Source organism: Schistocerca piceifrons, chromosome 7, assembly GCF_021461385.2.
Source record: "Schistocerca piceifrons isolate TAMUIC-IGC-003096 chromosome 7, iqSchPice1.1, whole genome shotgun sequence".
In the NCBI taxonomy this organism is placed as follows: domain Eukaryota; kingdom Metazoa; phylum Arthropoda; class Insecta; order Orthoptera; family Acrididae; genus Schistocerca; species Schistocerca piceifrons.
The window spans coordinates 588,226,975-588,299,063 of NC_060144.1; the positions used below are offsets into that span (position 1 = coordinate 588,226,975).

General features: G+C 41.7%; 1 pseudogene; it reads right to left on the reverse strand.

Moving 5' to 3' along the window:
* Window positions 1–33,116: 33,116 nt before the first annotated feature.
* LOC124709156 lies at window positions 33,117–33,234 on the reverse strand (annotated as a pseudogene).
* Window positions 33,235–72,089: the final 38,855 nt, after the last annotated feature.

Here is a 72,089-nt window from a genome sequence, read left to right on the forward strand (position 1 = left end):
CACTAATTACTGAAATGGGACTGCCAGAGTCCAGTACTGCCGTAAATTTTACATCATTTACTGTAATGTGAATCACAGGATATGCAATGTTGTTATGTTTTACGTCGTGTTCTTGGAGTAAGATGTCCCTAACGTCTTCCATTTTTACGTAATTACTAGCTACGGCAGCTGCGTCGTTAGTTTCATACGTACGTTTTGTGGCTGCCAGCGGTATAAGTCATTGCCTATTGCCTCTTTGTTGGCGTGCGTCGTTATTGGGGTTTGGAGACCTAACTTCTACAAATTCACCTTGTCGAGAGGGCCCTGCCCTGTTTAAATCCCGCCAGTTCTGATGCAATTCAGGTCTGTCGCTACGATCATATCGTCTGTCGTCATGTCGGTAGATTCCATAGTTTCTTTCTTGTCGGTCATGTGGTGGAGAATTTCTCCCTGAATCGTAACTGCGCGCTGGACCGTTGCGTCTAAAGTTATTCTGTCTCCCTTGATAATATTTATTTTGGTTCCCATATTGTCTGTTTCTCTGAATGTCTCTGTGATAGTCATTACCGCAGAGAGGTGATCTTTCCCTGTAATTATTACTACTCTGCCAACAGTTGTCGTACGGGTGGTGTCTGTTTTGGTCACGATTTGTGTTGTGAGAATAGCCTTGTCGTGTCCAGTTATTATTTCTTTCATCACGGAATTGCGACGGATATGACCTGTAATTGTTGTGTTCCTGTTTTCGCGTTCCGCGATTGTCAGTGTCAATTTCTAATTCTTGTAAGAATCCCTGAAAAGCTTTAATGTCGTCTTTGCAACGTCCTGCCAAAATAATATGTCGTAAATCTTCAGGTAATTTGATTAAGCAAACGTGGATGAGTTCTGAGTGGCTGTATGGGTTTGACAGGTGCTGATTCATGTGCAACATGTCTTCAAAATATTTCACAAGACTGGAAAATTCAGATTGTTCGAAATGTTTCATCATTATGATGCTATGTTTTACTCGGTCTTGTGTAGCTTGAGAATGACCGATCACATTCTTACAGCTGGTTCATTCTCTAAGTAGCCACACACAAATTCTAATCTGTGTTCTGACGACCAGTTGGGTGGAAAACAATGAGAGAATTGATGGAGCCATGCTTGTGGATGAATGCCGTTGCCAGAATTCTTAAATGTTTTGAATTTACATGTAGTAATGAACAGCTTATAGGCAAAATCATCATGTCGGCGAGTCGCATGTCGGTCATTGTTACGTCGTTTCGGCGGTTCCATCTCAAAATTCGGTGTGCCTTGCCAATTTCTTTCATAATTTCCGAAGTGTCCTGTGTTATTATTTTGTGGTTGATCCGTATTTCTAAGTCCCTCTTCCCGTGTTGGAGCGCGAGTGTCCTCTGAAATATGTAATTTTTGTATTACTTGTGGCAACTGATCTTGTACTTCCCGGATTTCTCTTTTGTGTTGCGTATTAATTTGATTCTGATTTTGTTTGAATGTCTTAATTTGTTCATACTCTTCTGTGTCAGTGATGGCTACAGGTCTTGTGTCATTCAGATCATCATCTACCTTTGTAGATAAGTTAGCGAACTAATCCGAAAGTTCGGCTACTTTCTCCGATAGTGTACTTATTTCCTCAGGGTGTTTTTCTGAACCAAGTTTCAGAGTATCTACTGTGTCCTTTAAGTTTTCCTGAGTTTTTGCAAGTTGCGTAACCGAATCGGTAGATGCAACTGATGCCAGTTTATGTGATCGTTGTAAGCTTGTTGACGCCAGTACCTACCAATTTAAATTATATATTAAGCACTGAAGATGGTCACTAAGTGACCGAAAATCGATTTTGCGTTTAATAAAACAAAAAAAAAACAAAAAAATACGAGCAATGCTGTCTCTCCTTCCAAGTATGCAACTGAGTCAATTTTAGCTTGCAAGGTGTCGTGATTTTCATGAACAATGGTTTGCAGTTCTTTTATGGCTGCTTCGTGATTCTGTAATGCATTTTCATGCCGCGAAAAAATACATTGAAAATGCTCACAAATTTGTGTTTTTACTTCATTACAGACTTTTTGACATTTCGATTCAATGTTATGTAACTCAGTAGTTAAATCTTCACGTGTTTGTTCAAGTGTGGTGTCTAACTTTTGAAGCTTTTGCTGTGTTTGTCTCTGATTTTGTTCCATTGTGTCTAACTTTTGAAGCTTTTGCTGTGTTTGTCTCTGATTTTGTTCTATTGTGGCTAACTGTTGCTGTGTTTGTCTCTGGTGTTGTTCCATTGTGTCTAACTTTTGAAGCTTTTGCTGTGTTTGTCACCGATTTTGTTCCATTTGTTGCATTAGCTGTAATATCAATGCATTAGTGTCTGGAATCTGTTCCTCTACGCTTTCGGCATTGCATTTGCACCGGCAACATTCACATTTTGACAAGCAGAAAATGTGTCTTGACTTATTTGAGAAAACGGTGAGGACGCAAAACCTGAATCTACAGTATTTGCAAAATTGTGTCCTGTCATTTCGGATTCCTGAGGCGAGCTGTTGCCGAGCGATCGATCGATAATGCTTCCCTGTTCACTAATTGTTTCACTGCCTACGCCATTGTTTGCCGCCCGCTCCATTTCCCTATGCACAATTACCAAATTACTATGTTGAACATTAGTTAATTCATTACACGGTGGCGCTAACACACTGCTTACGTCTTCACTGTCATTTCTCAGTTTACTTTGGAGCCTGGTATTACGTTTTTCACACGCCATAATTGTCACAATATTTCACACGATAACACAGAAAAGCACAATTTGAAGAGCAAAATAAAATAACATAGAAATAGAAATAATGTCTACTTAATTGCAAGCGCAACTGCGAAATACTTGGTGCAAATCTACATGCATGTCACAACTGTTTTACTGTACGACAATGAAAAACTACAATTACAAAGGAAATTCTCTCTATGATTATGCGCTAGCAATAAACAAAGGCTACACTAATTACACAAACTACAAGAAAAAAAATCAGAAGATTCCAGTGAGGTATCCTCAGCTAAGGGTCGACATATGAAACGTCCCCTTTTGAACAATTATACATGACTGTGCTTAAGCTGACACACAATATTTCTAGCGCAACGCAATCTGACTTTCAATAATCCCTACAAAAGAATGGCCCTGACTAACATTAACCTATACCTTTCACAAATCACTTACCTCACAAAAATCTTCGTTACTCAAGCTACTGCAATACAGCGAGCGACACTACTGTCAGCTAAATAAAAGATTCAAACTACGGAAGGCACTAACTACTGATAGGCATAGTTAGCAAATGAAAGATTTTGATAGAGAAGAAACAATGTATTTACCCTAATAGTGTTCAAAAGTCATAATATATATAGCAGTTCATGACATCCAGTCTTACAAATTTCAAAACTCCGCCATTTCTCTCCCCACATCCCCCACTGCTGGCGGCTCACCTCCAAATGCGCAACGCTATTCGCTGTTCACATCCAGCTGCCCAACACTACAATTGCAGACAACAATGCAAACTGGCCACAGACTGCACACAGCACAGCCAGTGATTTTCATACAGAGCGCTATGTAACGTTGGCAATAAGAAAACATAAACAGCCTACTTAAAACAAAAGCCCGTACCGAGCTACTGAGCGTCTCTCTGGCAGAGTCTTCCACTGGAGTTTATCTATCATCTCGGTAACGCTTTCGCGATTACTAAATGATCCTGTAACGAAACGCGCTGCTCTCCGTTGGATCTTCTCTATCTCTTCTATCAAGCCTATTTGCTACAGATCCCACGCCAGTGAGCTGTATTCAGGCAGTGGGCGAACAAGTGTACTGTAACCTACTTCCTTTGTTTTCGGACTGCATTTCCTTCGGATTCTTCCAATGAATCTCAGTCTGGCATCTGCTTTACAGATGATTAATTTTGTATGGTCATACCATTTAAATCACTCCTAATGCCTACTCCCAGATAATTTATGGAATTAACTGCTTCCAGTTGCTGACCTGCTATATTGTAGCTAAATAATAAAGGATCTCTCTTTCTGTGTATTCGCAGCACATTACACTTGTCTACATTGAGATTCAATTGCCATTCCCTGCACCACGCGTCAATTAGTTGCAGATCCTTCTGCATGTCAGTACAATTTTCCATTGTTACAACCTCTTGATATACTACTGCATCATCCGCAAAAACCCTCAGTGAATTTCCGGTGTTATCCACAAGGTCATTTATATATATTGTGAATAGCAACGGTTCTGCGACACTGACTTGCGGCACGCCTGAAATCACTCTTACTTCGGAAGACTTCTCTCCTTTGAGAATGGCACGCTGCGTTCTGTTATCTAGGAACTCTTCAATCCAATCACACAATTGGTCTGATAGTCCATACGCTCTTACTGTGTTTATTAAACGACTGTGGGGAACTGTATCGAACGCCTTGCGGAAGTCAAGAAACACGGCATCTACCTGGGAACCCGTGTCTATGTCCCTCTGATTCTCGTGGACGAATAGTGCGAGCTGGGTTTCACACGGTCGTCTTTTTCGAAACCCATGCTGATTCCTACAGAGTAGATTTCTAGTCTCCAAAAAGTCATTATACTCGAACATAATACGTATTCCAAAATTCTACAACCGATCGACTTTTAGAGATATAGGTCAATAGTTCAGCAAATCTGTTCGACGTCTCTTCTTGAAAACGGGAATGACTTGTGCCCTTTTCCAATCTTTTGGAACGCTACGCTCTTCTAGATGCCTACGGTACATCGCTGGAAGAAGGGGGGGGGGGGGGCAAGTTCCTTCGCGTACTCTGCGTAAAATCGAACTGGTATCCCATCAGGTCCAGCAGCCTTTCCTCTTTTGAGTGATTTTAATTGTTTTTCCGTCCTCCTCTCATCTATTTCGATATCTACTATTTTGTCATCTGTGCGACAATCTAGAGCGGGAACTACAGTGCAGTCTTCCTCTGTAAAACAGCTTTGGAAACAGACATTTAGTATTTCGGCCTTTAGTATGTCAACATCCGTTTCAGTACTATTTTGGTCACTGAGTGTCTGGACATTTTGTTTTGATACACCCACCACTTTGACATAAGACCAAAATTTCTTTGGATTTTGTGCCGAGTCAGTACGTAGAACGTTACTTTCGAATTCGTTGAACTCCTCTCGCATAGCCCTCCTCACATGTCGTCACAGAAATCTCTCCGTTTGCGCATTAGGAAAACGATAGCACCATTTTCCGCGTCTTCCCGAAACGTTTCATTTGCCGTCCACTTCTAATGGCGTCACCTGCCGTCTTTAAGTGGTTATTGCACGTTGACTTTGAACATCGGTGGTGGTCTCATTAATTTGACTGCATACTGTTTTCCATTCTACAGCATGAGGTTTGCAGTTTCTTTTGCTGGATTCCTGTAATACGTTGCAGTAGATATCAGTGGATTAAACACAAACGATATAAAATATGTCAACTTAAATTACTCGGAGAGATTGTTTTTTAGTTCCTTGCCGATTACATTCAGATCATAAATGCTTTTAAGGCAAATTCACCATCCATATTTCCAGAAAATATACCTTCAACGGTGTATTAGATCTAGCCGTACAGGATAAGGTGTTTATTGTATCAATGTGGTGCTATTTACAGAAACAGGGAACTGGACGGCCATCTTTTTGCATCTTTGTTTTCAGTCTCTGTGCATCGTAGAGTGGCTAGCTCACTAAGGAACGGGTTTGAAGGAACGGTTCACTAAACTGAATGGAAGGACCGACGAACGACTTTTCAGTTGTTCACCATCACCTTCATGTCATTCTCGTTCGGTCGGTCGCATTCTTTATTTTATTTATTCTTTTATTTGTGGTAAGGTCTTATGGGATCAAACTGCTGAAATCATCAGCCCCGAAGGCTACACACTACTTAATGTAACTTAAACTAATTTACGCTATGAACAACACACACAGCCGACGGGGGAAGCCGCACGGACCGTAACAAGGCCCTGAGAGCGCGTGGCTATCCCGTGTGGCGGTCTCATTCTTAATCGGGTGATCACCAATTTCTCGTTTCAGTCCTGCTGTTCCTCATTCCCACCTCGGCCTAATTCGGTTTCGGTCCGTATTGGTCTTTTTCGGTTGATCACGTGGTTCGGTTCCATCGTTCTTCCTTCAGTATCTTCCACTCATCAATTGCGTTCGCCCGTTCTTGTTCAGTTTCAAATCGTCTTAGGAGTGTAGGCTTCTGGTCCCTTTTGTATACCAGTGAAAGACCATGACCGAATATTAACAACTTTATTATAAATACTATATCTAAAACTGAAACAATGTACGCCAGTTCGTCGGAACTCTCTTTCAGACGTGCTAGTCCGTAGGTTTGAAAACCAAGTGCCAATGATTTGCACTTTAGCTTTCAGAAATAACACTCATCAACGACATTGCCAAAGGTTTATATTTACGTATATTCTACGAGTTGTTAAGCAAACAAAATTTTGAAATGAAATTCAATGAGATTTTCAAAACAGTTCCCAGCTCCATTTGCACTTCACAACTTCTGGGGCTCAGCAGGTACATCCTTAACGATATCATGGAGTCCATTCTGCTGTCATTTCCGTACACGCAAGCGACCAAAACTTTGATTTAGAATTTTGAAAACTTTTTGATTCCATTTGAGTATGAACTACCTGAAGAACTTCGTCAAAGAAGGCAGAATATCACATTTTTGGCAATATGGAGTTTTCACTGGAATAAAGAGGTACATCACATGGAGACGCTGTCGCAGTAGCGGATGTGGCTGAAACAAGTTTCACTGCAAACGATACTGTATCGTTAAATGTGAAAACATAGAAAAGGAAATAGATGATCAGACTCGAAGGAGAATGTCACGAAAAGCAGGAGAAACAGCGAAAAATCTTATATTTTTACAGTTGGTACAGATGTGCCTCAAAAAATTAAATCAAATGTGGTACGTGCTGGTACGTCCTATATCACTATAATGTAAAAACTGTATACTCGAATATTTAGTTTGGACTGGCCGTTGGTTTGGCCAAAACGACAAGCGGAGAATGACACTTTTGTACAAGTACCTTGTTTTGGCAGGATATTTTACAACATTATAAAAAAAGTATACTGTTTCGGGACATAACTTTCTGTCCTGGGACCATATTTTTGAGTTAATCCGATAAAAATAAGAGCAGCTGATGTGATGATAATCTAAGAGTGGAAGTATGTAATATCTGAAGCTTGTTTAGGTACATCTTCTATTACAAAATAAATTTGGCAAAATGGCTTCGTTGCTATCTATGTTCATGAAGGAATTATGAAGTGTGACCCACACTTGAAAATTACTAGTCACATGACCGAATATCAATGCAGATGACAGAGGTACAGTGCATATGCTCCTTAGTCATAATGTCATTCACAGTTGGGTAAGTCACTCTCTGCTAAGACGAAAAAGAAAACTGGCTCAAGTTAAAAAGCTTTTATTTGTCGTGAGGTTTTCAACACGTACGTGACCACTCTGCAATTCAGACTTAAGTTCCTGGCCGAGGGAAGATTCAACCACTTTCACATTATTTCTCCACCGATCAGCTCTCTAACAGCACGCAGGTAATCTTTCCGTGAGAGCTCTGATTTCTCTTATTTTATTACAACGATGATTTCTCCCGATGGGCGCCAACAAAATATTTTCTCACTCGGAGGAGAACATTAATAATTAAAATTCCGTGAAAAAGATCTCTCTGCAATCAAAAAGGCTTTTCTTTTAATGATTGCCGCCCCAACTTGCCTATCATATGCCTGACATTTTCTATCCTGCTCTTTTGTGAAATTTTTCAATGTTCTCCGTCAATCATAAATTCTTTTTTTTGTATAAAGAGCTTCTTACTCTGTCGATGGAAAAAATAAATGACGTGTTGGATACGTGTAAATACGTTGATGTACGATACAAGGAATTTATGTAAACTTACTTTCTGAGACAGCAGTTCAATTTATTTTTCCTGTGTTAAATTTTTTTCTTTGTTGTTGTTTCTTGTCCTCATTAGAATTGGAAAGTAATTAAGTAAATACATTGTATTACGTCAGTATGTCAAGTAATATATTCTGCTGATATTTTCTATTATTTTTGACCATGTAAGAGAAAATCATATTTGTTTGATGTGCACCGATATTCCACAGCGTACTTTTCCGGTATATTCAACGTTCTTGCACAGAGAGCTAAATAAGAATGAAGAGAACTACTTAAATATTTTAAAATATGCTAAATGCATTATGCTGTTTTATAATACATACTGTGCTTATCTTACCACCTGAGAAATTATGAAACTGTGATACACAAGCTTCATTGAGGAAGACCTTCATTACCCCAAGATGAGCTAGTTTGTCCATTTCGTGTGCGTCGTCTTGTAGTAGAAACATCTGAAAATAATAATTAAATAAAACTCTTCTAAATGTAACTCGTTTTCAGAATTTATGTATGAGAATTTATTTTATATTTCTTAGTCTGTTTTAAAACGATTTATTTTCAAAATTATTTTTTCTTGTTGTCTTTTGTGTGTCAGCTCTATCAATCGATTTTAAAAATTTTGATAAGAGTACACCTGGGACACATGATAAATTTCAGGATTACTTCAGTTTCTGTTCACATGAGTCAACCAGTACACTGCTTCCTCCTACGATTATCTCGCGAAAAGATATCGAAGGTAAGAATTAGAGAAAATTGGGATCACACAAATACTTACCAGCAACCGTTCTTACCGCGAAATTTTCGCAAGTGGAATAGGTAAAGTGGGAAACAGTAGTGATACGCAAAGTACGCTTCAGCATCCACTAGACAAGGGAGAGTGTTGATATTGCGTTGTCACCCACTTCTGAGCTATGTTGAAAGTTTCAGCGCTTTGGTTCTTCGGGAGATCAGCTGAAAAAATTATACCGGACAAATAAATAAGAAAGTGACATAATAAAAAAAATGTTAAAAATGTCAACAGCTTAGTTCCAGTGCGGGTATTTTATGGTAAACACGAAGCGTGCTCGTAAAATGAATTGACATTAACCAGATCTCGATGGATTAATTTGCGGTCATATGTCCGAAATATACTGTAAAAATTTTTTTTATTTCAACTACAGCGCCTGTCGCTGCACTTGTGTTCTCATCTTTAAAACTACGAGGGAAATACACTATTATTATGATATGTTGACAGTTTTTACTTTAGGACAATACAATTGCCACTGAATAATACACAATTTTTCTGACATATGCGTTTCACCTATATTTTTTGTAATGCATAGTCAGTGACCTGGAGTATGTCCATACTTTTCTTTATACAACTTATTTTACATTTAGGACGTTGTATATACAGGTTAAAACTGTTCTGCAACTTTCTGTTGTTCTGTGATGTTAAATGATTTACAGTTACACTCACAGATTTCTTGGATGTCGATCGACATGCGGCATTCTAGTTCGTTTCTTATAGCAGTTCTTGTTCTGATAAATTCCATTTGAAATTTTGCTTTTTTTTTCTGATGAGGAATACCACTCAATCCATGATAAGAAGATTGCAGCACTGCATTGATACCGATGGTCATCACTTCGAACACCTTCTGTAAATGGACGTTCATGCCACCGTTTTTACGTTGGTTGACCTTCAAAGATCTTACTGTTACACATAATTGGATTCGTCTCGATAGCCAGTATCAGAAAACAAGTACCAAACTACAGCATCCCATTTAAAATAACAAAGCTGAACTTCATATATCTGACGCGACCAACCTAGCTACAAAAACCCAATGTCATATTAAGGCCCCCGTTTTCCCATGCAATATTTGTCCCACAAACTTTACAGCTACTATCATACTTTCGGAGTTATTCTAGCCGGCAATAGTTACTGACTCATCCTGTGTAGATAAGTAAAATGTAAGTAGAAGAGGAAGCAATTGTAGTACCCTTTCTGCTTTTTCTTTGTAATATGATACTGTCTCTGGAGAAAATTCCGTCCTGAAATAATGGAAATATTTTTAAACGGAAGCATGACTCCAAATCAGTTGTCGTATGGTAAATAACAGGAAGATTGTTGTACGGCTACAGCTAATGTAAACGTCAAAAAGTGAAACGCTTTAAAGCCTTGTAATATTTGCCAACAGAGAAAATTTTCAGATCTTCGAAATTGGCAGTGAGAAGTGACGTGAGGTTGAGATCAAAATTTCTTGCTGCGAGCGCAATATTAGTGTAATGTGGATTGTTGGTTAATGCAAAATATTGTTGTTTAATTTCTCCCTCAAACTAGTTTCAGCAAAAATATAGGTACCATCAGTGGGTATCTCTGTTCTACATTACACAACATTAGCATTGTTACAAAACATGCAAAGCACATTATTACATGATTGCTACTTGGTTCTACATAGTTCTGCAGTACGTTTTCAAACTTGAGTCACTGCATTGACTCCATATTAGTTACCGTTTTATTGGCATATTTTCTATGTTTATTGCTGTTCCTTGTTGGCATACAAAATGTCATCTGCAACGGCATGAGCAGATGGTATTAATAAATGTTAAAACGTGAACCTAAGTTCTATACGCCTTACAGGAAAACCTGTTAGAGTTGTGGATACAGTTTTTGTGTGCTTGTCATGCACTCAAGTTCTTTGGTCGGATGGTCGCACACAATGACATAATTAAACACCCTGGTAGCAATTCTAAACATTACGGCATCTCGCTCCTCGGGTACGTCGCAAGATATATCGTGCAGTGTGAGAATATTTCGAAAGCTGTAGCGTGATTTCTGACAATTTCTGTTCCTTACTTAGATCTCTCTCCCTCTCTCTCTCCCCCCCCCCCCCCATCTCTCTCTCTCTCTCTCTCTCTCTCTCTCTGTGTGTGTGTGTGTGTGTGTGTGTGTGTGTGTGTGTTATTTCTGTTCTGTGTCACTTCTCTTTAAGCGGTGGAGTGTGTGTGTAGCTGCAGGGTGTGCTGTTTCCATTTATTACGTTTTCACCTTCCACTGTAGCCTTTCGTATGTAGCAATATTCCTCTGTTGTTTGTTTTCGGTGTAAATAGTTGCTGCGTTTCTGGATGTGTAGATCAATTTCGATAGTTGGTGGGGTGGTGGCGTTTATTTAGTCAGCGTTCTGCGAAAGCGGAATGTGTGTTGTCAGTCTTTGGAGTTCTCATGTGGTCTGTGCTACCTTGTTCGGAAGTTTCTATTTTTGTCCTACGTATTGGGATTGATAGGACCTGCATATGAGTTGGTGTATTCCAGCATTGCTGAATTTTCTGGTTTTCTTTTGTCTGGTCTTTTTCTGTGTTGTATTGTCTCGTTTGTTCTAAATGTGATTAGGTTTCCGTGCTTCTTCAATATACGAGGTGCATTCACGTTCTAAAGCCTCCGATTTTTTTTCTAATTAACTACTCACCCGAAATCGATGAAACTGGCGTTCCTTTTCGACGTAATCGCCCTGCAGACGTACACATTTTTCACAACGCTGACGCCATGATTCCATGGCAGCGGCGAAGGCTTCTTTAGGAGTCTGTTTTGACCACTGTAAAATCACTGAGGCAAGAGCAGCACGGCTGGTGAATGTGCGGCCACGGAGAGTGTCTTTCATTGTTGTAAAAAGCCAAATGTCACTAGGAGCCAGGTCAGGTGAGTAGGGAGTATGAGGAATCACTTCAAAGTTGTTATCACGAAGAAACTGTTGCGTAACGTTAGCTCGATGTGCGGGTGTGTTGTCTTGGCGAAACTGCACACGCGCAGCCCTTCCCGGACGTTTTTGTTGCAGTGCAGGAAGGAATTTGTTCTTCAAAACATTTTCGTAGGATGCACCTGTTACCGTAGTGCCCTTTGGAACGCAATGGGTAAGGATTATGCCCTCGCTGTCCCAGAACATGGACACCCTAATTTTTTCAGCACTGACAGTTACCCGAAACTTTTTGGTGGCGGTGAATCTGTGTGCTTCCATTGAGCTGACTGGCGCTTTGTTTCTGGATTGAAAAATGGCATCCACGTCTCATCCATTGTCACAACCGACGAAAAGAAAGTCCCATTCATGCTGTCGTTGCGCGTCAACATTGCTTGGCAACATGCCACACGGGCAGCCATGTGGTCGTCCGTCAGCATTCGTGGCACCCACCTGGATGACACTTTTCGCATTTTCAGGTCGTCATGCAGGATTGTGTGCACAGAACCCACAGAAATGCCAACTCTGGAGGCGATCTGTTCAACAGTCATTCGGCGAACCCCCAAAACAATTCTCTCCACTTTCTCGATCATGTCGTCAGACCGGCTTGTGCGAGCCCGAGGTTGTTTCGGTTTGTTGTCACACTATGTTCTGCCTTCATTAAACTGTCGCACCCACGAACGCACTTTCGACACATCCATAGCTCCATCACCACATGTCTCCTTCAACTGTCGATGAATTTCAATTGGTTTCACACCACGCACATTCAGAAAAAGAATGATTGCACACTGTTCAAGTAAGGAAAACGTCGCCATTTTAAGTATTTAAAACAGTTCTCATTCTCGCCGCTGGCGGTAAAATTCCATCTGCTGTACAGTGCTGCCATATCTGGGACGTATTGACAATGAACACGGCCTGATTTTAAAACAATGCGCATGTTTCTATCCCTTTCCAGTCTGGAGAAAAAAAATCGGAGGCCTTAGAACTTGAATGCACCTCGTATTTTCAATTCTGTGTACTATTTCATTATTGTATGTTAATGTGTATTACTTCTTTTCTTCTGATATGGTGTGGCCTACTATGTTTCAAGTATGATCTGCCTCTGTGTTTCCAAGTCCTTTGGTTGTGCAGTTGAGTGGCTTGTCACTATCGTTATCTTCCGTTTTTATCTTGTTTTTGAGCTTGTTAATGGAGTTTGTTTTTTATTGCTTGTTAATGGTGTTTGTTTTTTACTAATTTTAAACGGCTGTTTGATTATATTTAGTTCGTGTGTGTAGGTTTGACGTTTAAGAGATACTCTATTTATCCTGTTTGAAACTGGTAAACTTACGAGCTGTCGGGTGGTTGGATGAGCTATGGGTAACTCTTTATTGCTTCAAGAGAACTGACACAGGATACGAAATAGAAATATTACACACGCACGCACACACACGCGCGCACGCACACACACAGACACACACACACACACACACACACACACACACACACACACACACACACACACACACACAAACGCACTTCCCCTCCACAGCTTTCAAAAGCTTCTCACGATACGTGATACATCCTGCCACATATGCGAATAGCAAGATGGTAAAATGTTTTGAGTTACTATAGGGTTATTCAGTTACGTTTTCGAGTGTTTTTAGAGCAGCGCCAAGCCGATCATCGAACGTGAGTGCATGGCAGATCACGTTACAAAGTAGTGCCCGCCAAAATTGTGTCCACGACACTAACAAAATTCCTAATAGTGCTTCTGTAACTGACGTACTTAATTTCAGATTTTCATGCCTATTAATAACAGCCACTCATACCGTATTGAACTGTTCAGTTTAATCTATCAGCTTGCGCTCTGATGATCAAATTATGTTTCTGTCTTACGTCTCTAGCGACTGTTTTCCACCGTGTATCGACGTGTATCGCTGTTAACAATCCGAGTTACATGCAAATTGAAGTTACTGTCTACGACATTCTGTATGCCGTGGGAAACGGCAACAATCATAAAAAATATTTCGATAAAACTTCAACAAATATAGGTTAACCATACAGTGACTCAAAGGTAAACCGGTATATAACTACTCACACGCTACAATACCTGGAACCAAACAGCACACACGAAATAACGGTTTTGTAAAGTTTGGTAACGATGCTAATTTTGCATGATTTATAACAATGAAACCAACGGACGATGGTGATATTTTCGCTGAAACTAGTTTGGGAAAGAAATTAAACAAACTTGTTTTGCATCTAGGCGGACCGACAATCCTGTATTGTTCTTCGCAGACAAGGACCAACAGACAAGCTTTCAAGTTATAGTGAAAATCTGTGTAGTTACTACGAAAATGAGCATTGCTACAAATTAGGGATCAAATGAATTGTTCGCCGGAGTAAAAAATTAAAATAATGAGTAAATGAGACAAATAAGTCTTCTTATTTAAATAAAATTCTTATATATTACATTCATTGTGGCCGGACGGAGTGGCCGTGCGGTTCTGGTCGCTACAGTCTGGAACCGAGCGACCGCTACGGTCGCAGGTTCGAATCCTGCCTCGGGTATGGATGTGTGTGATGTCCTTAGGTTAGTTAGGTTTAATTAGTTCTAAGTTCTAGGCGACTGATGATCTCAGAAGTTAAGTCGCATAGTGCTCAGAGCCATTTTTGAACATTCATTGTGGGTTTCACCACTTCCACATGGAATAAATAAGCACTATAAGTGACCCCAACAATAAGCGTTCCGGAAAAACTGAGACGAAATACCTCACAAAATTATACCGTATGACGTCACGGAATGAAACCATAGAAAGTGAACAACTTTCATTGTACAAATGGCACTGCCCGTGGATAAAGATCTGATCATATAGGCACCTACAGTCACTTCTTGCAATAAGTCGTGTTTCTGCGTTTTTGATAAAAACTTACCACCTTCTCTCAGTCACCTTTGATTTAATAATTTCGCAATACCAGTAGAATGGTTGGATTTGAGCTTCTACCTACTGTCTTCAAGAGAATATATTAACGTATCAGTCGGTTCCTGAGCTAGCTCTGTAATAGTTATGCACCCGCCATCTAGAAACAAATAAGGTTTCGGGCTGCCTGTTATACTAAGGGTAAATCATGTTTGGTAAGGAAGTGGTCCTTCCTTTCTTTGGGCCTCGTCGAGCTGCAACGCGGTGTCGGCCGTGTAATTACGGATTTGGCAGTGTTAGTAGCAGAGGGTGACCACATGCCCCAGGTCCTACGTAGTGTACCCCAGCTGTTTGCGTCTAGTGTAAGCCATGAAAGAGTCCAAACGTGTTGCAAGTGTCTGCGAGTCGTGTAACTGATGTGGAACGTGGGGACCAGCATGGTATTCACGTAGCGGCATGCGGAAAACCGCCTAAAAACCACATCCAGGCTGGCCGGCATAGAAGCAGCGCATTGGCGCTCTCGGCTACCGTGGCTGGTTTTCGTAAGGGTGTGTTCCTAGCCTAGAACACTGTCCCACTACGGCAGTCCGATGTAAGTTCATATCTTGTAATAAGGCAGTGTGAAGCAAATTTCTCTGTACTTTTCAGCTAAGATCAAAATCTAGTGAATAACCAAACTTGAATTTTATTCATTTCAATGTATTTACCAATATACCAATATCAGAAAACAGTGAAGAACTTGGGTGTAACTTTGGATGAGCATCTCAACTGGGCGGAGAATACAGTCGCAGTGTGCCGAAAGACGTCTGCTTGTCTCTATGCTCTCAAAAAGTTTCGGAACATATTTCCACAGGACTTGAAACGCCAGCTCGTGCAAGCACTCGTTCTACCGAACCTCCACTATTGTGATGTGATTCAACAAGGTACGAGTAGTGAAAACAAAAGACGGCTAGAGCTAACCATGAATGCCTGTATGCGTTACACCTGCAACATTCGGCGATATGATCATGTTAGTGCTTCATACTCCGAGCTAGGGTGGCTGCGGCCGGACAAATTGCGTGACTACCACACTCTATGTCTACTTCACCGACTCCTCGTCGCGCAAGCACCCCAGTACCTTGCTTCAGAGATTAAAAACCTGTCATGCCATCATAATCGAAACGCGAGGTCACTCTTATTTGGTATCCTAACTGTGCCCACTCACAAAACAAAAACTTTTGCAAACTCCTTCTCAGTTGCCGCTGTCCGCCTCTGGAACAAACTGCCCCTTACCTTGCGCAAAACTCGAACTCCTGCTGCTTTTAAGAAGAGGTTGAAGCATTTCCTACTATCATCCTCACAAAGTTCTCCACAAAATTAATGTACAAGGACAATCCCCTCATCTGTCAAATAGCAAAGCTAGCGTCTCCTGTCTTGCTCCTGAGATGCCTTCCTCTTCATCTTTCTCTATTAGCCACGCAATCATCTTTTCCTTTATATTTCCTTAGTTATGTTTCATCATGTCTCTATTATTCTCCTCCCTTCGCCATGAGTCTCCCTCATACGCCCTGCTGCCGGCACTCCTATCTAAAATCTGTCTCTTCAATAATGTCTAATTATAACAGTACTTGTGACCTAAGAATATAAACTCTATATGTATGTATTTTTCCAGGTGTACCTTTCAAATTGTTTATTTCACTTTTTGTACTAGATGTAGTTTAACATGCCTACTAAAACATATGAATGTAAAATAAGTAGAATGCCTGGTTAGATGTAAGAGAGGGCCTGATGGCCCTAATCTTGCCAGGTTAAATAAATAAATAAATAAATATAAAGAGTCCTGCAGTGGCAAAGGTCTTTTATTAAGTCACAAAACATACGAAACAGTAGCAATTTACTTTTGTCAATATAGTTTAGCGTCTCACAGAAGAACAGAAATGTACACCAGTATACTGTGAATCTCTTTTTAAAGGTGGCCAGAGAGAAATGCGCAACAAATTATCTCAATGAAATTAATTGGAAGGGCATGTAAGATTGTGAGATACGTTGAAAAATAAAAAGTTTCTCACACTGCATTCGCTACGCATCATTTCTTTTTTCTGATGTGTACTTTTTGTATCTGATTCACCTTTCCGGGAATTATTGATTGTGGTGTCACCGCCAGACATCACACTTGCTAGGTGGTAGCCTTTAAATCAGCCGCGGTCCGTTAGTACATGTCGGACCCGCGTGTCGCCACTATCAGTAATTGCAGACCGAGCGCCGCCACACGGCAGGTCTAGAGAGACTTCCTAGCACTCGCCCCAGTTAGACAGCCGACTTTGCTAGCGATGGTTCACTGACAAATCACGCTCTCATTTGCCGAGACGATAGTTAGCATAGCCTTTAGCTACGTCATTTGCTACGACCTAGCAAGGCGCCATTGCCAGTTACTATTCATGCTGTAAAACATGTACCGTCAAGAGCGATGTTCACCAATTATGAATTAAAGTTAAGTATTCCAGTAGTTACGTACGTTCTTTGCTACTATAAATTCCTTGTCCTGTTCCAGACCACACGCCAGCCTGCATGAGCTTAAACGCGTGCCTTTCGGCTTCCTGTCATAGTGGATTGGCTGTCTTGCCAGTCCACAACATTGATCACGGTTGGTCTTCATGTTTTTCACGCAGATATTTTGCTTGCTTGATTTGGGAGAAGGGGACAAAATAACGAGGTCATAGATCCCGTCAGATTAGGGAAGGAAGTCGGCCGTGCCCTTTCGAAGGAACCATCTCGGAATTTTCCTGAAGCAATTTCGGGAGATCACGGAAAACTTGAATCATAATGGCTGGGCGCGGGATTGAACCGTCGTCCTCCATTATGCGAGTCCAGTGTGCTAACTCACTTGCTCATGCATGTGGTCTCATAAAGCGGAGGTATTACGAACAAGGAGGTTGTGGAATCCAGTGTGCGGGAAGGTAAGATAAATGACATACCTTCAGCTTCGTGCTGAGACAAAGACACAGTGAGTGAAGACCGTATACTTGACATACCTGTTACCGTATAAACTTGACATTGTCATCTAGTCATATCAATAAAGGACAAAAACCCTCTTCTACACTAAAGCGATGATACAGAGCTACGGAAAAACTAATCGCCTTTTTTGTGGGGTACTATTGACATGAAGCGAGATTTAGTTCATGAGGAGTTTCAAAAATGATTCTAAGACTTTTCTAGCATTAGGGATGGATTGTAGTGTTAGGTACAATACGTAGGACAATTTTATTAACTAGTAGAAAAAAGTTAATGTTAAGGTTAATACTAATGAAAAACATTAACACCAGTTACAAAAAGCCTAAAAGATACGATTATAGGAGCAGGGAATTTAACAAAAAACCCATAGCTGGATTTCGTAGCAGACTCAAGAACTTCTTTCATGATACATTGTATTCACATGATGTAAGACGAGACTCTCTATGTTAGAAATTAATACTTGCATTTGTGATTTATTCACAATAAAATAATCCATTTGATTCGTCTGTAGTTAACCAGTTGAAAGAGAATTGCTAAAAGCCTGTAAAATTGCAAAAAAGAAATCTGCACTATATTCTAAGGCAATTCGCCATCTAGTCTGGACCCTGGCGAACCCTATTGATTACGCACTACCTTAGTGAATTTATTTCCGTTTTATGTAGTACAGTGTGTGTAAGGTAATTGTGTAATAACTGAGCTGTACCTTCAGAGCGCTATCCCCGCGTCCAAAATGTCAGCTGTCGGTATTTTAGCGTCGTTATAGTTTTCTCTCCATTTTCCTCTCTTTTCGTTCAGGTTGATCCATTTTGTTCCACTACCTCAACGTTGGCTCTCCTCACGCTATGCATACTGAGGAGGAAATTTCAGGTGCTCCTACCTGAGCGACTGAATTTCTATTAGGTGGCTCCGAGCGATTTATTCTTTATCGCCAGTAGGAAATAAAAATTTGCTTTAGAGAGGATTGCTTCAGTGAATTCAGAAAATAGTATTAGAAGAAGATTTGATCAAATCAGTCAAAGATATACTTTCAAGCTGAAGTCTTCAAAAGAAACCACATATATGAGGCAAAATAAAGAATCATGTCGAAGGCTAACATAAAAGTTTAGAAGGGAACGTATTGTTTGTCGTAGACAGTAACTCCAATTTGCATGTAACTAGGATTGTTAACAGCGATACACTTCGATACATGGTGGAAAACAGTCGCTTCAGACGTAAGACAGAAACATAATTTGATCAAGCTGATGGATTAAACTGAAAAGTTCAATATTTGTGAAGTTCTCCACGTTAGATTTTTTGATCTACTCTTACAGAAAAATCAAGCTGATGATATATTTTGACAGTTGCCGTTTGATTTCAGTTTCAAATGTTGCAACAGAAGTAGAACAAGATAACATGAAATAGTTTGACATTATTTTCATACACTGCACACATTTCTAACGGCTCTGAGCACTATGCGACTTAACATTTGAGGCCATCGTGCCCCTAGATCTTAGAACTAATTAAACCTAACTAACCTAAGCACATAACACACATCCATGCCCGAGGCAGGATTCGAACCTGCGACCGCAGCGGTCGCGCGGTTCCAGACTGAAGCGCCTAGAACCGCTCGGGCACCCCGGCCGGTCCACATTTCCTAAAATATGATGTTTATCCCAATATTTTAGACTACGTGAACCTGATGAATTACTAACGAAACTGAAACGTTCATGATGAAGTCACAGTGTCTGATAATGAAGCGGGCCATTGTTTGAATTGTGTCAGTCGCCGATGGGAAACTCTGTCTCGTAATTCTCATATTACTTCGTTACTAGTTTCGTTCAGCTGTGATCTTCTTGAAATCGATCTGTATTAATGAAATGTATAAAACAGTGTACGCTATTCCTGGTCTAAAAACCGAATCCCATAAAAAGTACAGCTTTTTCCAAAGAAAATTGTATTTACTGAGCTGTGGAAGTAATTTATGCCGATGTTGGGTCAGTCGCCGATGGGAAACTCTGTCTCTTAATTCTCATATTACTTCGTTACTAGTTTCGTTCAGCTGTGATCTTCTTCAAATCGATCTGTATTAATGAAATGTATAAAACAGTGTACGCTATTCCAGGTCTAAAAACCGAATCCCATAAAAAGTATAGCTTTTTCCAAAGAAAATTGTATTTACTGAGCTGTGGAAGTAATTTATGCCGATGTTGGGGCGCAGTTAACAAAATATTGTTATATGTGCTAACAGGACCGCACAGGCTGTAAAAGTACAGCTAAAAAAATTAAGTACAACCACATGTTCGATTAAATGACAGTATTCAAAATCCGGATGTCATTCCGCAGACTTCGACTGAAGAAATAATAAATCAGTTTATTTCTCGAACAGATGATCTAAAGTGATCTGTTGGACTTCGGGTTTAGTATTGCCTTAAGGAGAAACAAAACAAATAGTTGCAGTAATAGAATCTGTATACACTCCTGGAAATGGAAAAAAGAACACATTGACACCGGTGTGTCAGACCCACCATACTTGCTCCGGACACTGCGAGAGGGCTGTACAAGCAATGATCACACGCACGGCACAGCGGACACACCAGGAACCGCGGTGTTGGCCGTCGAATGGCGCTAGCTGCGCAGCATTTGTGCACCGCCGCCGTCAGTGTCAGCCAGTTTGCCGTGGCATACGGAGCTCCATCGCAGTCTTTAACACTGGTAGCATGCCGCGACAGCGTGGACGTGAACCGTATGTGCAGTTGACGGACTTTGAGCGAGGGCGTATAGTGGGCAAGCGGGAGGCCGGGTGGACGTACCGCCGAATTGCTCAACACGTGGGGCGTGAGGTCTCCACAGTACATCGATGTTGTCGCCAGTGGTCGGCGGAAGGTGCACGTGCCCGTCGACCTGGGACCGGACCGCAGCGACGCACGGATGCACGCCAAGACCGTAGGATCCTACGCAGTGCCGTAGGGGACCGCACCGCCACTTCCCAGCAAATTAGGGACACTGTTGCTCCTGGGGTACCGGCGAGGACCATTCGCAACCGTCTCCATGAAGCTGGGCTACGGTCCCGCACACCGTTAGGCCGTCTTCCGCTCACGCCCCAACATCGTGCAGCCCGCATCCAGTGGTGTCGCGACAGGCGTGAATGGAGGGACGAATGGAGACGTGTCGTCTTCAGCGATGAGAGTCACTTCTGCCTTGGTGCCAATGATGGTCGTATGCGTGTTTGGTGCCGTGCAGGTGAGCGCCACAATCAGGACTGCATACGACCGAGGCACACAGGGCCAACACCCGGCATCATGGTGTGGGGAGCGATCTCCTACACTGGCCGTACACCACTGGTGATCGTCGAGGGGACACTGAATAGTGCACGGTAGATCCAAACCGTCATCGAACCCATCGTTCTACCATTCCTAGACCGGCAAGGGAACTTGCTGTTCCAACAGGACAATGCACGTCCGCATGTATCCCGTGCCACCCAACGTGCTCTAGAAGGTGTAAGTCAACTACCCTGGCCAGCAAGATCTCCGGATCTGTCCCCCATTGAGCATGTTTGGGACTGGATGAAGCGTCGTCTCACGCGGTCTGCACGTCCAGCACGAACGCTGGTCCAGCTGAGGCTCCAGGTGGAAATGGCATGGCAAGCCGTTCCACAGGACTACATCCAGCATCTCTACGATCGTCTCCATGGGAGAATAGCAGCCTGCATTGCTGCGAAAGGTGGATATACACTGTACTAGTGCCGACATTGTGCATGCTCTGTTGCCTGTGTCTATGTGCCTGTGGTTCTGTCAGTGTGATCATGTGATGTATCTGACCCCAGGAATGCGTCTATAAAGTTTCCCCTTCCTGGGACAATGAATTCACGGTGTTCTTATTTCAATTTCCAGGAGTGTATTTATATAAAGCTAAACTGGTTTTGCGGGATTCACATTTTGGCAATGCCTAATGTACTTATAAGTTTTCCTGTCAACCTATTGAAGTAACGGGTGTGTTGTGGCCCCCTGAAAATATTCTAAGTAGCCGGAGCAAGAGGGGTAGCCGCAGCGCGTGGTCCAGGCTGACCGCGTGGCTGGGGATTCCATGTTGACGCTGTGGTGAGGACTGTGCTCTGTGTCGATGAAGGAGTTTCGTGTGCCAGGTATGCCAAAGATGGCTGACTTTGTGAAACCATAATGGCAGACATTTCACATTTCACGTAGAAATTAATAATAGCCAGAGGAGTCATGATAACTTAAAAAGAAACATGTACATAACCATTATTTGCACGAAAATTCTGATGCTGCACTCAGATTTTCAATATCTTTATTAGTTTAAAGTTTAGCATCTGACTAAAAATTACACAAGTTAACACCCAGCGACGAATTTCCATACTCTAAACTGTTACCTGATTTTGTCGCTCGACATGTCTTTAGAAAGCTATTAGTTTACACCCAACTTGGTATGAATTACAGGCATGTAACTTGAATAATCCATGAGTTATAGGAGGTCAAAGTTATCGATAACCATTGATTGCGTCAGGCCATAAGTGCTCCACAGTTACGCGAAAAACAGTAGCAGCATGCATATAAATATATTTGTTCGTCTTTGTCTTTATTTGTATCCTATACAAATAGAAATAAGATGTCAGATCACCTGAAGTTTGTTCTTGTAGTAATTTATTTATTTATTTATTTTATTTTGTGCTCAGATGTTATCACCAGACTGATTAAAATATTTGCCCTTATATCGACTTTAATACATATAAAGAAGAATGAATTACGTCTCTGTGCAAAGTAGGCCTATGCCATATCTTTCTGTCAAGATATTTGTTACAAGCAACAGTTGTAAAGCGCTTGCTGGATGCTGGAAAAGTCTCGCTGTCATAGTGTAAATTAATATAGTTTGTGTGGAGGTGTATGTAGTGATATAACAACTAGACATCAAAATGGAGGCAAACAGGTGGACACTAGCCGAAAAAAGCCGCCTATACTGTCGCAGTAAGTAAAAAACTAAATTTACATCCATATTGGCAGATAAGCTATAGTCATGGCGGTACATTAAAGTGTGTTCCCTATATTTGTCATAGAACCAGCATTATACTAGCAATAACGATGTAACTGTCTGATACCATCTGAAGATCAACCTGGAAAGGTTCGAAACCCGGTTCATGGAATAAAACACAACTACTCAAAAAAGTAAGTGGTTGCAGTTTTGTATACCTTATTTACATTCAATATACAGTCATGGTTCTAAAATATCCGTGATGGATAAGCATTTTCAACCGTGAGTCTGAGGGTACGTAGTTGAGTGCCACCATTAGTTTTTATTTGAAAGTCCGCTACCTTCAATAACTTCATGCATATTTGAAAAGCAAACATCAGTAGTTTAATATCGTTGAGCCAGTACCCACTTATTTATTAATTCTTGTAGTACCAATGCTGATGAAACGAAGTCTGTTGCACTCTCGGTTCAAAAGATCACGCATACATTAGCACAGGAAAAAGTTAGTGGAGATTCATTCGTCAGTAAAATGATCGATAAGCGTAGCACAAAAACCTACCATCGTCATTCCTTAGCAAAGGATCTAACCGAAAACCTGAGAAATTTAGGGTCTTACGTAAAATCGTTATGCGCGCCTAAGACCTCTATCTACTCATTAGTTGACCAATCTGGTGCGGCAAAAAGGGAAAGTCGAAGTTCTAAACAGCGCAATTAAGAAATCGTTCACGGATGAGAGTCATACAGACAAACTGTCCTTTGACCGTCGCTCAGACTCCAGTATGGAGGACATACTCCTAGCAATAGGCATCTCTGGCGATGAGAAACAACTGGAAAAGTTGAGAACAAACAGTCCGGATAGAATGCCATTTTGGTTTTACAAACACCAAGTTATGGCACTGACACCTTACTTAACTTGCACTTACCGCGAATCTGTTGCCCAGCGCAAAACACCAACCCACTAGGAAAAAGCATAGGAGATTCTTGTATATAAGAATGGTAAAAGAACAGACCCACATAATTACTGACCACTATCCATCACACTCGAGTGCTGCAGAGTTCTTGAACATATTTTCAGTTCGAATATAATAAACTTCCTTGAGAAGGGGAAGCTTCTCACCAAAAATCTCCACTGTTTTAAAAAGCCATGCTCCTGCAAAACTCAGATTGCCCTTTTCTCGCGTGATGTTCTGCAAACCATGGATGAAGGTCAAGAGGCAAATTCCATATTCACAGGTTTACGAAAAGAGTTAGGCACTGTGCTCCCCTGTTGGCGTGGGTACGAGCACACGGAATGGGTTACCAGATATCTAACTGGCTTCAAGGCTTCTTAAGTAATACAATGTTGTCTACGATGCCGAGTGTTCATCACAGAAAAAGATATTATCAGGAGAGCCCCAGAGAAGTCTGACAGAACCGCTGTCATAGTCTATATACATAAATGAACTGAAGATCAGGGTGAGCAGATATCTGCGGCTCTTTGCTGATGATGCTGTGGTGTACGATCAGGTCTCGAAGTTGAGTGACTGTACGAGGATACAAGATGACAATATTTATAGTTCCTGTGATGAATATCAGGAAGCTCTAAATGTAAAAAAAAAGTAAGTTAATGAGAGCCACTAGGAAAAAAATTCGTAATGTTCGAATACTGCCTCAGCAGCCTGCTGCTTGACACAGCCACGTCAGTTACATAACTAGGCGTAAAGCTGCAGCTTTACTGCATCGTTAAATGATGACGACGTCTTCTTGGGTAAAATATTCCGGAGGTTAGATAGTCCCCAATTCGAATCTCCGGACGGGGACTACTCAGGAGGACGTCGTTATCAGGAGAAACAAAACTGGCGTTCTACGGATCGGAGCGTGGAATGTCAGATGCCTTAATCGGGCAGGTAGGTTAGAAAATTTAAGAATGGAAATGGATAGGTTAAAGTTAGATATAGTGGGAATTAGTGAAGATCGGTGGCAAGAGGAACAAGACTTCTCGTAAGGTGAATACAGGGTTGTTGTTGTTGTGGTCTTCAGTCCTGAGACTGGTTTGATGCAGCTCTCCATGCTACTCTATCCTGTGCAAGCTTCTTCATCTCCCAGTACCTACTGCAACCTACATCCTTCTGAATCTGCTTAGTGTATTCATCTCTTGGTCTCCCTCTACGATTTTTACCCTCCACGCTGCCCTCCAATGCTAAATTTGTGATCCCTTGATGCCTCAAAACATGTCCTACCAACCGATCCCTTCTTCTAGTCAAGTTGTGCCACAAACTTCTCTTCTCCCCAATCCTTTTCAATACCTCCTCATTAGTTATGTGATCTACCCATCTAATCTTCAGCATTCTTCTGTAGCACCACATTTCGAAAGCTTCTATTCTCTTCTTGTCCAAACTGGTTATCGTCCATGTTTCACTTCCATACATGGCTACACTCCATACTAATACTTTCAGAAGCGACTTCCTGACACTTAAATCTATACTCGATGTTAACAAATTTCTCTTCTTCAGAAACGATTTCCTTGCCATTGCCAGTCTACATTTTATATCCTCTCTGCTTCGACCATCATCAGTTATTTTACTCCCTAAATAGCAAAACTCCTTTACTACTTTAAGTGTCTCATTTCCTAATGTAATCCCCTCAACATCACCCGATTTAATTTGACTACATTCCATTACCCTCGTTTTGCTTTTGTTGATGTTCATCTTATATCCTCCTTTCAAGACACTGTCCATTCCGTTCAACTGCTCTTCCAAGTCCTTTGCTGTCTCTGACAGAATTACAATGTCATCGGCGAACCTCAAAGTTTTTACTTCTTCTCCATGAATTTTAATACCTACTCCGAATTTTTCTTTTGTTTCCTTTACTGCTTGCTCAATATACAGATTGAATAACATCGGGGAGAGGCTACAACCCTGTCTCACTCCTTTCCCAACCACTGCTTCCCTTTCATGCCCCTCGACTCTTATAACTGCCATCTGGTTTCTGTACAAATTGTAAATAGCCTTTCGCTCCCTGTATTTTACCCCTGCCACCTTCAGAATTTGAAAGAGAGTATTCCAGTTAACGTTGTCAAAAGCTTTCTCTAAGTCTACAAATGCTAGAAACGTAGGTTTGCCTTTTCTTAATCTTTCTTCTAAGATAAGTCGTAAGGTTAGTATTGCCTCACGTGTTCCAACATTTCTACGGAATCCAAACTGATCTTCCCCAAGGTCCGCTTCTACCAGTTTTTCCATTCGTCTATAAAGAATTCGCGTTAGTATTTTGCAGCTGTGACTTATTAAACTGATAGTTCGGTAATTTTCACATCTGTCAACACCTGCTTTCTTTGGAATTGGAATTATTATATTCTTCTTGAAGTCTGTGGGTACTTCGCCTGTCTCATACATCTTGCTCACCAGATGGTAGAGTTTTGTCAGGACTGGCTCTCCTAAGGCCGTCAGTAGTTCTAATGGAATGTTGTCTACTCCCGGGGCCTTGTTTCGACTCAGGTCTTTCAGTGCTCTGTCAAACCCTTCACGCAGTATCTTATCTCGTATTATAAATACAAAATAAAATAGGGGTAATGCAGGAGTAGGTTTAATAATGAATAAAAAAATTGGAGTGCGCGTAAGCTGCTACAAACAGCATAGTGAACGTATTATAGTGGCCACGATAGACACGAAGCCCATGCCTACTACAGTAGTACAAGTTTATATGCCAACTAGCTCTGCAGATGACGAAGAAATTGAAGATATGTATGATGAGATATAAGAAATTATTCAGGTAGTGAAGGGAGATGAAAATTTAATAGTCATGGGTGACTGGAATTCGACAGTAGGCAAAGAGAGAGAAGGAAACATAGTAGGTGAATATGGATTGGGGCTGAGAAACGAAAGAGGAAGCAGTCTGTTAGAATTTTGCACAGAGCATAACTTAATCGTAGCTAACACCTGGTTCAAGAATCATAAAAGAAGGTTGTATACATGGAAGAATCCTGGAGATACTAAAAGGTACCAGATAGATTATATAATGGTAAGACAGAGATTTAGGAACCAGGTTTTAAATTGTAGGACATTTCCAGGGGCAGATGTGTACTCTGACCACAATCTATTGGTTATGAACTGCAGATTAAAATGGAAGAAATTGCAAAATGGTGGGAATTTAAGGTGATGGGACCTGGATAAACTGACTAAACCCGAGGTTGTACAGAGTTTCAGAGACAGCATAAGGGAACAATTGACAGGAATGGGGGAAAGAAACACAGTAGAAGAAGAATGGGTAGCTCTGATTGATGAAGTAGTGAAGGCAGCAGAGGATCAAGTAGGTAAAAAGACGAGGGGTAGTAGAAATCCTTGCGTAACAGAAGAAATATTGAATTTAATTGGTGAAAGGAGAAAATATAAAAATGCAGTAAATGAAGCAGGCAAAAAGAATACAAACGTCTCAAAAATGAGATCGACAGGAAGTGCAAAATGGTTAAGCAGGCATGGCTAGAGGACAAATGTAAGGATGTAGAGGCTTATCTCACTAGGGGTAAGATAGATACAGCCTACAGGAAAATTAAAGAGACCTTTGGAGAAAAGAGAGCCACTTGTATGAATATCAAGAGCTCACATGGAAACCCAGTTCTAAGCAAAGAAGGGAAAGCAGAAAGGTGGAAGGAGTATATAGAGGGTCTATACAAGGGCGATGTACTTGAGGACAATATTATGGAAATGGAAGAGGATGTAGATGAAGATGAAATGGGAGATACGATACTGCGTGAAGAGTTTGATAGAGCACTGAAAGACCTCAGTCGAAACAAGGTCCCGGGTGTAGACAACATTCCATTAGAACTACTGACGGCCTTGGGAGAGCCAGTCCTGACAAAACTCTACCATCTGGAGAGAAAGATGTACGAGACAGACGAAATACCCTCAGACTTAAAGAAGAATATAATAATTCCAATCCCAAAGAAAGCAGGTATTGACAGATGAGAAAATTACCGAACTATGAGTTTAATAAGTCACAGCTGCAAAATACTAACACGAATTCTTTACAGACGAATGAAAAAACTGGTAGAAGCCGACCTCGGGGAAGATCTGGTTTGGATTCCGTAGAAATGTTGGAACACGTGACGCAATACTGACCTTACGACTTATCTTAGAAGAAAGATTAAGGAAAGGCAAACCTACGTTTCTAGCATTTGTAGACTTAGAGAAAATTTTTCACAATGTTGACTGGAATACTCTCTTTCAAATTCTAAAGGTGGCAGGGGTAAAATACAGGGAGCGAAAGGCTATTTACAATTTGTACAGAAACCAGATGGCAGTTGTAAGAGTCGAGGGGCACGAAAGGGAAGCAGTGGTTGGGAAGGGAGTAAGACAGGGTTGTAGCCTCTCCCCGATGTCATTCAATCTGTATATTGGGCAAGCAATAAAGGAAACAAAAGAAAAATTTGGAGTAGGTATTAAAAGTCCATGGGGAAGAAATAAAAACTTTGAGGTTCGCCGATGACATTGTGATTCTGTCAGAGACAGCAAAGGACTTGGAAGAGCAGTTGAACGGAATGGACACTGTCTTGAAAGGAGGATATAAGATGAACATCAAGAAAAGCAAAACGATGATAATGGAATGTAGTCGAATTAAGTCGTGTGATGCTGAGGGAATTAGATTAGGAAATGAGACACTTAAAGTAGTAAAGAAGTTTTGCTATTTGGGGAGCAAAATAACTGATGATGGTCGAAGTAGAGAAGATATAAAATGTAGACTGGCAATGGCAAGGAAAGCGTTTCTGAAGAAGAGAAATTTGTTAATATCGAGTATAGATTTAAGTGTCAGGAAGTCGTTTCTGAAAGTATTTGTATGGAGTGTAGCCATGTAGGGAAGTGAAACATGGACGATAAATAGTTTAGACAAGAAGAGAATAGAAGCTTTCGAAATGTGGTGCTACAGAAAATGCTGAAGATTAGGTAGGTAGATCACGTAACTAATGAGGAGGTATTGAATAGGATTGGGGAGAAGAGAAGTTTGTGGCACAACTTGACTATAAGAAGGGATCGGTTGGTAGGACATGTACTGAGGCATCAAGGGATCACAAATTTAGCATTAGAGGGCAGCGTGGAGGGTAAAAATCGTACAGGGAGACCAAGAGATGAATACTGTAAGCAGATTCAGAAGGATGTAGGTTGCGGTAGGTACTGGGAGATGAAGGAGCTTGCACAGGATAGATTAGCATGGAGAGCTGCATTAAACCAGTCTCAGGACTGTGGACCACAACAACAACAAAGAATAAAAAAATACTAGAGCGGATAAGCTACTACGAAAGGCGTAGTGAACGCATTATTGTAGCCCAGATAGACATGAAGTCCACGCCTACCACAGTAGTACAATTTTGTATGTCAACTAGCTCCGCAGACGATGAAGAGATTGAAGAAATAAATGATAACATAAAACAAGATATTCAGATAGTTAAGGGAGGAGAAAGTTTAATAGTCATGTAGGACTGGAACTCGATATTAGGAAAAGGAAGAGAAGGAAAAGTAGTAGGTGAATATGGTCTGGAGGAAAGGAATGAAAGAGGAAGCTACCTGGTAGAATTATGCGCAGAGCATAACATAATCATAGCTAACACATGGTTCAGGAATCGTGGAAGAAGGCTGTATAGGTAGATATAGATTATATATCGGTAAGACAGAGATTTAGGATCCATTTCCAAGGGGCAGATGCGGACTCTAACCACAACTTATTAATTATGAACTGTAGATTAAGAGTGAAGAAACTGCAAAATGTTAGGAATTTAAGGAGTTGGGACCTGGATAAACTGAAAGAGTCAGAGGTAGTGGTTTTTGGAGGGAGCATTAGGGAACGATTGACAAGAATGGGGGAAAGAAATACAGTAGAAGAAGAATGTGTAGCTTTCAGATATGAAAAAATGAATGTAGCAGAGGATCAAGAAGGTAAAAAGACGAGGGCGAATAGAAATACTTGGGTAACAGAAGAGATGTTGAATTTAATTGATGGAAGGAGAATATATAAAAATTCAGTAAATGAAGCAGGCGAAAAGGAATACAAACGTATCAAAAGTGAGATCGTCAGGAGGCGCAATACCTCTAAGCAAGAATGGCCAGAAGACAAATATAAGGATGTAGAGGCACATATCACAAGGAGTAAGGTAGATACTGCCCATAGGAAAATTGAAGAGACGTTGCAGAAAAAAGAACAATCTGTATGAATATCAAGAGCTCAAATGGAAAAGCAGTCCTAAGCAGAGAAGGGAAAGCTGAAAGGTGAAAGGAATATTCAGGGTGATTCAAAGTGTATTTAAATGCTTTTAAAGCTTTGTAGCACATACGACATTCACCTTACAATTATAAACAATACACCAAATAAAAGAGAAACACAAACAGTTTCTCTTACAATTATTCAGTGTGAACACGGATCACACATCGAGTCAATAGGCGAGTTGTTCTGAAATTTTGATCAATGCGTCAGGAGTAACTGTTGCAATAACACTGTTTCTAAAGTCGGATAGATGAGCTGGTACATACACATCATCGCGCCAGATCGTGTGTGAACGTGGAGGTCATGCATAAAATGCTGTGTCTACCGGCACATTGCGCCCAGTCCACCGGTCAGATACAACGTCGTTTAACCTGTCGCGTACTGAGTTACGTTAGTGACGTGGCGCACCATCTTGCTCCCAAATAAAGATCTGTTGTTCAGCTTATTCCTATTGAGGCATGGGCCATAGCTGTAGCACATCAAGATAAGAAACATCAGTTACAGTTGATTCACCGAAAAAGAAAAGCCAATAAACTTTACGTTTGGCTATTTCTTGGGGCTAAGCGTGGAATACTCGCATTCCATCTACACGTTTTTCAATCACTCTTTGTCATTCCATATTCTTCCCAATGCGCAGAGGTATACAAACAAACTGTTTGAGTTCCTCTTTCATTTGGTGTATTATCTAAAATTGTCGAAAGTAATAAATCCTACAACGCCTTAAAGTCGGGATGTTCATTTTGAAACATCCTGTATAGAGTATCTGTACAAGGGCGATGTACTGGAGGCAGTATTGTGGTCATGGAAGAGAACGTAGATGAAGATGAAATGGGAGTTACGATACTGCGTGAAGAATTTGACAGAGCACTGAAAGACCTAAGTAAAAAAAAAAAGCCGCCGGAGTAGACACCATTCCATTAGATCTACTGATAGTGTTGGGGAAGCCAGCAACGACAAAGCTCTAGCATCTGGTGAGCAACATTTACGGGACAGGCGAAATACCATCAGAATTCAAGAAGAATATAATAATTTCAATCCCAAAGAGAGCAGGTGTCGACAGTTGTGTAAATTATCAAACTAAGTCATGGCTGAAAAATACTGACAAGAATTCTTTACAGGGAAATGGAAAAACTGGTAGAAGCTGACCTCGAGGAGATCAGTTTGCCAGCCGCGGTGACCGAGCGGTTCTAGGCGCTTCAGTACGGAACCGCGCGACTGAGATGGTCGCAGGTTCGAATCCTGCCTTCGGCATGGGTATGTGTGATGTCCTTAGATTAGTTACGTTTAAGTAGTTCTATGTTCTAGGGGACTGATGACCTCAGATGTTAAGTCCCATAGTGCTCAGAGCCATTTGAACCATTTGAAGGTCAGTTTGGATTCCATACAAATGATGGAACACCTGAGGCAATACTGACCCTACGACTTATTTTAGAAGGTAGATTAAGGAAAGGCAAACCTATGTTTCTAGCATTTGTAGACTTAGAGAAAGCTTTTGATAATGTTGACTGAAATACTCTTTCAAATTATGCAGGTGGCAGCGGTAAAATACAAGTAGCGAAAGTCTATTTACAGTTCCTTGAGAAACCAGACAGCAGTTATGAGAGTCGAGCGGCATGAAAGGCAAGCAGTGGTTGAGAACGGATGAAGACAAGATTGTTGCCCATCTCCGATCTTATTCAATCTGTATATTGACCAAGCAGTAAAGGAAATAAAAGAAAAATTTGGTGTAGGGATTAAAATCCATGGAGAAAAAATACAATCTTCATGGTTTGCTGGCGACACTGTAATTCTGTCAGAGACAGCAAAGGACCTGGAAGAGCAGCTGAACAGAATGGGCAATGTCTTGACGGGAAACATAAGATCAACATCAATAAAAGCAAAACGAGGATAATGGAATGTAGTTGAACTAAGTCAGGTGATGCTGACAGAAGTAGATTAGGAAATGCGACACTTACTAAATGAGTTTTGCTGTTTGGGAAGCAAAACTCATGATGCTCGAAGTAGAGAGGATATAAAATGTGCACTGGCCTTGGCAAGGAAAGCAAGAAGAGAAATTTGTTAATATCGAGTATAGATTTAAGTGTCAGGAAGTCTTTTCAGAAACTATTTGTATGGATTGTAGCCGTGTATGGGAGTGAAACATGGACGATAAATAGGGTGGACAAGAAGAGAGTAGAAGCTTCCGAAATGTGGTGCTACGGAAGAATGCTGAGCATTAGATGATTAGATCACGGAACTATTTAGAAGGTGCTGAATAGAATTGGCGAGACGAAGAGTTTGTGACACAGCTTGACTAGGAGGATGGATCGGTTGGTAGGACACGTTCTGAGGCATCAAGTAATCACCAATTTAGTATTGGAGGTAAGCGTGGAGGGTAAAAATCCTAGAGGGAGTAGAAGAAATCAATACACTAAGAAGATTCAGAAGGATTTAGTTTGCTATAGTTACTCGGAGATTAAGAGACATCAAACCAGTCTCTGGACTGAAGACCACAAAAAAAAAAAAAAAAAAAAAAAAAAAAAAAAAAAAAAAAAAAAAAAACGCTGCAACGCGATTTGAAACGAGCATGTGAGCATTTTAATAGGGAAGGCGAAAGATCGACTCCGGGCTATTGGGAGCATTTTAGTACAGTGTGGTTCATCTGTAAAGAAGGCACCACATAGGACACTGGTGCATTCAATTCTTAAGTATTGTTCGACTGTTTGGTATAGGCAGCAGGTGGATTGAAGGAAGACATCGAAGCTATTAAGTGGCGGGCTGATCGATTAATTACAGATAGGGTCGAATAACACTTAAGTGTTACCGAGATACTTCGGAAACTAGAATGGAGTCCGTGGAGAGAAAACGACGTTCATTTCTAGGAACACTATTGAGGAAATGTAGAGAACCGGGATATGAAGCTGACTGCAGAACGACGCTACAGCTGCCAATGTACATTTCGTGTAAGGACCACGAAGATAATAGAAATTAAGGGTCGTATTAAGGCACATAGACAATCGTTTTTCTCTCGCTATATCTGCGAGTGGAACAGAAAAAGAGACTGACTAGTACTAATAGTAAGGGGTACTCTCCGTCGCGCACCGTACAGTAGTTTACGGCATAAATGTATAGATACAGAACCGAAACACATGCATATTTTGTGGAGGATATTCAAGAGACGTTAGAAGTAGTGCGGCTGGAAATTTCGGATATTCAGAACATGCACAAGCGCTCCGTCTTCAAGCCAAGAGTGGCCTACGGGGATCATCCGACCGCCGTGTCATCCTCAGGGGAGGATACAGATAGGAGGGGCTTGGGGTCAGCACACCGCTCTCATGCTCATTATGACGGGGTATTCTTGACCGAAGCCGCTACTATTCGGTCGAGTGGCTCCTCAATTGGCTTCACGAGGCTGAGTGCACCCCGAAAAATGGCAACAGCGCATGGCGACCCGGATGGTCACCCATCCAAGTGCCGACCACGCCCGACAGCGCTTAACTTCGGTGATCTCAGGGGAACCGGTGTATCCACTGCGGCAAGGCCGTTGCCATTCAGAACATGAGAGTCCCAAAATTGAACCTCAGATCTGAACCTCTGTAATACTTTTGAGAAAAATATATTTTTATTCTTAAAAATGTCACATACAAGATAAAATCCTTTCCGGTTGCAAATACTTCATCGAATCACTGTTTTCAAGACTGAATATTGTAAAACCAAAAGTGTAAACGTCGGCTTACCGCTTCTTACTCACTTCACTACTTACCAGTAACCAGTAAAACGATGTGTTAAAATGAGACTGAATGAGGTATAAATTTCGTATAAATAATTTGTAAACCATGTTCACTTCCGTATGAATACTAAATACAATCATGTTCATAAATTAAGGATAATTGCAGAATGCGGTGCCACACAACGTGGCACTACACAACACTGGCGCTAATAGCATAGACTCATGGTGAACACATCCAACACAGATGTTTAAGTCCATGGTATTGGTGATAAGTTGAGAAAACCGTCCCGAAACACATGTGGTACAAAACACCAATGTTTCCTGCGCGTGAACCTCGACATCAATATGGGATATGATCACCATGCACAGGTATACAGGCCGCACAACGGGTTGGCATACTCTGGATCAGGTGGTCGAGCAGCTGCTGGGGTACAGCCTCCCATTCTGGCACCAGTGCCTGTCGGAGCACCTGAAGTGTCGTAGGGGTTTGAAGACGTGCAGCGATACGTCGACCGAGAGCATCCCAGACGTGCTCGATGGGGTTTAGGTCTGCAGAACAGACAGGCCACTCCATTTCCCTGATATCGTCTGTTTCAAGGTACTCCTGCACGATGGCAGCTCGGTGGGGCCGTGTGTTATCATCCATCAGGATGAAGCTGGGACCAATTGCACCCCTGAAAAAGCAGACATACTGGTGCAAAATTACGTCCCGATACACCTGACCTGTTACAGTTCCTCTGTCAAAGACATGCAGTGGAGCACGTACACCAATCATAATCCCACACCACACCATCAAACCACGACCTCCATACAGGTCCCTTTAGAGGACATTAAGGGGTCGGTATCCAGTTCCTGGGCTGTGCGGCTGGTCCCGGCGGAGATTCGAGTCCTCCCTCAGGCATGGGTGTATGTATTTGTCTTTAGTATAATTTAGGTTAAATAGTGTGTAAGCTTAGGGACTGATGACCCTAGAAGTTAAGTACCATAAGATTTCACACACATTTGAGATTAATCCGGTTCCTGGTTAACGCCAGATGAAAACAAGGCGAGAATCACTGTTCAGACAATACCTGGACTCGTCCGTGAACATAACCTGGGATCACTGTCCCAATAACCATGAACTTTGTCTTGACACCAGGCTTTACGGGCTCTCCTGTGACCTGGGGTCAGAGGAATGCACCTTGTAGGTCTCCCGGCGAATAAACCGTGTCTGTTCAGTCGTCTGTAGATTGTGTGTCTGGAGCCAACTGTCAAAGTGGCTGCGGTAAGGTCCTGTGCAAGACTACCTCCAGTACTCCGTGGCCGTCTGCTGGTAGTGATGGTGAGATATCGGTGTCCTTTGGTGTTGTACACTGTGTACGTCCAGTATTGTAGCGCCTGGACATGCTTTCTGTCTGCTGGAGTCGTTGCCATAATCTTGATATCACTCTTTGTGGCACACGGAGGGCTGTGCTGCGACCTGCTGTGTTTGACCAGCCTCCAGTCGCCCTAGTATTCTACCCCTAATAACGTCATAGGTATGTGTTCTTTGAGCTATTTTCAACACACAGTCACCATTAGCACGTCTGAAAACGTCTGCACACTTACTCGCTGCACCGTACTCTGACATGCACCAACACACCTCTGCGTATGTGGGAGGACTGCTGCCAGCGTCACCGTGCGACGACCGCAGGTGAAATGCACCGCGTGGTCATACCCCGAGGTGATTTAAACCCGCAAACCGCCCACCAGAGCGTTGTTTCACCATGTATCAGCATTATCCTTAATTTAGGAGCATGAGTGTAATTTTACATTTTACAACATGTGAATGAGGCAGTAGGAATATTTATACAACTGAAGTGAAATAAAAGTGTTGATCTGTTATGTATCCAGCTACAAATTTCTCTTCAATCACTGATCTACATCTACATCCATACTTTCCAAGCCAGTGTGAAGTGCATCGCGGAGGGTACTTCCTATTCCACCATTTATTAATGTTTCTCCTGTTCCATTCACGTACGCAGTGTAGGAAGAGTGATTGGTTAAACGCAAGTGTAATTAGTATAATTTTAGCCTCGTGATCCCTGCGATAACGATAAGTAGGAGTTGTGGTATGTTCCTAGATTCATCACTCAAGAGTTACTTCTTGAATCTGTCTATCACGGCTTTATTATCATCTATTTGCGAGAGTCGGCCTGTTTTGTGAACATCTCTGTGACTCTCCATCGCATATCATAAAACCCTGTGACAATTCGTGCTGCCCTTCTCTGTATACGTTTCATCCCCTCTGTTAGCGCTGTGTGGTAGAAATACGACACACTTGGGTACTATTCCAGGATATGTAGCACAAGCGATTACTCTAGTGGTCCGCTAATGAACCGAAGTCTGCCACCTGCTTTAACTACGATTAAGTCTATGTGACTATTCGATTTCACATCCCTAAAAATTGTTGCATCTAGGTATTTGATTAAGTTCACCGAGTCCAACAGTGTTTCACTGAGATTTTAGTCATAGCATCTGTTCCGGCGTATCGAAAAGCGCCGGCACGAAGACGAAGGTCGCAAGAGCAAAGAGGGTGGTGAGGCGACGGCAGCCAACAGCCCGCTGACAAGGACTGCAGCACGACAGGAGCGCCCTCTTTACCCGAAGAGAATATAAGCGCCGCTCCTGCCAACCTCGGCCAGACAGTATTAGGACAGTATACGCACTGTACCAGGAGAAAAGTATGATAGCAGTGACGCGTGATCCATACCAATTTCTTGCACGGACATTGTAAACAGCGAAAGAAAGAGAATGTTTGCATGTCGCTAATCGCTTGCGACACCATTGTAAATTCAAAGTTAAGCACTGTCTATCGGCTTTATTGAAATAAATCTACTTGTGTTATTTGCTTGAATTGTTGTATAGCATTCCGAGAACGCAGCATCCTTCAGGCATCCTATAGGAGGCGCGTGGGCAGGGCCCCACTTTTGGCGACGGGTATCCGCCGAACCCAGTGCCGGACGGCCACGGAATTCTGTTTTTCCGCTGGCGCCCTAATTTTCTCTTGTCTTTTCTCTCCAGGGGCGCTTCCGTGCTTTAACAGTTCCTTGTCGTTTTTGCTAATCAGTGCTTTCCGGTGGGCGTTGCAGGAAATTTTCTTTGCCTGCTTTGTCTGTTTGTTGCGTTTGTGTTGTTCAAGATGTCCAACTCGCCTCTCTCTCCCGCCTCCCCCCCCCCCCCTTTCCCTTCTCAGGCACCACAGCGGCAAGCTTAAGATGCCACACAACTAGTGCAGATGTTTCACTTCCTGACGCAACACATCTCCACGTTACTCAACACAGTGCTGCAGCTACTGGCCAACGCTGCATGCCCAACGGAACAAGCACTGCCTACTAAAGCTGCTATACCACCCTTCCGACAGTTTCGTGACAAAAAAGAAGAATGGCTCGAGAGGTTGTCCCAGTTCGAAGCCCATACCCTCGCTCACAATCTGCTAGATTGGTTAGAGCTTCAGTGAGAGACCACCTCGAGTTCCTGCTGCCAATAAGGCGATTACACCGTTCGTTTGTTAAATATTTTTTGCGAGCTTCAATCAGGAGCGACTTATTTTCAGTTATTTGTGTAGTTACTAGTTTACTTTTGTGATTTCTTGTGCGTTTGAGTGCTCACTAGGTACAACCTTTTGTTTCAATGAAAGTGCAGCGTACAGTACCGCCGTTTTTATCGACCCTTGTATCGAACCCCGAATTTTGTTTATTTTGGTTATAACAGCTCAGTGTCGGTTAGACCATCAGTGAGAGAGCATCTCGAGTTCCTGCAGCTAAGTGGTATGCAGATAGAACAGCTAAGTCTCAGGATAAAATTAAAACCATACGGTCAGTCGTAAAGGAAGTGGCTGGTCTGCAGAGACAGGTCGAGGATATAGAATCAGTGCGTAGTGGGAATGTCCGTGTTACTGATAAGTCACATATATGTACAGTATTTAATAATCACTTTCTGAATATAGCAGGTGAACTAAATAGAAACCTAGTCCCAACAGGGAATCATATAGCGCTCTTAGAAAATAGTGTTCCGAGACTGTTACCTGAAATGCTCCTCCATGATATTGACAAGAGGGAGATTGAGTTAATAATTAAATCAGTAAAGACCAAGAACTCTCATGGATATGACGGGGTATCTAGCAGAATACTGAAGTATTGTTCTATGTATGTTAGCCCAGTACTTAGCCATATCTGTAACTTTTCCTTTAGGAATGGTCGGTTTCCTGACCGATTAAAGTACTCGGTAGTGAAGCCACTTTATAAAGAGGGAGACAGGGATAATGTTGATAATTATAGGCCTATTTCTATGCCATCGGTGTTTGCTAAAGTTATCGAGAGGGTTGTATACACAAGGTTACTGCAGCATTTAAATTTACATAATTTGCTGTCAAATGTACAGTTTGGTTTTAGAAATGGCTTAACAACTGAAAATGCTATAGTCTCTTTTCTCTGTGAGGTTTTGGACGGATTAAATAAAAGGTTGCGAACGTTAGGTGTTTTCTTTGATTTAACGAAGGCTTTTGACTGTGTTGACCACAAAATATTACTGCAGAAGTTGGAACATTATGGAGTAAGGGGAGTAGCTTACAATTGGTTCGCCTCTTACTTTAAGAACAGAAAGCAGAAGGTAATTCTCCGCAATATTGAGAGTGGTAATGATGTTCAGTCCCAATGGGGCACTGTTAAATGGGGCGTTCCCCAAGGATCGGTGCTGGGGTCACTGCTGTTTCTTATTTATATAAATGATATGCCTTCTAGTATTACAGGTGATTCAAAAATATTTCTGTTTGCTGATGCCACCAGCTTGGTAGTGAAGGATCTTGTGTGTAATACTGAAACATTATCAAATAATGTAGTTCATGAAATAAGTTCATGGCTTGTGGAAAATAATTTGATGCTAAATCACAGTAAGAGTCAGTTTTTACAGTTTCTAACTCACAATTCAACAAGAATTGATATTTCAATCAGACAGAATGGGCATGTTATAAGTGAGACGGAACAGTTCAAGTTCCTAGGCGTACGGATAGATAGTAAGCTGTTGTGGAAAGCCCATGTTCAGGATCTTGTTCAGAAACTAAATGCCGCTTTATTTACCATTACAACAGTATCTGAAATAAGTGACATTTCAACACGAAAAGTAGTCTACTTCGCATATTTTCATACGCTTATCTCATATGGTATTATTTTTTGGGGTAATTCTTCTGATTCAAAAAGGGTATTTTTGGCTAAAAAACTGGCTGTTTGAGCTATGTGTGGTGTAAGTTCGAAAACCTCTTGTCGATCCCTATTCAATAGTCTGGGAATTTTGATATTGCCCTCACAGTATATATTTTCTTTAATGTCGTTTGTTGTTAGCAATATTAGCTTATTTCCAAGAGTTAGCAGCTTTCACTCAGTTAATACTAGGCAGAAATCAAATCTGCATGTGGAATGCACTTCCTTAACTCTTGTGCAGAAAGGAGTGCAGTATTCTGCTGCATCCATTTTCAATAAGCTATCACAAGAACTCAAAAATCTTAGCAGTAGCCCAAACGCTTTTAAGTCTAAACTGAAGAGTTTCCTCATGGCTCACTCCTTCTACTCTGTCGAGGAGCTCCTGGAAGAGCTAAAAAATTAAGCAAATTCCAGTGCTACATTCTTGATTTTCTTTATTTAAACTAACGACGTGTCGCCTGAATATGTTTCTTATATTTCATTTTATCTGTTTCTACAATCTACAACTGAATATGTTTCTTATATTTCATTTTATCTGTTTCTACAATCGTGTTGTAATTTCATGTATTGACTTGTTCCATGACCATGGAGACTGCTCCTTAATGTGGTCCCACGGAACAATAAATAAATAAAATAAATAATAAGGTTTGTACACCGTTCGTTTGTTACATATTTTTCACGAGCTTTAAACAGGAGTGACTTCAGTAATGGATAGGAACTGTGATTGCTGTGTGCAGATGCGAGCTGAGTTGGTGACCCTGCGCTCACGGCTCCAGGCGGTTTCCATCAGACAGCTTCAGGCTGCTGCCAAGAGGCATCACTGTGGGGGTCCGGACGCAGGGATGCGAGGGTCGCCGAGCACGTCCCAAGTGTCACCCTATCGGTCCACTGCTGTGACCGTCCCGGGCACTGCCTTTACTGAGTTTGAACTCTCACCCGTCATCGAATGGGAGATCATTCCAAATTCTGGCAGGCAGTAAAAGATTTTCCGAGGGGCTGATCGTAGGACCTCCCCGGTTCGTCTGACGTACAGGTTTAGGGTAAAACACAGTAAGGTAGTCGCAGAAACGATTAGTTGTACTTTGTCGTAGCTGTGTCTGGAAAGAACCAAGGTCCAAGCCCTAATGGAAAGCACTGAAGAAGCCGGAAGTAAGTTCAATCGAAATTTTTCCGAACGACCTAATAGTGCTCAGAAAGGACAGATTAAACACAGGTGGGGGAGTATTTATTGCTGTCAGAAGTAGTTTACATTGTAGTGAAATTGAAGTAGATAGTTCCTGCGAATTAGTATGGGTAGACGTTATACTTGACAATCGGACTAAACTATTAACTGGATCGTTTTACCGACCCTCCGTCTCAGAAGATATAGTTGCTGAACAGTTCAAATAGGCACCCTAATCATACAATTACAGCTGGTGGTGACTTCAATCTACCCTCGATATGCTGGAAAAATTATACTTTTAAAGGCGGCGGCAGCCAAAATTGTACTACAAGCTTTCTTAGAAAATTATTTTGAACAATTAAACCACTCGATGCGTAAATGGCTGTAAAGCATATTTGAACTCTTAGCAACGTATAATCCTGGACAAATAGTGAGTATCGTGACGAATAGAGGGATTGGCGACCATAAGGTAGTTGCTGCGAGGCTGAATGCCGTGACACCCATAAGCATCAAAAAGAAACGCAAACTACATCTATTTCAAAAATCTGATAAAAATGCTCTTAACGCCTTTTTAAGAGACAGCCTCCACTCTTTCTGTTCTGATCATATAAGCGTAGATAAGATGTGGAATCATTTAAAAGAGTTAGTATCCACGGCAATTAAGAAGTATATATGCCATAAATTAATAGGTGATGGTACTAATGCCCATGGTACACAAAACGGGTCAGATTGCTTTTTAAGAAGCAACGAAAAAAGCATGTCAAATTTAAAAGAACGCAAAATCCCAAGGATTGGCAGAGTTAAGCAGAAGTTCGGAAGACAGCACTTACTTCAGTGCGAGATACTTGGAATAATTTCCACAACGAAACTCATTTCGGAATCTTGCAGAAAACCCGAGGAGATTCTGTTCATACATAAAGCATACCAGTGGCAAGATGCAATCAATACCTTCACCGTACGATAACAACGGTGAAGCCACTGATGACAGTGCAACTAAGGCAGGGTTTTTAAACACGGTTTTCCGAAACTACTTCACCAAAGAAGAAGAAATAAGTATTCCTGAATTCCAATCAGGAACAACAGCCAAGATAAGAAACGTAGAAGTAGATATCCTCGACATAGCAAAGCAGCTTGCATCACTTAATAAAGGCTCCTGATGGTTCACCAGTCAGGTTTCTTTCAGACTACGATAATACAATAGCTCCATATTAGCAATCAGACACAACCGCTCACTCACAAAAAGATCCGTACCGAAACACTGGAAAATTGCTCAAGTCACTCCACTACCAAAAAAGGGTATTACAGGCCCATATTACTAAGGTCGATTTGTAGTAGGGTTTTTGGAACATGTACTGTATTCGAACATTATGAATTACCTCGAAGAAAACGACTTATTGACACATAGTACGGATTCAGAAAATGTCGTTCTACATCTACATCCATACCCTGCAAGCCACCTGACGGTGTGTGGCGGTGGGTACCTTGAGTACCTCTATCGGTTCTCCCTTCTATTCCAGTCTCGTATTGTTCGTGGAAAGAAAGATTGTCTGTATACCTCTGTGTCGGCTCTAATCTCTGATTTTATCCTCATGGTCTCTTCGCGAGATAAACGTAGGAGGGAGCAATATACTGCTTGCCTCCTCGGTGAAGGTATGTTCTCGAAACTTCAACAAAAGCCCGTACCGAGCTACTGAGCGTCTCTCTTGCGCAGTATTCCACTGTAGTTTATCTATCATCTCCATAACGCTTTCGCGATTACTAAATGATCCCGTAACGAAGTGCGCTGCTCTCCGTTGGATCTTCTCTATCTCTTCTATCAACCCTATCTGGTACGGCTCCCGCACTAGTGAGCAGTATTCAAACAGTGGGAGAACAAGTGTACTGTAACCTACTTCCTTGGTTTTCGCAGTGCATTTCCTTAGGATACTTCTGCTTTACCGACGATCAACTTTATATGATCATTCCATTTTAAATCACTCCTAATGCATACTCCCAGATAATTTATGAAATTAACTGCTTCCATTTGCCGACCTGCTATATTGTAGCTAAATGATAAAGGATCTTTCTTTCTATGTATTCGCAGCACATTACACTTGTCTACCTTGAGATTCAGTTGCCATTGCCTGCATCATGCGTCAATTCGTTGCAGATCCTCCTGTATTTCAGTACAATTTTCCATTGTTACAACCTCTCGATATGCTACAGCATCATCCGCAAAAAGGCTCAGTGAAATTCTGATGGTATCCACAAGGTCATTTATATATATTGTGAATAGCAACAGTCCTACGACACTCCCGTGCGGAACACCTGAAATCACTCTTACTTCGGAAGACTTCACTCCATTGAGTATGACATGCTGCGTTCTGTTATCTAGGAACTCTTTAATCAAATCACACAATTGGTCTGATACTTTCACTTTGTTCATTAAACGACTGTGGAGAACTGTATCAAACGCCTTCCGGAATTCAAGAAACACGCATCTACCTGGAAACACAACTGGCTCTTCATACTCATGAAGTAATGAGTGCTATCAACAAGAGATGCCAAATTGATTCCATATTTTTAGATTACCAGAAGGTTTTTGACACAATCCTCACAAGCGTCTTCTAATCAAACTGCGTGCCTAAGGAATATCGCCTCAGTTGTTCAACTGGCTTCGTGATTTCCTGACAGAAAGGCCACAGTTCGTAGCAACAGATGGAAAGTCATCGAGTAAAACAGAAGTAATATCTGGCGTTCCCCAAGGAAGGGTTATAGCTCCACTATTGTTCCTGATCTATATTAACGACATAGGAGACAATCTGAGTAGCCCTGTTAGAGTGTTTTCAGATGATACTGCCATTTACCGTCTTTTAAAGCCGTCAGATGACCAAAAATAATTGCAAAATGATTTAGATAACATATCTGGGTGGTGCTAAAAGTGGAAATTGACCCTGAATAAAGAAAAGTGTGAAGTTATCCACATGAGTACTAAAAGAAATCCACTAAATTTCGATTACGCGATAAGTCACACAAATCTGAAGGCAGTAAATTCAAATAAATAGTTATGGATTACAATTACAAATAACCTAAAATTGTAACGATCACGTAGGTAGTTTGTGGGTAGAGCAAACCAAAGACTGCGATTCATTGGCAGAACACTTAAAAGGTGCAACAGGTCTACCAAAGTGACGGCTTACACCACACTTGACCGCCATATTCTGGAGTACTGCTGTGCGGTGTGGGATCCGCATCAGGTGGGACTGACGGATGACATCGAAAAAGTTCAAAGAACGGCAGTTTGTTTAGCATTATCGCGAAATAGGGGGGATATTGCCACAGAAATGATACATGAATTGAAGTGGCAATCATTAAAACAAAGGCCTTTTTCGTTGCGACTGGATCTTCTCATGAAATATCTATCACCAATTTCCTGCTCCGATTGTGAAAACATTCTGTTGGCACCCACCCACGTAAGGAGAAACGATCATCACGATAAAGTAAGAGAAATCAGGCCTCACGCAGAAAAAATTAAGTGCTCGTTCTTCCCACGCGCCATTCGGGAGTGGAACAGTAGAGAGACATCTTGAAAGTAATTCATTGAACACTCTGCAAAGCATTTTATTGTTAGCAGAGTAATCACATAGCCGTAGACGTACTGTGGAATTTCCCCATCTAATGTCAACAGTAGGTTGTGCAGTGTTTGGGCTCCTCAAAAAACTTGTCCCTAACACCACTCCAAGTGAACTTAGTTTTGAACAAGTGGCACAGTCGTTAACTGACTTTTATGACCAACAAGTGAACGTGGTAGCAGCTAGGTATCAATTCTTTAATTGCAAACAATGATCAGAACAACTTAACGTGAGTGGGTAACAGATTTGTTGGGTATAACAAGGAAATGCATATTCTAAAGTGCTTGCTGTGCTTTATATTCAGATCTTATGTTGTATGATGCCATCGTGTACAATGCACCTGATGTCAAACACAGTGAATAGGTATTGAAACAGCCTGATCCCTCATTTCAGCAGGTAGTGCAGATACTAGATCAGTATGATTCCGGTGCCTTGTCCGTTCACACAATTGAGCAGCCAGCTATTTGCTTGCTTGCGATCGCCCCATTCCGCACCAGTGGCGTGCGCTAGCCACATCGAGTAAACAACATTCCACACCATGTAATCAGTTCGCTAAACATGCGGCTAGACAGGCAATCAGAATTAACTCTTGCTCTAGGTGTTACTCAGCACACAAATACCAAGAATGCCCCTCCCGACAAGCTCAGTATTACGCTCTGTTTGCAACAGAGCAATCATAAAAATTAAGCCCACTCACTACAATCTAGCCACAAGGACCCTGTCATTAATGCAGTACGAGGTGTGTAACGCCGGAAATGCATATCCTCCTATTTCCATCTATTGTACTATTATTTTTTTTCCTTGTTTTGTTACCTCAAGATATGACATTTCTGTCTCTTTACATATTGTAATTGTTTTACTGTTTGTATATATATATTTATGCACTTATGTCGATGTATAATTGGTTTGTTGTGTAAAGAGTATTTGTATTTTTACGCTGGGTCTTGCCTAGGGAAAACTGCTATCGGACGATTACATTGATAGCTCGTGTGAAGAATCAAAGTTTGTAGGATCTTTGGTAGTGTTAACTCTGCCGCGTGGAGCGCGGGCGGAACAGTGAGAGTCTGGCGGGAGTAGCGAGTGGAGCAGGTGTTGTGTGACGCTCCCGCGAGTTGCCGCGCTTTCGGGGTTTGGCAGCAAGTAATTGCGCTCGACTCGCGATGATAGTTTCTGACATGGTGTCGCGGACGGGAAGCATTAGCTGGCGCACATCAAGAGCCCGTTTCGCCCGGTGACCGTGTCGAGAAGAAGGCGCGCCAACATCCAGCTTCTGCAACAGCGACGGCCGACAATGAGTGACTGTCGCCACCTCCTCGATCGACGGCTTCAAACCTTCAATCAACCAACAAGGAAGACTAAAAGCACGTAAAGTTTCAGAACTGTATGGCAGACCTCAGCTTTTCAAATTGTTCCATTTGCCTAGCAAAATTACAGCAGCTTAGCATGAACCTTTGTTGCTCATTGTCCCAATTGCATTGCCAAGCAGGGTCCCTTCCTTTTCCGAAATGAACCCGAGTGTCGTTGAAATTCAAACGCCAGCATTAAAATAATATGATTAGATTTCACTGCTTTAATTTCAAAGTTCAGTAGCTGGCTACAATCTTTAGGTTACACGAGCACAAATTTAGAGTGCGAGTTTTGTTAGCATATTTTAGCTTACCTGTGACTGCAGCTCAGCTTGGTACGTACTAAATTTTACTATTGTTAATAGTTCAGAATCATTTAATTCAAGTTCAAAGTTAAATCTCTTATTTCTAAATTGCGTAGATTCAAGTAGTTTTTGAAATGATTGTTGAGGTAGTCCAAGACTAACCGTATTTTACTGAATTTCGATGTGCTTCAGAAAGAAAGCTCACTATTAACTTCAGTCACTAAATTAACTTTCGATTTTCCGGTTTTATTAATTCTTTTGCTAAATTAAGTCAGAGTGTAGCGAAATTTATTACTTCTGACAAACTTTCAGTTTTCACACTACACGTGTCAACCTTCAGTTGCCACGCTTCTAGTGTTAATTATATGTGTAATAACCTTTCTTTTTCAGTTACTATAGTAATTGTCCTTAGGACTGGCGACCGTGATTTCCCCCAAATCTCAAATATCTAATTACCGCTAGTTAATTGTTAACGTAACGGCCGCACATTTACTTTCTTTATTATCTTTACCCCTTTTCAAAATTAATTTCCACCAGTTTCATTTGCATTTTTCCTTTCATTTAGATGTAACCCTTTCCTCCCTCTTTACCGATAGATTAACTTCGGTGACGATTGCTTTTCCCAAATTTACATTAGGTACACGCGGTTTAATTTTTCCCTGTCATTAAGGTCGATAAGTGAGGGGGGAGGTTACACGTGGCGACCTGGTGACAGGACAATCTTCGGATTTGAGGTTGTTCTGGACACGAATTTTGCATTGTGCAAATCTCGTAACAAAGTACTGTTTACGTACAGGCCGTTACGTCAGCGAGAATAAGTAGTGGGAGTAATCCTAATTATATTTGAGGTTTGGCATTTATATTGAAAATTATTAAAATGAGTGAAGGCAACAATTACCAAAATTTGGTAGACTTGGATACGGAACAATCGGTCGAACAGTGGGAAACGCGCACCGCGGTACCCATTGTTCAGGGGCAGGCGGCTAGCATGAAAGACGCGACCGCCGAAACGCAACAAAGGGCAGAAATGGAATTCCAAACTTTAGAAAATGTTTCCGAATCGGAAGTGAAAATCAAATCTGAATCCCTTGATGACGAATACGGGGGGACAATTAAAGAGGAAGCCGCTACGGAAGTGAAACCGGTAGTTTCCGGGAATTTAACTGATTTATTGAATGTTTTGATTAATGGAATCAAGAGTCAATCGGCAGAAATTATAGCTCTGTCTGCCAAGCAAGAAGCTCAGTCTGAAAAAATTGAACGAAAGCTAGACAATCAGAACAAAGCTATTAATGTTGTTAACAACAATGTTGGAGTTGTTAATACAAAAGTTGATAAAATCAAAGAAGATATTGTTGTAATTAATACCGAAATCGGTAATCTTAAACAGGAAATGATAGGCGTTCAGGCGGAAATTGCGAGCATAAATACTCGCTTTGATTCCGAAATTAGCAGAATCGAGAAAAGTGTAGGAGAAGCAGTTGCTCCGATCATCGAGAATAAGGTGACGGAACAAATTCAATTAGTGAAAAAAGAGGATCAACAGAAGGTGGAAACTTTAAAGGCTTTAGTGTCCGAAGTAGACACTAAAGTGAGGGAGCAGGCTAATACCTGCGAAGAGAAAAAGAGGGAAGTGGAAACGCTTGCGACAACCACTTGCCAAGTAATTATGAGAGTGTCGGAATTAGAAAAGAAACTTGACGAAAAACAGAGCTATGTGCCAATCTGTGCACATAGTTCGGAATTGTTGACGAAAGAGGAGCGGTTCGACCCCTTGAAAAAAGGCGGTATACACGCGACGGATTTCATTAAAAATTGTGAAAGAGTTTTACCCAGATCATGGACTAATGAGAGAAAAATTAATGCGGTTATTGATGTGCTGGCTGGTGATGCCAAGCGTTGGGGCTTAAACCTCAACATTACGAACCTGACTTTTGACGAGTTTAAAAATTTGTTTCTGGCTGAATACTGGTCAGAGCAAAAACAGCAAAGTGTCTGGCGCGAATTTGTCGTATCGAGGCCTTTCGATGCGAATTCGCGCGGTTCGATGAGGGAGTTTTGTGAGGGCTGGATCCGCAAGTTGGAATATTTGCGTGATCGCCGCACGGAATCCGAAATAGTCTGGGAACTCTACAAGAAGCTTCCAGATGATACAAAACGCTACGTAGGAAGCAATTACAGGACAATCAATGATTTCCTAGAAAGAGTTGAGGACGAGGACAATTGGCGCAATAATCGCGACAGTGGTAGAGGCCGTGGTAACAACAACGGGTACCACAGCAACCACAGCAACGATAACCATGGGAATAATGCATACCGCAACCATGGCAGCAATAACAATAATGGTTCGGACCGTAATAACAATCGGTACAATGCAAATAATAACAGGAATGACGGAAACCAGTATCATACTAACGTGATACGGGCCTCACAGAATAGTAATAACGCCAGAGGGTGTGATGAACCGCCTCAGCAGCATCCGGGGAGCGTATCTGCTGGGACGAGACAGGGAAACCATTAGCCGCGCCGGTGAGGGGCCGAGCGGGCGTGGAGAAATTTTGGCGGCCCAATAACAGGAGAAAACCCAGGTATCGTCATTATGAAAATTCCGTATGGAATAATCAACGGCGGGAGAGTGTGCCAGTGTTAAGAGAAAAGAGTGCGCCCACAAGTAGTAGATCAGCTGTATACACGGCAGTAGAAAATACATTCGCTGTCAGTGAGGACAATTTAAGTAGTGTTCCGGAAATCGATTATAAAGTGGCAGCTGTAATACCCACAGCGGAACTGGAGATTGAGTTTAAGAATGATTCGCAAGTGTTGAAAGAAGATCAGATGTCGGATAAAACGTCCGTCATCGAGCGAGGGGATGCAGAGAGGGATGAGGTCTGGTTAAGGCAGTTCGGTCGCTTATACGACGAACTAAGAGATTATAGGGGCCTGTACGGGAGGAGTGTTTATAGGGAGCGCGGGCAGGATTTGCCACGTCTCGTCCCACAGGAAGATAGTATTTGTGAAGTGATGGAAAGTTCTGGCCCTAACCGGCAGACTTTACCAGAAATAGTTAATGTTAATGGGGAGCACGAGCAAGATTCGTCGTGTTTCGTCCCGCAGGAGTTAGATGTTGAAGTAGTAACGGAAAGTTCTGGCCCTAACCGGCAGACTTATCCGAAAGTTATAGTGGTAGAAGTAGCCGACCCATCCGACGCAAACCTCCAGTTTAAACATTGCGAGAGTATTAAGGAGAAAGATTACGAAAATTTTAGTGATAGCCGGACACGATTGGTAGAAAAGCACATAGATTACAGCGTGTATGAGGTTAGAGCTGACATTATACAGTCAGACGATAGCAGTGTGGGTTGCGCAGATCCAGAGGAAGTAATTTCAGATGCTACTGGGCACATTCCTCCAGGTAGATTGGCAGATGAGATCAATCTGACCAAAGTGGAATCAACGAAGGTGACAATTAGTGAATTGATAGCAAAGCAACACTCACTAGTTGACGAGTTACAGGAAAAGGTTTCGGTATTGGAGGCGAAGCTACAGACTAAGCCTCAGGACAAACGTGTTAAAATTAAAACTGTATGTAAACAGAGGCTGAAAAAGCCGCCAGATAAATCGGATTTAGGATCAAAGCCGGATGGTTTTTTCTGGAATGACCTGGATATAGACGAGGATTTACTGTGGGAAAATAAAGAAACAGTCGAGGACAAGTGTAGACAGATAGTAGTGTCTGTTAATACGCACGACCTACAACTAAACGTGTTGATTGACACCGGTGCAGAATTGAGTGCTGTATCTGGGAAAATATTTGAGTTACTGAAGGACAGACCTGGCATCGTAGTTATGCCAGTAACAGGAGTGAAAATTATCGGTGCTACTGGGAAGGCCAGTAAACCGGTCACAAAACAGATTTTTGTCAACTTCGAGATATGTGGGGCACGATTTGAACAAGAGTTTGTCGTCGTGCCAGACTTAACTGCGGAAGTAATTATCGGGTTAGATTGGCTATTAAAGTACCGTGCAGTGATTAATTGCGAAAGCAAAACTTTGACATGTACGTCCCAAGATAAAACAATAGTAGTTAGTTTTGACGAGGCAGGAGACGGTGTGCATAGGCAATACCAGCCTATACACATTGTTAACTGGCCGGATGGTATTGATGTAGGTATGAATTTGAACTGCCATAACATGAGGAATTTCGGCATTGACAAAAGTGTAGAAAGTGAATTGGAAGAGATAATCAAATTCCCTCCACGGATTAACATTAGTATTGGTGTGAAAAAAGATCGTTTGTGAGAAGTAATGAAGCTAAAAGCCGATGCTCGCATACGTCGTCATGACGCTAAAGCGCGTTTTGCTATGTTTGCAATCGGAGACTTAGTACTTGTAAAAGCTCATGAGAAATCGAGCGAGATAGACCATGAAAACTCTAAATTTAAGTTTGTTTATAATGGACCATATAAAGTCATTGGTATGCCTCACACAAATGCTTACGGAATATTGTACACTTGAAATTGTACCAACCGAGGATCGATTAATACCACACAATGGGTAATTTATACAGTATGTAAAATAGAGTGTAAGATTTAACGATTTGCTAGATTGCCATGCTTTTGACTGACCAAGGTCATTGAAGAAGTTGTAATTAATAAGTAATTAATTTTGATTAATCAATTTAATTTTAATCAATTTAATCATGATCTAATCAACTGAAAAATCCAAGCTGCTAGTTTAAGTTTTCAGCTGAGTCACAGTAGATTAAGGAATGTAAATATGATTTTGTAAATAGCTGTAAGATTTCATAAATATGTGATTTACTAGTCATTGCCGATGTACTTAGACGCTGTTTTAAGTTTCAGGCTAGTACATGCGTGTGATGATGGACAGTGTTTAGTTATCCACTGTGATAGTATTAAGGGACTCCTTGAGATTACTCGGGAGTGAGTTTTTCCTAAAGAATTCAGTGAAACGGACGTTCTGGAAACGCCGTCATAAGGGCGAGTGAGATCAAGCGTGCCGCACACGCGGGCGCAACAATACTGGCGAGGCGAGCCGCTGTCGGCTCTTGTGCCGCTGTTGGCTCTTGGGCCGCTGTCGGCATTCTTTGTACTTGCGAGTACGGAAGGCGGAATTGTTTTTCTTCCTGGACAGCTGAAAGAATTCTACTGTCAATATTTATGGTTTTTTCGATCTGATGTGTGTTATTTTCTTGTTTAGCGTTTAATGGACTCCCATGACGAGAATATTAATTATGAAAGGGTTATGTAAAAATGTGTATTCTAAGTAATTAATTATTAATTTGCGTATTTTGATCTACCTGTTTTTATGACCATGTACTCTGATTAATTTTGTAAATAGTATTCCATTTCTTGATACTGTTGGGAATTTTGACAATTTTAGAATAGCTAAACCATTTTCTATGTTTTCTATGAATTTCAATATGTTGTCAACCTGTTTTATTTTGTGCAAGATGACAGAGTGGAATAAGATTAGGAGTGTCTCCACTCAATTATTATGGTCTAAAAAATTTATTTATGCTTAATTAGACGAATGCTAAATTTTGTTGATATTTTGAGCATATGCATTTCCGCTGTTTCTTTTTTGGGACATTTTCTGAGTCTGTTTACGTTACACGAACTTCCTCAGACAATGTGGGGCATGTGTAACGCCGGAAATGCATATCCTCCTATTTCCATCTATTGTACTATTATTTTTTTTCCTTGTTTTGTTACCTCAAGATATGACATTTCTGTCTCTTTACATATTGTAATTGTTTTACTGTTTGTATATATATATTTATGCACTTATGTCGATGTATAATTGGTTTGTTGTGTAAAGAGTATTTGTATTTTTACGCTGGGTCTTGCCTAGGGAAAACTGCTATCGGACGATTACATCGATAGCTCGTGTGAAGAATCAAAGTTTGTAGGATCTTTGGTAGTGTTAACTCTGCCGCGTGGAGCGCGGGCGGAACAGTGAGAGTCTGGCGGGAGTAGCGAGTGGAGCAGGTGTTGTGTGACGCTCCCGCGAGTTGCCGCGCTTTCGGGGTTTGGCAGCATGTAATTGCGCTCGACTCGCGATGATAGTTTCTGACATGGTGTCGCGGACGGGAAGCATTAGCTGGCGCACATCAAGAGCCCGTTTCGCCTGGTGACCGTGTCGAGAAGAAGGCGCGCCAACATCCAGCTTCTGCAACAGCGACGGCCGACAATGAGTGACTGTCGCCACCTCCTCGATCGACGGCTTCAAACCTTCAATCAACCAACAAGGAAGACTAAAAGCACGTAAAGTTTCAGAACTGTATGGCAGACCTCAGCTTTTCAAATTGTTCCATTTGCCTCGCAAAATTACAGCAGCTTAGCATGAACCTTTGTTGCTCATTGTCCCAATTGCATTGCCAAGCAGGGTCCCTTCCTTTTCCGAAATGAACCCGAGTGTCGTTGAAATTCAAACGCCAGCATTAAAATAATATGATTAGATTTCACTGCTTTAATTTCAAAGTTCAGTAGCTGGCTACAATATTTAGGTTACACGAGCACAAATTTAGAGTGCGAGTTTTGTTAGCATATTTTAGCTTACCTGTTACTGCAGCTCAGCTTGGTACGTACTAAATTTTACTATTGTTAATAGTTCAGAATCATTTAATTCAAGTTCAAAGTTAAATCTCTTATTTCTAAATTGCGTAGATTCAAGTAGTTTTTGAAATGATTGTTGAGGTAGTCCAAGACTAACCGTATTTTACTGAATTTCGATGTGCTTCAGAAAGAAAGCTCACTATTAACTTCAGTCACTAAATTAACTTTCGATTTTCCGGTTTTATTAATTCTTTTGCTAAATTAGGTCAGAGTGTAGCGAAATTTATTACTTCTGACAAACTTTCAGTTTTCACACTACACGTGTCAACCTTCAGTTGCCACGCTTCTAGTGTTAATTATATGTGTAATAACCTTTCTTTTTCAGTTACTATAGTAATTGTCCTTAGGACTGGCGACCGTGATTTCCCCCAAATCTCAAATATCTAATTACCGCTAGTTAATTGTTAACGTAACGGCCGCACATTTACTTTCTTTATTATCTTTACCCCTTTTCAAAATTAATTTCCACCAGTTTCATTTGCATTTTTCCTTTCATTTAGATGTAACCCTTTCCTCCCTCTTTACCGATAGATTAACTTCGGTGACGATTGCTTTTCCCAAATTTCCATTAGGTACACGCGGTTTAATTTTTCACTGTCATTAAGGTCGCTAAGTGAGGGGGGAGGTTACAGGTGTGGCTAGAAAAAAACCGGACTAGTACTGGTGAAACAATAAAACGAATGCAATAAGGCTGAAAGTCGCGTGGCCTGTCACGTGACTCTTGCTCCGCCTACTGCTCGAGTTTCATCTGCCTCCTGCACTCAGTCTGCCCGTGGCGTCAGTTTTAAGTAGTTGACGTTTTGTCTGTGCGTCGGAAAATGTTGAGTGTACAGAAAGAACAGCGTGTTAACATCAAATGTTGTTTCTAACTAGGAAAATCTGCAAGTGAAACGTTTGTAATGTTAACAACAAGTGTACAGCGATGATTGTTTATCGCGAACACAAGTGTTTGAGTGATTTAAAGATGGCCGCGAAGACACCAGTGATGACACTCGCACTGGCAGACCATTGTCAGCAAAAACTGATGCAAACATTGAAAAAATCGGTAAACTTGTCCGACAAGATCGCCGTTTAACAATCAGAGCAGTGTCTGAGATAACAGGAGTTGACAAGGAAAGTGTTAGGCAGATTCTTCATGAAAGTTTCAACATGAACAAAGTGTGTTCAAAAATGGTTCCAAAGTGTCTCACAATTGAACAGAAGGAACGCCGAAGAATGATTTGTTCTGACATCCTGGAAAACATTCAAAGTGATCCCACCTTCTTACAAAATGTTATTACTTGCAATGAATCGTGGTTTTTTACTTACGATCCCGAAACTAAACGCCAATCGATGCATTGGAAAACTCCTGGTTCTCCACGACAAAAAAAGCACGAATGTCAAAATCGAAATTCAAGGCAATGATGATTGTTTTTTTTTGACATCAAAGGGATTGTGCACATTGATTGGGTACCAGAGGGACAAACAGTGAATCAGCATTACTACATTAGCGTCCTGGATACCCTACGTGAGCGAGTACGGAGAAAACGGAACGATTTGTGGAGAAAAAAGTCATGGATCCTTCACCAAGACAATGCCCCAGCTCACAGTGCGTTGTCAGTGAAGACGTTTTTGGCAAAACACAACATTCCCATCTTAGATCATCCACCCTACTCACCTGATTTGGCCCCCTGTGACTTTTTTCTTTTCCCTAAAGGCAAGTCAGCTTTGAAAGGAACTAGATTTGAGACGGTTGAAGCAGTAAAAGAAAAAGCGAAGGAAGTAATGCATGGACTTACCGAAAATGATCTGCAGCATTGCTATGAACACTGGAAAATTCGTATGGAGCGGTGTAGAGACCGAGGAGGAGAGTACATTGAAGGAGATAACATGAAATTGTAAATAATTGTAAATAAATGTTTTTTCCAGCATCAGTCCGGTTTTTTTCTAGCCGCACCTCGTATATTCAAAGTCTGCTACAGGCATTCGCAAAACTGGCATGCAGGCAGTTTCTTCAGTGATACGTCAGTCAAACAAACTTTTTTTCAATTATTTATTTGTGGCAAACATGTGAAATTTCAGTTGGACATGGGTGCCTCTGTCACATTGTTTACTCGTCACACATATGAACAGTCAGGTCCCCCACGCCTTTCTCATACTAGCATGCAGCTGACAGCTTATAATGGACAAGACATTCCCATTTTCGGAACATGTACTTTACCTGCTATGTATCGCTGACATACATGAACAGTATATTTTTAGAGGGCTACAATCACGTAAGTGTGAGAAAATATTGGGGCTTGATTCCTTTGCTTTGTTTGGCTTTTATATTCGGGACAATGTGTTGTCAGTGTCTGCATTCATTGCAACAGACAGTGTAGTTATCTAGATCAAAGAATTCCCGGAACTCTTTCCTGATGAGTTAGGCAAAGCTCAAAATGTTTTTGCACATATTACGCTGAAAGACAATGCTCAGCCGAAATTTTGCCAGGCCAGGCCTGTGCCATTTGCATTACGGGACAAAGTCGCGGCTGAACTTACAGAATTGCAAGATAGTGGAGTTATTGCGCTCATATCAGCTAGTCAGTGGGTAAGTCCACTGGTTTTTCTCCCCAAACCTTCAGGTCGCATTCGCCTCTGTGTTGACTTTAAGTCTACGGTCAACCAACAAACTGTGATTGATACTTATCTATTGCCACGGACAGAGGATCTCATGGACAGAATAGGTGCTGGACGCTACTCTTTAAAAATTGATTTCCGCGACACGTATCTTCCAATACCGCTCGACGAAGACTCTCAAAAAGTGTGTGTAGTAAACACTCATTTGGGACTGTTTCAATATTTGCGTTTGCCTTTTGGCAGTGCTTCCGCACGCTCCATTTTACAACGGTATTTGGAACAGCTGACTGTTCAATTGGCAAACTGTTCAAAGTATTTGGACGATATTGCAGTAGCGGAGCTGAAGAACATATTTTAAATTTACGTGCTTTGTTTCGCGTGTTAGCTGATGCAGGACTTAAGTGAAGACTGGACCTGAGTGATATTTTGAACCTGAGTTGCAGTATCTTGGTCATGTCATAAACAGTCATGGTGTAAATCCTCTTCAGTCGCAGTTTTTAGCCATACGAGACTTTCCAGTTCCTTGCAATGTCACGGAATTGCTGTCAGCTTTAGGGAAAATGAACAATTACATTCGATTCATACTGAATGCGGCGCAAATAACGGCTCTTTTGCATCGTTTGGTCTCAATAATGTCCCCCTTGTTCGGACAGATGAGAGACAAGTGGCTTTTCAAAAACTAAAAGATGCATTGCTCAGTGATCGATGGTTAGGTCTCTTTGATTCCGACATATCAGTGATATTGCAACTCGACGCTTCTTCTTGCGGAATCGGTGCAGTGCTTTCACACAGAACTGGACAAACCTACTGCTTTCGCATCAAAAGTGTTGTGCAAAGCTCAGTATAACAGTTCACAAATAGAGAAAGAGGCATAGTGTCTCCAAATTCCACCGCTATTTGTATGGCAGCAAATTCTACTTAGTAACGGATCACAAGCCTTTGCAGTCCTATTTTCATCCAATGAAACCGGTTCCTGTACGAACTGCTCATAAGTTGAAAAGATGGGATGTTTTGTTGTGTCAATACCAGTACGAGATTTTGCTTCGTCCGAGAGTTCAATATGGTAACGCGGACGTGCTTTCGCGTCTTCCTATTGGCCTTGATTTGGTTCAAATGGTTCAAATGGCTCTGAGCACTATGGGACTTAACATCCTAGGTCATCAGTCCCCTAGAACTTAGAACTACTTAAACCTAACTAACCTAAGGACATCACACACATCCATGCCCGAGGCAGGATTCGAACCTGCGACCGTAGCAGCCCCGCGGTTCCGGACTGCAGCGCTAGAACCGCACGGCCACCGCGGCCGGCAAGCCTTGATTTGGATTTTCGATTCTTTTGCTTATCGGCTAATGTTGTTTGATGCACTGATCAGCCGGAACAATATGACCATCTACCTACTAGCCGGTATGTGCATTATGGCACAGATAACAGCGGTGACGCGTCGTGGCATGGAAACAATGAGGCCTTGGTAGCTTGGTAGGTCGCTGGAAGTAGTGGACATCACATATGCACACATAAGTCACTTAATTCACTTAAATTGCTGGGAGGGGGTCCATGATCTCTGATATCACGTTCGATCTCATTCGAGATATCTTTGATTGGGGTCAGATCTGGCGAGATGGCGGGCCAGCACATGAACTGAGAGTCGCCTAGAACGACTCCATCACAGTCCTCGCCTAGCGATATGGCGCGTTATCTTGTTGAAAAAGGACGCACCCATCGGGGAACACGATCGTCATGAAGGGGTGTACGGTACTCCTTGCCCGTCATGATGCCTTATACGTCTTCCACTGGACCTATTGATGACGATCACAACGTTTCCAAAAGCATAATGGAGCCGTCGCCAGCTTGTCTCTGTCCCACAGTACAGGTGAACTGTTCCGTTGGAAGATGGCGGCTTCGTGTTCTCCCATCGTCATAATGAAGAAGATATGGGGATTCATCAGACCATGCAACGCTCTGCCATTAGGCCAACGTCCAATGCCGATGGTCACGTTCCAGTCGTAGTTGCCGATATTTTGGTGTTAACATTGGTAGGTGCATGGGTCGTCGGCTGCGAATGTCCTTCGTTAAGAGTGTCTGTTCACACAAACTTGTTCTCTGCCCAGCACTAACATCAGTTCCGCACAGTTCGCCGCCTGTCCTGTTTTACCAGTCTGTCCAGCCCACTGAGTGGTGGCTGCCAAACTCCAGGACGCCTGTATGTCGTTTCACCCTGTTTTCGCCACGTATCGAAGCACTCCTTGAACAACCGACAAGTAGTGTGGTTTCCGAAATGCTCGTGGCGAGTTTGCAGGCCATCAGAATCTGCTCTCTCTCAGACACAGGTTTATCGCACGCCTTGGCATTCTACACAAGGACAGGAAGCTCACCAATACTACAGGCAACATGTGTGTGTCTTACTAGCAGACATTCCTCGCCAGGTGACGCTGTCATCACGTGGAGAGGTTTATATCGACAGTAGATCGGTGGTCATAATGTTCTGGCTGATCAGTGTACGTCCCTCTCTATTGCTAGGTTTATTTTATGACTAAATGCCTTTGTTCGCTTAATTTAGGCGTGGTCCAATGTACTCTATGGCGCTGTTGTAGTGTAGTGGCACTAGACTATCGTATGCACCTTCTTTGCGCGGCAGCAGAGGGTAATGCACGAGCAGCAAGACTACGGTATATGGAAATGTCTCCAGTCAAAACGGTACAGACCATCTGACCTTTACAGCTGTGGACAGGAGTTGCAGGGAGTGTGGCGTTCATGACGCATCACGGTTAGGTCGATCTCAACTACACTGATGGCCACCGTAAATGCAACACCAAGAAAGACAAGAGGTAGCACAACAAAATTTATTTTGTAGATAACATGTTGACCAAGTATCAAATGATTACGTTTACAGACGTCTGTGACATGTGGTTCCTGCCAGAATCAGTAGCCAGAGTAGCCGCCATTGTTGGAGATCACCGCTGCCACACGTCTCGGCATTGAGTCAAAGAGACGTTGGATGTGTTCCTGGGGTACAGCAGCCCAAGCAGCTTCCACACGTTGCCAAAGATCATCTGGTGTGGCAGCTGGGGATGTAATCTGGGTCACTCGTTGAGCAACCGTGGACCACATGTTTTCTATCGGCGAAAGATCCGGAGAGCGAGCCGGCCAGGGAAGCAATTCAATCTGGTTATTGACGAAGAACCTTTGGACAATGCGTGCCACGTGTGGTCGCGCATTATCCTGTTGAAATATGGCTGTGGCCGAGCCCTGAAGGTAAGGAAGGACAACTGGCTCCAGCACCTCGGATATGTAGCGCCGGCTATTTAAAGTACCGGCAATGCGTACTAGAGGCGTGCGAGAGTAATATCCAATACCGCCCCATACCATAATACCCGGTGCAAGACCAGTGTGGCGGTGCATAATGCAGCTGTCCAGCATCCTCTCTCCACGGTGTCTCCACACTCGAATCCGACCATCGTGGTGCTGCAGACAGAAGCGTGCCTCGTCAGTAAAGACAACGTCATTCCATTCTGCCGTCCACATCCGTCTCTCATCACACCATTGGCGACGGAGACTTCTGTGGTTCTGCGTCAATGGTAGACGAAGCAATGGACGTCTTGCGGACAGACCACTCTGCTGTAAACGGCGTCGAATGGTACGCGCAGACACTGGATGATGCGTTACAGACGCAATGTGCTGTGCTATGGTTCGGGACGTCACTGAGCGATCCGTCACTGCCATGCGCACAATTTGCCTATCAGCACGTGCAGTGGTGCACCGAGGTGAATGCGATCGACCACGTCGGTCCGTCGTACCCTCCTGCATCCAACGGTCACATATCCGCATTACAGTTGTTTGGTTTCGTCCAACACGACTAGCGATTTCTCTGTATGATAATCCACAATCTCGGTAAGCCACTATCCTTCCTCTGTCGAACTCGGATACTTGATCAAACGATGTTCGCTGTTGTCTACGAGGCATAACTGATCGTCTTGTGAAACAACCGCAAGGTAAACACACGTGCCGAACGTACACTCGTCGAAATCGCCAAGCCTTAAATGGCGCTGTGAGGTGACGCCACCGGCGCGCGTGATGTGCGCCTGCGCTGAAATTCTAATCAGTTGCATATCTCATCGCTGCAAACCCATGGTGTAAATTTCACTTGATTCGGATGCTTCCTTCTGGGGGTTGCATTTACGGTGGCCAGCAGTGTAAATGACATTAGTGTTAGAACCTCCAGAACATCCTGGAAACTCCGCTACGCCGGTCCCAAGCCCGGAACCTCACCATAAAAGAGGTGAGGAGGGAGGAGGCGGATGAGTAACACCCCATTAGAAAACCCAAGGTTACTAAATAATAAGGTTGGGCAGTAGGCGCTCTGCTCTGCCATTGGCTGGCCTTGTGACGTCAGCGTGGAAGCAAGCGCTCACAAGCAGACGACACGGCATGCGCGTTTACGTCAAGTTTTTGGCGGAAGATTTTGTTTATACCAGAATTAAGATGTCTAAACTGCTTTTCTGCTGCTAAACTATCACAGTTAAAACTGATGAGTTATATTCTTTCTCAGCTTATGCCTCATACATCGGTAAAATATCAGATCACAACCACACTGACACACACTTGAAATTCGAAACTTCGGCTCAAATAAATCAGAAACTATTCATTTAATCGCTTTGAAATGAATTTACTTAAGAGCTCGAAGTTGCACACACCTGTTTGTAAGAACAGCATTCCTTCTTTCTAAAGCCGCTATAGTATTCATCAAAGTAACTTTATCCGCGTGTGGAAAAAAACTGTCATCTGTACATGTGCTCTTATTATGATGTTTCTTATTTGGTGACAGCTTTTCCAGAGATCTCTTATGTAGTTTTCGTTTCTTATACCGTTTGGTTCTGTCTTCATTTCCGGGTGACACATTGACAGTCGCATTACTGCACGGCAAAATGCACGAAGGAACTGCATCTGGCTTGAGCATTCTTTTTCGGGGCAAATTAAGCAATTCAGACTGTAAATCCCTTAAGTAATCTGTTTCTGCGAAATGGCGAGAACATATTCGTGCATGCGCAACATTTACACTGTCTTTCCTACAACATTTCGACAACCATAGTTTTTGTAATGTTTCATTACGCGGAAAACTGTATCACATTACGTCAGTTCCCTTTGTGCTCCGGATGTAGGAAAAACAACCCGTAAAAGCAGAGCCTGGCATTGTAAAAATTAATTTTCTCACTCACTTGTAGATTCTCCAATAAGAATTTCACAGGACGAACCATAAACTATAGAGCTGGCGAACACAATGTTGATCCCGCTGTCCACTATCGCTAACTATTTCAGTTCCGAATCAAATATCAATTACAGCAAAAACCATTAACATTCACGAATTCCGAATATTTCCGCTGTTGACTGAGTACCTCAGAAGAAAGAACTCAATCAAAATACTCCTTCAAACACAAAACAACGCAAGAAAAACAATCACACACAATTCGAACTGTGTGCTGCTTGGCACAGCTGCTTCCACCGTGACGTCATGCGCACAACTGAGAAAACACGTCGCTTTCTGCGCATAGCTTTCTGCGCCCCCCTGAGAAAACCGAGGTTTACCTGGACTGGGTGACAGTACCTTGTAATGGCTCCTTGCTAGGACTACAGTGAAGACCTGAACGGCAGTGAAGGCGGAGGGAATAATTCTCGGTACGGCGGAACTAGCGGAAGAGGCAACCAAAGAAAGAAAGAATCCACTTGGCGTCTGTCTTGAAACAAGCGGCAGAGTGGTCAGCGTCTGTCCACCAGTGGTGCGGCTGAAAACTGTTCCTCAGAGCTACCAACCTGGAGTAGAATCCTTAGGGGACTTATTCCCCTAACCCAACAAACAAACAGTAACGGATACGGACCTTGTAAGAGATTTTACACCAGGGATAACCAGTCTATAATTTCTAAGAAAATTAAAAGTAGGCATTCGGATTCTGGGCGCCTACAGCAATGTGCAAAGAATGAGTTGGAGGATCCTGAAACCTGCTTTAAGCAAGCAACAAATAAAATTAAATATAAACTATTTGGCAACTTTCAACACGAACTCACTTCTAAAAACAGGAAATCTTAAAACGTTAATAAACTTCATAAAACAGAAAAATATAATTATAACAGCACTCCAAAAAACAAGGTATGCTGATGGACATTCATTTGATTCAGAAGGATACAGAATCTTAAAAGGGAAGCCCGGAAAAAGAGTTATGAAGGATAAATCCCAATTTGGAAAAGCATTCGTTTTAAATCAAAATATATTAAACTCAATAGAAGAATTTAAATCTATCAATGACCTTCAAGTCAGTGAACATACTGTCTTTCTTTTGCTTGTGCCATTTTTCCTGCGGATACGTAGGGTCAGCATGGTTAATTGTATGTGGCAATGTTAGTTGAAGGGGTGGCCAGATGGCCTTCCTGCCGCCACCCCATACCCCCCGGGAAGGAATTAGTGTACCCCAAATGTCAGTGACTAGTGTAATCCATGGAATAGTGCAAAAGTGTTCAGATGTCTTCGAGCCGTGTAACTGAGGCGGGACGTGAGGATCAGCCCAGTATTCACCTAGGGGGATGTGGAAAACCGCCTAAAAACACAAATACAGGCTGGCCGGCTCACTGGCCCTCGTCGTTAATCCACCGGGGCGGATTCGATCCGGGGCCGGCGCGCGTACTCGAGTCGAGGAAGCAGGGCGTTAGCGTGCTCGGCTAACCTGGTGGGTGTAAAGTCAGTAAACACACATTCACCAACAAATGACAAAAAAAGAACACAAAAACAACGAACAGAATTTTTTGGCAGGTACTGTCAAACACCTTAGATCAGAATTCATTCAAAAACACAATAATATTGCTGAGAGACTTTAATGCTCAAATCGGCAAAGAACGTCGTCACCGATCCATAGCAGGCAAATTGCCTGCATGTAAAAGAACCAATGCAAATGGAGAAAGACCTATTAGTTTATGAAGAGAACATGCGATAGTTCTAATATCTACATTTTTCAAAAAACTTCCTAGGAAACAAATTACATGGGTATCACCGAATCCAGTCCTTGGGAAGAGCCGGCCGGAGTGGCCGTGCTGTTCTAGGCGCTACAGTCTGGAGCCGAGCGACCACTACGGTCGCAGGTTCGAATCCTGCCTCGGGCGCGGATGTGTGTGACGCCCTTATGTTAGTTAGGTTTAAGTAGTTCTAAGTTCTAGGTGGACTGATGACCTCAGAAGTTAAGTCCCATAGTGCTTAGAGCCATTTAAACCATTTGACCCTTGGGAAGAAACAACTTGACCATGATGCCGTAAGCAGGCACTCTACATCAGAGATATTCAATTTGAAGGTTGCTAAGAGTGCAAGTTTAGACTCAGATCACTAGCTATCTATCGTTAAATTCAAATTTAGGCCAATATATAAAAGAAAGTGCCAATATCAACATAAAAAGTTTAACAGTCAGAAATTAACTAAGGAAGATAATTTCAGGACACTTTTGGAAAAGAGAACACCTAAAATATGGGTACAACTTCAAAAAGACACAGTACAGACATCAGAAGAAAACCATCTCCTTACCAAAAAATGGAAACATGCCTGGTGGAATGATGTGTGTGACGAACTGTTCCTGACAAGACAACAAGCTTGGAACATATGGAATGCAAATCAAAATGATAAAAATAGTAACTCCCTGAAAGAAGCCCAGAAGAAAGCATCAAAAGGCCTTAAAAATATCAAAGTACAATACATGAATGACCAACTAGCATCAATAGACTCCAACTTCAAACAGAACAAAGTTAGGGAGCTTTACAAAACTTTCAAAAGTAGTTCAAAGAAATACACTAGTCTATTTTTTACGGTACAAGAAACGCAAAAAACTGCATAAAATAGCACAGAGAGCTGTAGAATACTTGCCGAATACTTTGAAGAAGTACACAACTGTGATCCACCGAAAGAAAATTTTTAATTTCGATACTGTAAACCCATCACCACCGGTCTCAAAGCCGCCAACTACAGAGGAAATAAAAGAAATCATAAAAGACCTTAAAATAATAAAGCACCTGGAGAGCATAATGTATTTGTTGAACTATAGAAGAACTCTAGAGACAATATGCTACAATGTCTATCAGAAATACTCAAAGAAATCCGGACAACACACAGCTTACCACCAGAAAGGACATTTGCACAAATACATCCACTACATACAAAATGGAAGAAAACAGACCATAGCAACCATAGGGGAATCTCCCTCTTACCGGTGACCTATAAGACCTTATCTAAGGCACTTTTAGAAAGAGCAGAAGAAATACTTGACAAACAACTAGGAGAGTATCAGGCTGGGTTTAGGAAGGGAAGGTCATGTGCAGAACAAATATTAAACTTAAAGAGCAGAACAGAAATAAGGAAAATCAGGAACTTAAAAATATGTAATTACTTTTGTGGATTTAAAAAAAGCCTATTATTCAATTCACAGAAATACACTGCTTGATATCTTAAAAGAACTGGGACTCGATACTAAAACAACTGAAATATTTAAAGCAACTTTGACAAATTCAAAATCGAAAGTAAAATTTAAGGGAGAGCTCTCAAAATCGTTTGAAATAAAATCAGGTGTACGACAGGGAGATGGTTTGTCACGTCTGCTTTTCAAATGTGTGTTACAGAAGGTAGTTCGAGATTGGAGGAAAGCCATCAGTACTAAAGTGATTCAACTAGGAAGAAATCCAAACACGATTACTGTCGACTATTTAGCCTTCGTAGATGACATGTTATTGATTACAGTTTTGCTAGATAAATCCCAAGGACAAATAAGAGAACTGCAAAAACAAGCAGCCAAAGTAGGACTACAAATACCCTTTGAAAAAACAAAGTTAATGGCAAATACCTGTGATGCTCCTCAAAATATTGCAGTTGACAACAACAGAATACACAAAACAGATTGCTTTAAATACCTAGAGAGTGGATTACATACAATGCAAAAGAAAAGGCAGCTATAGAAACTAGAATGCACATAATAGAAAGAGTGTTTCATTTGACCAAAAACGTTTATAACAAAAAAATGCTTGCCCTGGAACACGAAATTATGACACTGACAAACAGCGGTCAGATCTGAAGTGCTGTATGCGGCAGAAACAAACTAACAAGAATTGGAGATCTTGAGAAACTAGAGAAAATCGAAAGAAGAATTTAAGGAAAATACTGGGAGCTAAAAGAAAAGATAATGCTGAATACAGGTTAAGACCAAACAGAGAGCTATACTTGAAAACTGAGAAAATAACTGATGTAATGAAGAAGAGAATACTACAGTTTTTTGGACATTTATTCAGAATGGATAACAACAGACTAACCAAGCGGATATTCAAATTACACAATAGCTACAAATCCAAGACCGTATGGTTCATAGAGACTGAAAAGGACATGGAAAACGCTAGGATTACAATAGACACAATAGAAAACAGAACACATTTCAGAGAGGCAGTTAAAAAGGCAAAATTTCTGGAGAGAAAGAAAACAACTAGACGAAAGTGGACTCAAGAAGAAAGGGAACAACACTCTAAAAGGATGAAGGAAATTTGGGAACAAAAGAAATCTAATACAATGAAGAGCAGTCAAAGTTGATTGATCATACTCTCCAAATGGGTTATTCGAAAGAAGAAGAAGAAGAAGAAGAAGAAGAAGAACATCCTGCAAATGGTAGGTGAAGATCAGTCCATAAGAACATGCCGTGTAAGTGTCACTGTAGGGGGTCCTCAAGAATCTGAATGTCGCCTGCTTCGCAGACGCCAATTCCACCGACTTCCCTAGCAGAAGGTACATCAGCTGACACATGGAGAGTACCCTTGAAGTCAGAAATTGTCAGTGGTTACTCGACCGCCGTGCTGTTGATACACTGTTCGTCCGTCGGGTACTGTTTACGGATGAGAGCCTTTTCACATATGGTGGTATCGTGAACGTTCATAATGCGCACGAGTTGGCGTGTAAGAATCCTTGCGTAACTGTAACACGAGCACATCAACATTGTTGTACAGTTAACATCTGGTGTGGTACAGTGGACTATCAGTTACGCGGACCGCATGTTATTCCACAGCGCCTGACTGACAGAGTGTATCGACAATTTTTGGAGCGCGAATTGGGTGGCTCGCTTCCTGATGTCACACGCGCTACACGGACCAGCTTATTGTTTACGCATAGCTGTTCCCGTGCGCAACCCAGTCCGGAAGAAGAGAGTATCTCAACGTGGGTTATCCCTACAACTGGATAAGTCGTGCAGGACCAGTTGCTTGGCGCGCCAGATCTCTAGATCCTGATCTCTAGACTTCTACCTCTGAGGTCGTTCAAGGAGCTCGTGTAAGCTGTTGCAAAGGAAAATGTAGCATAACTGTAACAGCGAATTGAAAATGGCTACGCAACTGTGCAGAAAGATCGTGCAACGTCAAGAGAGAAGTAAGACGTCACTGGTTCGTCTACATGCACATCATTTTGAACATGTTCTGCGACAGATGTCCCGTTGTGACGTTGCTTTCTGAGAAGAATAAATTTGGCGTTGCTTGTGTTTCATTTATGATTCCTACAGTATTGTATAAGTCTGAAATAAAGCAATTTCAACACTATAAACATTTTACGCTTATTTGGATGCATACGTTACACCCACGAAGTTTGTACAGTTACTTTTGAATCAGCCCGTATACAGTGGTAAAAGTGGGAACTGTAGAAAGTAAAAGTTGTAGAGGAAGAGGGAGATTGGAATACATGCAACAAGTAATTGAAGACCTGGGTAACAATCGCCTCGACAAAATGTGAGAGATCACATCACATTGTAAAACACCGGACAGTTGGCAAATAGATACTGTTTTTAATTATTTATATACATATACATGTAATAAAAAATCACCCACCCACACACACACACACACATTTACATATATAAAAAAGAATGTCTAGTTGCCACTTTTCTGGTGTTTCACAATGAAACAGAGGGTCTATCTGCCACTTGTCTGGTGTTGTAGAATGTAATATATATAAATAAATTCATAAATAAATAATCAATTCACCTTCTCTCACAAACACCAGACAAGTGGCAAATAGATCCTCATTTTAATTGTGAACGTGAGAGGATGGTGCCGAGCTGTTTCCCTTATATTCACAGCCGACTTTTTGATGTTCTGCGAGTTCTGTTTTTACGTGTACTCGCTGTGTGGACTCCAACCAGATTGTGAAGTACTGTTAGTCACACGTCGTTGATTAAAACTGAGTTCCAGAGTTCCATTCCCGACAAGCAGTATGCCCTTTGATGTCGTTTCGTTTTTCAGAGCCCGCGCCGATATTCCGTGAACACAAATGCTCCCGGCGTGTTCTCCCGGCTGTGGTGGATGCGATGGCTGGCGAGAACTAACTAGGCTGGGCGCCGAAAGGTGAGCCTACTTTAAACTATAACACCAGTCCCTGATTTTTGACTCTACTATTCCTCAGTAGCTGTCGCTTAATTACGCTCCCAGAAAAACTTGGCTTTTGCGGCAGGTACTACTTTCCTGGTATTTCATTTCATGATTACATCGCCAGAAAAAAATGCATCACCCTTAAGGACTAACTCATGGTACTGGCAGGTGAGGTGACTTGTAGTTCACCTATACTGAGGATATTCAGCCCAGTTGTCAATCGTGTAGTTATTGCCACAGCACTTTTCGGGACAACATTATCCCACTCTCAAGTGCTAGAAACAAGGAAACCAGATAAAACTATCCTCTTCGTACCGACAGACGTTAAAGGATATGAGATGTCCTGAGTTATAACTTGCCTTCAAAATTTTATGCTATTAGGCCTCGTCACAACTTAAAAACAAGCTGGACACTTGTATTGTCTACTCAAAACATAAAACATCAAAACCCAGTGCATCCACTTCTCGAGATACAGTTGCAAACTGGAAACCGCTCCCGTCACCTACCAATGATGAAACCTAATGCTAAGCACCACCGATACTTTTGTCTGTCATTAAATCTTTGAGTAATGCCTGTCTGGTCCTAGCACATTCTAACGTAAAACTACATCTACGCTGCAATCTCAACGGAAATAGCATCCTGTGTCACAAGGTAAAAGGTGTTAGTGGCTGCTTCTTAAGGAGGATATCGTTAAAGTGTGCTCAGAAATGGCCGTTAGACACTTCCGTCCCATCATTTAAAACGCCGACGTCCTCCTCTTTCGAGGTACAATAAATCCTGCAACCAACCTTTTTGTCCAACGCGTAACACCCTCACCCTTAAGATGCTTTGCTACAGCTGGCGAGCCATTCTCTCTATTATTAAGCTCTTTAAATCTAAATTTCTGTCCATTTCTCCCCACGTATCTCACTTTACAATCTTGACAGTTTACTTCACACACTCCCGATTTCCTCATCCAGTTCTCATTTGTGTCGATCTTATGCCTTAGCCTCTGTCCTAATTTGTTGTCCATCTTGAAAGCAATTCTAACACCTTTCTTGGTAAACAGCCTCGCTAATTTATGTGAGATGGTCCCCGAATACACGGCATGACACTATGTTGGTCTGGATTTTTATCATTTGGCTGGTTACCATGCCTAACTACTACATCCAACTGATCTGTGAAACCCGCGTCCAAACCATTTGCTACCGCTATTTCTCAAAGGGTTTTTAGTTCCTCATTCATTTTTGCAGACTTGGAGGTGTGGAATTAGCCATGTGCACCACATTTTTGAAAAATGATAATTAATGTTTCTTGCGGTGGCTTGATGACTTATCAATAACCACCTCTGTGAACATGGGTTTCCTAAATACTCCTATCTCGAGTTTGTTATTCATATTCTCAATCCTCAGATACAGAAAAATTAAAATTCCACGTTGCTCATGCTCTACTGCAAAAACTATGTCCTTATGCTTCTTACTGACGTCGTTCCCCAACTCATTTATTTCTTCCTCGGGCCCCTGATACACTATGAAAACAGCAACAATATATTCTCCCTACATCTGTATTTTGTCACTGTACTTAGCATTTGCCTTCAAAAATGCTGTATTTATTCAAGAAGACGTCTTCCATCTGCCCTGCTAATGCACATTCCATTGCTAAACCTTTATCCCATACATAAAACTTACCATTAAATTTAAGATAGTTGAACGATAAAACAAACTTCAGTAACCTTATAAACTCATCGATCTCCACATCACATACTATACCATGCTCAAGTATCGTTTCCTCCACTGGCACAAATTTATACAAATTAGCTACGTGTAATAAGACCAAGCTTGCACCGTCATACAAGTTGGTCTCTTGTGTAAACTGTGCTGCCTCTTTACTATCTTTAACCGTGTAAGTAGGCTGTTTATGTTTTCTCAGGCTGTTTATGTTTTCTCTATGTAAGTAGGCTGTTTATGTTTTCTTATTGGCAACGTTACGTAGCGCTCAATATGAAAATCACTGGCTGTGCTGTGTGCAGTCTGTGGCTAGTTTCCATTGTTGTCTGCCATTGTAGTGTTGGGCAGCGGCAGCTGGATGTGAACAGCGCGTAGCGTTGCGCAGTTGGAGGTGAGCCGCCAGCAGTGGTGGATGTGGGGAGAGAGATGGCGGAGGTTTGTAATGTGTCATGAACTGATATATATATTAAGACTTGTGATGATATTAAGGTAAATACATTGTTTGTTCTCTATTAATATCTTTCATTTGCTAACTATCCCTATCAGTAGTTAGTGCCTTCCATAGTTTGAATCTTTTATTTAGCTGGCAGTAGTGGCGCTCGCTGTATTGCAGTAGCTTGAGCAGCGAAGATTTTTGTGAGGTAAGTGATTTGTGAAAGGTATAGGTTAATGTTAGTCAGGGCCCATTCTTTTGTACGAGTTATTGAAAGTCAGATTGCGTTGCGCTAACAAAATATTGTGTGTCAGGTTAAGCACAGTCTCGTGTAAAATTGTTCAAAGGGGACGTTTCATATGTCGACCCTTAGCCGAGGATACCTCACTGGAATCTTCTGATTTTTTCTTGTAGTTTGTGTAATTGGTGTAGCTATTGTTTATTGGTAGCGCGTAATCATAGAGAGAATTTCCTTTGTAGTTGTAGTTTTTCATTGTTGTACAGTAAAACAGTTGTGGCATGCATGTAGATTTGCACCAAGTATTTCGCAGCTGCGCTTGCAATTAACTAGATATTATTTTCAGTGCTATGTTAATGTGTTCTCTTATTTTTGATCTTCAAATTGTGTTTTTCTGTGTTGTCGTGTGAAATACTGTGACAATAATGGCGTGTGAAAAACGTAACACTAGGCTCCAAAGTAAACTGAGAAATGACAGTGAAAATGAAAGCAGTGTGTTAGCGCCACCGAGTAATGAATTAACTGATGTTCAAAGTAGTAATGTGGTAATTGTGCATAGGGAAATGGAGCGGGCGGCAAACAATGGCGTGGACAGTGAAACAATTAGTGAAGAGGGAAGCATTATCGATCGATCGGTCGGCAATAGCTCGCCTCAGGAAGCCGAAATGACACGACACGATCTCGCAAATACTGTAGATTCAGGTTTTGGATCCTCACCGTTTTCTCAAATAAGTCAAGACACATTTTCTGCTTGTCAAAATGTGAATGTTTCCGGTGTAAATTCACTGCCGAAAAGCACTGAGGAACATGTTTCAGACACCAGTGCATTGTTATTACAATTAATGCAACAAATGGGACAAAAGCTTGAAAAGTTAGACACAATGGAACAAAATCTTAAAAAATTAGACACAATGGAACAAAATCAGAGACAAACACAGCAAAAGCTTCAAAAGTTAGACACCACACTCGAACAAACACGTGCAGATTTAATTGCTGAGTTACATAACATTGAATCGAAATGTCAAAAAGTCTGTAATGACGTAAAAACACAAATTTGTGAGCATTTTCAGCCTATTTTTTCGCGGCATGAAAATGCATTACAGAATCACGAAGCAGCCATAAAAGAACTGCAAACTATTGTTCATGAAAATCATGAGACCTTGCAAGCTAAAATGGACTCAGTTGCATCTACCGATTCGGTTACGCAACTTGCAAAAACTCAGAAAAACTTAAAGGACACAGTAGAAAGACACATGGGGGAAATTAGTTCATTATCAGAGAAAGTAGCCGAACTTTCGGATCAGGTCACTAACTTATCTACAAAGGTAGATGATGATCTGAATGACACAAGACCCGTAGCCTTCACTGACACAGAAGAGTATGAACAAATAAGAAAATTCAAACAAAATCAGAATCAAATTAATACGCAACACCAAAGAGAAATCCGGGAAGTACAAGATCAGCTGACACAGGTAATACAAGAATTACGTATTCCAGAGGACACTCGCGCTCCAACACGGGAAGAGGGACTTAGAAACACGGAAAAGCCGCAAAATAATAACACAGGGCATTTCGGAAGTTATGAAAGAAATTGGCAACGTGCACCGAATTTTGAGATTGAACAGCCGACACGACGTAACAATGACCGACATGCGACTCGCCGACATGATGATTTTGACTATAAGCTGTTCATTACTACATGTAAATTCAAAACATTTAAGAATTCTGGCAACGACATTCATCCACAAGCATGGCTCCATCAATTCTCTCATTGTTTTCCTCCCAACTGGTCGTTAGAACACAGATTAGAATTTATGTGTGGCTACTTAGAGAATGAACCAGCTGTAAGAATGCGATCGGTCATTCACGATTGCCACAGTGAAGGAGAATTTTACCATGCCTTCCTCTCAGCATATTGGTCTCAAGCCACACAAGACCGCGTAAAACATGGTATCATAATGATGAAACATTTCGAACAATCTGAATTCTCCAGTCTTGTGAAATATTTTGAAGACATGTTGCACAAGAATCAGTACCTGTCAAACCCATACAGCCCCTCAGAACTCATCCGCATTTGCTTAATCAAATTACCTGAACATTTACGACATATTATTTTGGCAGGACGTTGCAAAGACGACATTGAAGCTTTTCAGGGACTGTTACAAGAACTGGAAAGTGACACTGACAATCGCAGAACGCAGGAACACAACAATTACAGATCGCATCAGTCGCAATTCCGCGATGAAAGAAATAATAACTGGACGCGACAAGGCTATTCTTACAACGCAAATCGTGACCAAAATAGACACCACCCGTACGACAACCGTTGGCAGAGTAATAATAGTTACAGAGAAAGATCGCATTTCCGTAGTAATGACTATCACAGAGACAATCAGAGAAACAGACCATATGGGAACCAAAACAAGTATTACCAAGGGAGGCAGAATAACTTCAGACGCAACAGTTCGGCGCAGAGTTACGGTTCAGGGAGAAATTCTCCACCATGTGACCGACAAGAAAGAAACTATGGAATCTACCGACATGACGACAGACGATATGATCGTAACGACAGACCTGAATTGCATCAGAACTGGCGGGATTCAAACAGAGCAGGGCCCTCTCGTCACGGTGAATTTGTAGAAGTTAGGTCTCCAAACCCCAATAACGACGCGCGCCAACAAAGAGACAATAGGCAATGACTCACACCGCTAGCAGCCACAAAACGTTCTTATGACACTAACGACGCAGCTGCCGTAGCTAGTAATTACGTAAAAATGGAAGATATTAGGGACATCTTACTCCAAGAACACGACGTAAAACATAACAACGTTGCATATCCTGTGATTTGCATTACAGTAAATGACGTAAAATTTACGGCAGTACTTGACTCTGGCAGTCCCATTTCAGTAATCAGTGAAACAGCCTTTAGCAAATGCAACAAATCGAACGATTGCCCCACACTTCCGTTACGTAAGATTAAATTACAAGGTGCAATCTTTGGAAAAAGTGTAGATGTACGCCAACAAACCAACCTAGAATTCTTTTGTCAAAGCCACAGCTTCTCTACGAACTTCCTTATTGTTCCATTATTGTCGACGGAAATTATACTGGGAGTAGACTTTTTGAATGAATACAAAGCAATCTTAAACTTTCACGATGCTGAAATAACTTTAGAAAAAGAAGGTAAGTCAATAGCTTTGAAATTTGAAGATTGGCTCTGAAACCATGATGAGGAAATTAATCGGCTTTACGTTCTGTTAGACAACAGTTCGGAATTTTCTACGGAACTAGACACTAACAATCACTCTGCAAGTACTGACAGGGATGATATCGACGGCGCATTTGACACTAATAAGTTAATTCAGAATAAAATTCAAACAATTGAGAATTGTAATGACACTGATAGGCAGGACCTTTTTGAGATTTTACAAGCAAATTCCACAGTTTTTACTCATAAAACAGGATCAATCAAGGGATTTCAATACCAATTTCGTGTTCGTGAGCATACTAAATTTTGTGTTAGACCATATGTAATTCCAGCACATTATAGGGACCGTGTTAGAACAGAAATACAATCTATGCTCGATGAGGGCATTATTGAGCCTGCAGTAAGCTCATACAACAATCCATTACATGTTGTTGAGAAGAAAAATGGATCGATCAGGCTTGTCTTAGATTCGAGACAAATCAATACGATCATTATTCCTGAAACAGACAGGCTGCAAACGTTAGAAGAACTTCTTCAAAATTTTAATGGTGTAAAAGTGTTGTCTTCCATTGATCTCAGATCCAGCTTTTATCAGATCGAACTTCATCCAGAATGTAGAAAATACACAGCTTTCCTTTGTTTCGGCGTTTGTTATCAGTTTCGGAAACTTCCTTCTGGTTTGAACATTTCTTCGGCAGCATTCATTCGTGGGTTAAATTCCATATTACCTGAGTTCTTAAAACGTCACATCACCTTGTATGTGGATGATATTCTGATAGCAGAAGCTTCATGGGAACAAC